Below are 71,729 nucleotides of genomic sequence, written 5' to 3' on the forward strand. Positions count from 1 at the left end.
TTCGGCTCTGTGAGAATCAGCCGAAAGGTGAAGTGTCAGGAACTGTGTGTAGATCAATATGTGTGGTCAGGTGGAGTTTGCCTGTGTGGATTTTCTCCACAGAGAAACACAAAACATCATTATTACCGTAGAGCTTATGCTTTTGGTAGCGTTTGCGTGTATGCGTGTCGTCGTTCTGTCTATAAACACGGAGGGGGGGGTGTCGAGTGGGGTCATTTTAACAATCCATTAAACTTTGGCTTACATCCACCAAGGCTTTCAAAGTCAACTTTCAAATATATTGGTTGAAAATTGACAAAAAGCCTTATAACTTAGAAACTCACTAACTTAGCACCCTATATAGATTTTAAATATCGTGTCACATGTGACCTCTTCTTCAAGGTCAAATAAGATCAAACTTTTATAAAATAGTTTTTACTGTGCCACATGCAGAAATGTGCCAGGGTTTTTTTGTTTTTGTCATATTGTTTTTTTCCTGCATATTTTACAGATGTTTCACGTGGTTTGTAGCAGGTTTGATGCCAAAGACAAGGAAATACAGCAGCTATAGTAAATCTATGCTCAGTCAAGAAGACGACTGGCGTATAATGAAAAAAGGACTTTCACTGCTTTTAAATAACGTTTTGTCATGATCATAATCAACATTGTGGCGTATGGCCTCAGAATTATTGTTAATTGCGTACTTCTTTCAGGGAATGCTCTAGAAAAAGCCGGAGACTAATGTGTAAGGCCCGTGGGAGCGTCTGCTTTGAGAGGAGCTGAAGCGTTCTTAATTCCCTTAAACTGGAGGGAGAGTTTAAAAGGTGAAACTGCTGTTTGGCTGAGTGCAGGAAGGAAGGCAGACAAATTTCAGAGCCATCAGGGGATGACCCCGCATTTTAAAGCACAGTCTCTTCTGTGTGTTACGCCCTTTGACTACGATGACCTGGATGACTGAGAACCTTCACAGACATTTTTCTGTTCCTAACCATTTACTGACTCAGCAAACAGCAGTAATAACAGAGCAGCTCACAGATTGAGAGGTTTAATTTTTGAGTCTTTATTTTTCCTGCTTCAGATGAGTCACTGACTGACAGGATGACTTGGAGACAAAATGGCTTAGAGGACACAGGATGGTCCAAAGTTCAGTACACTCAGAGTGCTGAGAGCACACCTCCTGTTACTAAATATAGCTTTTTAAAATATTCAGAGGATGTTCCAATTTTAATAAAGCTCTGTCACCAGAACTGTTCAAACCAAGTGAGCTAATAACATGTGACATCTGTGATCCCTTGTGTTTTTCCCCATTTGAGAGCAGCGTTTTTGTGATTTTCAAATACATTTGTACCCATCCTCAGTGTGCCATCTTCCCATATTACTACAATATATATTGTAGTAAGCTAATGACGTTAAATATGTGAGTTTATAATGTCTTCCTTACACTGGAATTCTGGGAAGACATTTGGGGTTTACCACAAGTGCATTAACAAAGGCTGGTGCCAAAGAGGGTATTACTGTGTTTTTCTCCCCTAAGGGAAATTATTATCATTCTACAAAAACATGTGGCCTACATGTGACTACAGATATGCAGTGGAGGACAGCAATGGCTTGTGATCACACTGCTTATGTTAGAATCTGCCATTTTTGCATATTTCCTAGAGGCTGTGGCCTCAGTTGCCCTTACTCTGGTCACTGTTTGTGGCTGGGCTTTTATATAAGACCATACTTGTGATTTTATTATCTGACATTAACAGATAGATTGTCCGCTGAGAAACCCCACATATTGAAATTTGAGTCCCAATAACAAGAGGAGGAACTGTAATATTTTACACGGTGGCTCAGAAATCAAACAGTGGGTGATGGAGTGATGAAGTCAGTCAGAGAGATCCACAACTTTAGTCCAACACGAAATATCGTGAGTTTAGTTTCCAGCGTATTACTTTGTTAATACGTTGTGTCCAGAATTCGCTACTTTCAATACTCTTGTATTTTCCCTGTTTGCACAGTGCTGTGCATAAATGTGTGTTCTGCTAGGAACATTGGAAATAGGTGCAGTGATTTGTTGAAACTTGCACTTATGTGGAAATACAGAATATAATGCAAAAATATTTTGCATATATGTGATAAGTTTGAACGTCGATGTATGGGATGACCGCCTTTATTATCCAGGTAGATTTGCATGACATTAGCAGTGTGTTTGGGATGATTGTCAAGCCGCACAATGAAGCTGTTACCAATCAGACATTTTCCAGATGGTATTGCATGGTGGATCAAATCTGACTATAATTTTCCGTGTTTATATTTCCATCAATTTTAGCTAAATCCCCAACACGACCGACTGAAATGCAGCCCCAAACAATGACATAGCCTCCACCTTTACCTCCACCACAACCTTCTCCCCAGTTTCTTTCCTTAACTATGGTTTCTTCACAGCCATCCTTCCACTGAGACCATTTCTGATGATAGAGTAGATGGATCAAATGAAGGACCAGATGCTTCTCTCGGGTCTTCTGTTAGGTCTTTCCTGAATTTTTCCTGTTTCTTAAGAAAGTAACTTTTTACTGTTTGTCAGCTCTTGATAGCTTTTTCTTCTTTTGTCCAGTTTCCTCAACTTTTTTTAAGGATATACTGCACGCCATTCCAAAATATGCTAGCTGTTCCACTAAAGGTTCTGTGGGAGTCACCTCGCTGATGCAAAAATACACTTTTATGCCTGTCAAACTGTGTTGTTTATGGCATTTTCCATCAATTTAAAGTAACATTTGGGAACAAATGTGTGCACTTGTCAAAGCTGTCTGTATTGTGTGCTTAAATGATCAATAGGTCAATACTAGATGGCTTAACAAATAAAAAATATTCTTCTCAAAATGGTCAAGTATAAATACACTGAAAATGAGTGAAGAAGCAGCCAATGTCCAAAGAAAAACATTGGAAGTCCTCCAAAAACGCCTGGAGAACTAGTGCTCAATATTGCTCAAGACCACTTTAAAATGACACGAAAGTCTGTCTTCATGGAAGCAAAATATAAGAGAAATGAGTCGAGCATGTTCATGATCCTCACAGACAAGAATCCTAGTTTGACGGTAGGGTGTTGAGGTGTTATTGGAAGACCAAGCAAACAGTTTTGTGGGACTTTGTGATCTTCAACTTTGTCATCATTTATCCAGTTCACCTGAGATGTTAGTAGAGACATGATCAGCCTCAGCTGTACTTGTAGCCCTTAGCATATTAACATATTAAGCTCGAATGATTGTGACAATGTAATTGTGACATTACATCTTCTAAACAGCATGCATATTTATCATCACTGTGATCACGATGACAATTCACAGCAGTGCCTTAACATGGCCTCAGAAATCTGCTAGCGTGGATGTAGACTCTTAGCTTTATTGACAGTAACAGCTACTGATTAACCTTTAACCTTTCTTTGTTTACGTAGAATGATATTAACAGCTGTTGAAAATATATCAAATCTGACAGATTTCCTGTACCAGGATCTAGTAAGCTAACTGTTTAGAATAGCAGGTGTAAAAGATTGCACTTTTATTTACTGTCGTATCCAGTCATCCAGTTGAACGTGTCCCCTGAGCCACATTCTCAGAAACGTCTTTCAGTACAAAAGAAATATGCACACAGTGCATGGGTTTACAAAATCACTAAATCAAAATCACTTTCCTCTGTCACTCATATGAAATGTGCAGCTGTGAGCTGAGCAGCACTGTCAGGGGATCACAGAGTACAGCGCTATTATGAGGTTACTTGTCAATGTTTTGGGCCTTCGGCTTAGCCCTGTCATAAATCTCCAAAGATGACATCCGATTGTCTGTCATCTCCATTCATGATCAAGAGTCTGCCTGTGCTCTAAGGTAGGGCTGCCACAAACGATTATTTTGATAGTCGACTAGTCACCGATTATTTTTGCGATTAGTCGACTAATCAGATCATCATCCATTGGACATAAAACGTACAGCTTATTGCACCAGCAGCATCTGCTCTTATATAACTATCATTAGCTTACAGCTTTAAGTGTTTCAGGTCTGTGCTAACTAACAATAAAGACAAGATGATAGTTTATTAAATTTTAATGACATTTGCAGATTGTTTCGGTGAAGTTTAATAAACTCCTTGCTATCTAAAATATAACAGGACACCGGAGTAAATTCTCGAGCATCTCACACTTCTGATAATCAGCTGCAGATAATCAGATAATCAGATAAATAACATTTTTAAGTTATCTAAGTGACTTATATATCATGTTTAACCTGAGTAGTGAAAGACAGCGGTGGGTTTGAAAACGATTTGCCGGGAGTCCGGTGTTCTCACGGCTCTAGTGAGCCTAGCCCCCGGCTAGCTATCGAGCTAGTGGGTAACAGACGTCTCCGAAAACGTCGGAGCGCTTTTGAAAATATGTGGTGTCCTGATAAACTGAGCAGATATTTGAGGTTTACACAGCTACATTCTCGCCTGAAAATATGTTAAACGTTTATTTTGTGACCCAGAAAGAATAATAAGAGTAACATTAAAACTAACTAGCTGCCGCCATTGTTGGAAACTGAGCTGGGCCGCGCTATGAATTCTGGGATACAGCTTCTTCTTCTTCGGGGTTTAACGGCAGCTGGCATCCTTGTACATGCAGTGCTGCCATCTTCTGTTTCAGTCCGTTATTACACTCTTAAATCCTGCTACTTATTCCTGCGTCTTTTGGGATCTTACAAAGCTTCAAACGACGCGTCGACTATTAAATCAGTCGTCGACGATTTTGATAGTCGACGTAATCGTGACTAGTCGACGTAATCGTGGCAGCCCTAGTCTAAGGTACTGTAAGCTCCTCTCAACTGAGACGTTGAAAGACAGGTGTTGAGCACGCGGTGCAGAGCCATCGGAGGACGTGATAAAGCACTGACTCGTGAACACGACAGAGGGACCACAGTGAGAAACTGTCCCAATGCTGCGATTCTCAGCACAAATCTGTGTGTGTTTGTATGGCTAGTAATGTGAAAGAGAAGCAACTGTCAACATGTGGATTGCAGATAATCTAAACTCTGGGACTATCTGGGACTCTCCACTATTTGACCTTAGAACTGAAGAAGCTTCTCGGATGAGAGGTGAAACGTCTTCAAGCAACTTAAAGAAGTCCAGACGCTTTTCTTTGCAAGCTCCTTTGACTACGATGACCTGGATGACTGAGAACCTTCACAGACATAATCTAAACTCATTTCCACAGATGCTTGCTTTATGCAACTGATTTGGTTTGGTTACTTTTTTCTGTTTGTTAGCAAGTTTTACCTGAAAATTTGTAGCCAACTGGTGGGAGGGGCTCAGTCTCAGAAGTGATTGACCTGGATGTGGATTTGGGAACTTTTAGAAGGATTATTTTCCTTTGCCAAATAAGGGATTTTACAACATATCTTCACAAATGCATATGCAGATATAAGAAAAACTCAGATATCACTCACTAGTATGGCTCCAGGTATTCTGACTCATTTTCAAAAGACTGTTAAAAGCTGAATATGACTTCAAGCAAAACTCAAGACAAGACAAAAGCCTTTTTGGGGACCACTAACAACAGAAACCAAAACATGTAAAGGTCACTGCAGTGCTGTGAGGGGAAAAAGATGCAGCTAATGTGTTTTAATCACATGTGTCATATAATACTGTAGATACATGTGTTTTTAAAAAAAATTCATCTTCCTTTGAGGTTTATTCAACTTCCATTTCAGGCTTTTTCTGTTTACTGGTGTTTTCTTAACTCGCAGCTACTCTGAGTAACAACTTTCCTCATGACTTTACTGTCAGCCTTACAGGTTATGCATTCTCTTAGGATGGCATGTATTTTGTCCAAGTTTTTTAACTACAGGCCTCCTCGATGGAAAAATGTAGAACATGTCGGCCCCAGTATCCACCAGTCAGCCCATGTAAACATGAATGCACATATTTTCAGCACCAGGATGGGGCAGGCGGGTGGGTCAGCAGGAGTGAAAGACAAAGAGAGGGAGGCCCACCATGCATGTTTGCCATTTCTCAGCGCTGAGCTCAGCGAATTCTGTTGCGTCTCCAGCAGTGTCTGCGACATGAATATTCATGAGGTCATCTTGTCTTTGGTAAAAGCTTCATGTTGTTCCACAGAGGGTTCGGGGTAAGGGGGTGGAGCTAGGTGGGGGGGTCAGAAAGGTAGGGTAAAGCAGAGCTTGGGTTATGTGTCAGTTGCAGGTTCGTCCTGTAGCATCTGGTGGCGTTCATATGGATCGTGACTGTGACTGTGACAAAGCATTTTTGCAGCAAGTTTATATTCTCCACACACTAATACTCTGTAATATCTGCATTTTACCTACTGGCTGATATGTTTCCTTGCTTCACATTTAAAAAAAAATAAAAGGCTCACACTTACTCAGTGAGTGTGTAGAAAACAAGTCCTCGAGGTCTAGATTTATGAATAAGTAAATAGAATTTCGTGTCCAGCAGTGGCTCCATTTGCCTCGGCCCAGCCCACCGCTTCGAGCAGTCTTTTTTCCCCTCATCCTCACATGGTCCTCTCTAACATGCACACACTCACACACTTTTATCACCCCTTTGGCTTAACAGGCCTACTTTCACCTCCAGCTGCAACAGCGCCGGTATGCCTGCATCTCCCATTCTTATGTAACCCTCAGAAGGAGGGCGAGCTGAAGCGAGCAGGCTCGATCCGTCTTTATGTGCTGGCTTCGCTGAGCCTCAGTGATGCTCATGGGTGCATGTTAAGCCCCGCAGACTGTGCACTGGAACATACATAAAGACAGAAGGCCCTCAGAGCAAAAGCAGTTCCGACTACCTGTTCTGTCCATGCATCTATCCATCTGCATGCGGATAGATGATGTGTCTGCATTTTCTTCATAAGGAGACACTCTGTTCTCTTTATCCGTCAGCAGCCTAATGCAGTGAGCTGCGGAGCAGAAAAAAAGGCTTTTATTGTGAAATGGATGCATCTTTTAATGGGCTAGAGAGATGGAGGCTGCACAGATGCAGAGAAAAGAGAGATCGCACTAATGGAATTCACCGTCATCCAATCATTTTCAAGTCCAAATAATTCCAACAGGCTTTTAATAGCAACGAATTCTGGGGCGATTAGTACTGTACACAGATGATGTAACTGTGCTTCATTGTGAGCGGTTCTCGGTGAGATTTTCCAGTTAGGTCATTAAGAGTACACCTGTTCTCATTAATGTCTCGTTGGGCCAAGGTTAGGAGCAGCAATGCCCAAAAAAAGCAATCCATGCAAATAACTGTCATCAGGAAAAATGATGAAAAAGTCGAGCTGTGTTGCGAGCATGTCTCACATCAAGCAGCCTCCTGGGTTCAAAGTAAACTTACAGCAACCTTTGTGTGTGAAGCCTGCTTGGATCGAGTTTGCATGTTTTCCCTGTCTTCCTCTGGGTGTCAGGTTTCCGTCTACATTATACAGACGAGCCGGTTTGCAGAACTGATGATTACTGATCACAGATTAGAGTAAAAATCAACAGACTGAGTTGTTGGGGTGCAGCTTCAGTACAGCTTTGCACTGATTCTCTAGATCTCTGGAACTGTGCTGGACGGATGGACAACCATCTTTTGACGACAGTGATGGAGACACAGACACAGCTCCCTGTGGAGAGCTGCATAAAGGGATCACCTAAAACAACTTTGTATTGATGCTCTGAAGATGGGACGTGGACCTGAAATAGACTGCCAAAGACTCCAGTCCAGCACACGAGATCAATTGTGAAATTGTGTATTTTTTGAGTGTCAGTGTAACAAAATTTCAGGTGAATGAAAGCGAACGAAATGTAATGCAGAGAAAACATAAATTCAATGAACTGTATTAAATTGCTTACTGGTTGTAGACTAACAAAGTTTAATATCACTGTAATGGGAAAACTCAGTTTTGAAGACACAAAAAATGTACACAAACAAGCAGGAGAGCATCACCATTTGTGCTGATGCTCTGACACTAAGCATGACAGGAGACGACACACAGTCTGACGTCCAGTTTTGCTAAGCCTCAGTTTCCTGCTGTTAGATGACAGGAGTGACATCCAGTGTGTTCTTTTGCTGCTGTAGCTGCATCAGGGTTCAGCATGGTGTGTGTTCAGAGATGCTCTTGTGCATACCTTGGTGAAGCAAATGATCATCAGCAAGGAGCAGTCTGGCCCTTTGTCGCTGACATCTGATTAACTGATTAGATGTTTACAGTAACGAGCAGTTGAACAGGTGTGGCTAATAAAATGTCAGTGACTCTCTATTTACTGCTGCTTTGTTCCTGCATCTGCAACTGTCTCCACTTTTTTTTCGAGTGCATTTTTCTTTTACAGTTTTTTTAACTTAGCAAACAGCGTTGGATTCAGGCCGGCCGGCTCGACTCATAAATCCCTGACCTCACATTCGGATGCTGAGAGTGTCCCAGTGGGAATTGTCGACTACCTGCAGTAGTTTGTAACTTACTGCCCTGGCACTTTTAGCCTTTTGTTTGGGCATGATGAAAAGTTTAAAGATCTCTCTTTGCCTGTAAAAATATAGAATAGAATCAATCATCAATATATCTGAAAAATACATTTAAAACCCTCCTCAATCACGGTGTCATAAGTCACTGGACACTGTGGACATCCACGGTCACCACTTCATGCATAATGGACCTTCCATGTGTATGGACATGTACAGGTATATATGTATGTACAGTGGGGCAAAAAAGTATTTAGTCAGCCACCGATTGTAAAATGATGACAGAGGTCAGTGATTTGCACCAGAGGTACACTTCAACTGTGAGAGACAGAATGTGAAAAAAAAATCCATGAATCCACATGGTAGGATTTGTAAAGAATTTATTCGTAAATCAGGGTGGAAAATAAGTATTTGGTCAATAACAAAAATACAACTCAATACTTTGTAACATAACCTTTGTTGGCAATAACAGAGGTCAAACGTTTACTATAGGTCTTTACCAGGTTTGCACACACAGTAGCTGGTATTTTGGCCCATTCCTCCATGCAGATCTTCTCGAGAGCAGTGATGTTTTGGGGCTGTCGCCGAGCAACACGGACTTTCAACTCCCGCCACAGATTTTCTATGGGGTTGAGGTCTGGAGACTGGCTAGGCCACTCCAGGACTTTCAAATGCTTCTTACGGAGCCACTCCTTTGTTGCCCGGGCGGTGTGTTTTGGATCATTGTCATGTTGGAAGACCCAGCCTCGTTTCATCTTCAAAGTTCTCACTGATGGAAGGAGGTTTTGGCTCAAAATCTCACGATACATGGCCCCATTCATTCTGTCCTTAACACGGATCAGTCGTCCTGTCCCCTTGGCAGAAAAACAGCCCCATAGCATGATGTTCCCACCCCCATGCTTCACAGTAGGTATGGTGTTCTTGGGATGCAACTCAGTATTCGTCTTCCTCCAAACACGACGAGTTGAGTTTATACCAAAAAGTTCTACTTTGGTTTCATCTGACCACATGACATTCTCCCAATCCTCTGCTGTATCATCCATGTGCTCTCTGGCAAACTTCAGACGGGCCTGGACATGCACTGGCTTCAGCAGCGGAACACGTCTGGCACTGCGGGATTTGATTCCCTGCCGTTGTAGTGTGTTACTGATGGTGACCTTTGTTACTTTGGTCCCAGCTCTCTGCAGGTCATTCACCAGGTCCCCCCGTGTGGTTCTGGGATCTTTGCTCACCGTTCTCATGATCATTTTGACCCCACGGGATGAGATCTTGCGTGGAGCCCCAGATCGAGGGAGATTATCAGTGGTCTTGTATGTCTTCCATTTTCTGATGATTGCTCCCACAGTTGATTTTTTCACACCAAGCTGCTTGCCTATTGTAGATTCACTCTTCCCAGTCTGGTGCAGGTCTACAATACTTTTCCTGGTGTCCTTCGAAAGCTCTTTGGTCTTGGCCATGGCGGAGTTTGGAGTCTGACTGTTTGAGGCTATGGACAGGTGTCTTTTATACAGATGATGAGTTCAAACAGGTGCCATTCATACAGGTAACGAGTGGGGGACAGAAAAGCTTCTTACAGAAGACGTTACAGGTCTGTGAGAGCCAGAGATTTTCCTTGTTTGAGGTGACCAAATACTTATTTTCCACCCTGATTTACCAATAAATTCTTTACAAATCCTACCATGTGGATTCATGGATTTTTTTTTCACATTCTGTCTCTCACAGTTGAAGTGTACCTCTGGTGCAAATCACTGACCTCTGTCATCATTTTAAGTGGGGGAACTTGCACAATCGGTGGCTGACTAAAAACTTTTTTGCCCCACTGTATATGTATACATATGTATATTTAGTGTGTACATGTGTGTGTGTACATGTCTATACATAGGAATAGTAGTGGTACAATAGTTATGTCAAGGTATATAGTTTATGTCTTATTTCCAACCATATCCATAATCACATACTGTGTATGCTACCATTGTATATAGCGTATTAACTTACTTTTTTTCATTGATTGTACTTATTTGTATTTTTGTATTTCCTTCTGATATCTGTACCTGAGCTGAGGTGACGCAAAAATTTCCCCGTCATGGGATCAACAAAGTCTTATCTTATCTTATCTTAAAATGCATTTAAATACAAAAATATATACTTAAAAAAGAACAAATAAAAATGCTATGGTTCTCTCTGTACTTGGGTAAGAAGACCAGACAATAATTCAAATATTCATCATAGTGAGAAGAAAGTTTAAACTAATAAATGAATATACGGTTACGTCATCTCCAAACCAGAGCAGAGGACTGAAGTAGCTTTTTTCTGTGTAATGCCTCGAGCTTGAACGTGTCTCTGCGCCAGAAAAAAAAAAGCTTTTGAAGAAGTATTCTTATATATATATAAGAGTAATAAATAATAAATTAGGAGGCTTACTTGCTCTTAAAGTATTTCAGTCAGTACTGAGAGTGTATTGAGGTTCCAGTTCTCCTGCTGTCACTCTGTGACCCGCTGCTGCCTTTGCTTGCCCTCTGTTGGCCTTTACTTGCCCTGCTCACTTGTTGCCTCTGCTGAGGCCATGCACGAGTCCCTAAATGTTGTTCTGTGGCTGCACCGATTCTAACCACAGCCCAATGAGTTTATCCTGCTCTCACACGGCTACGGTCCCTTTATTATTCATCAGCCATCTCAGGTGACCTCTCATAAACACTCTGTTATCATTTAGGATCCAGTGTCTCATTAGCAGTCAGTTCATCTTCCTCAAATATTCCTGCCCTCGCTCGACCGTTTGATCCTTGGCCGTCTGTCGTTTCCCAGTCCGGCGGCACAGAATCGTTGGCACTGGCTCTTGTTGAGGATGAGGTGCTGCTCTGGAAACTGAAGACACCTTAGCCGATGGTGGTGAGTTTCAGCAGACTGCTGACATCATCTCAGGTTTTCATCTTCAAATCCACCACTGGTCTTCTTGGTAACTGCGGATGAAGGTGCATCCGCCGTGCCTGCTCACTGTGTTTATGAGGAAAGAGCGAGAATTGTACTTGGAATTTAAAGTCTTAATCACCAAAACAAATGTAGAATGAGGAAATATTCACAGTTCAGTAGGCTTCTGTGTTTAGCCTCTGACCCTCCATTAGCACTATACTGGCTTCACTGGCTCAGTATTTGTTCGCTCAGATTGGGGTCTTGACATATGCAAATGAGTGTAACGTATAAATAGTAAATATATTATTAGACAACCATTTGTTTCATCCAGAAAATGCAAAGCGCATCCACAATACTCGAATGCTGTACTGGTTTACCATCACACTCTTTAGTAGTAGCTGCATTTTTTATCTGCCAAGATCCAGCAATCTGTTGAAAAGATGAAAAGAGCTTTTAATTAAAAATGTTATCTTCCCACAATAACAGCATAACAGCAGCTAGCACAGACAAGGTCAGAGCTTCTGTGGTTGATTTGTTTCTTAAAAGGGTCATGTGATAGAGGCTGCAATAAGGTTGCAACATTTTTTCCAGTTACATATCTGTGCCCACAGACTGTATGTAGGAGATGGATGTAGCCAGTGCCTTACACGCTCATCCTTTCTAATATCCACCAGCAAGCAACTTCTCTAGTTCTCAGATTCAGTGAAGCTCGCAGAGAAAATAAGCCTACATGTGTCTTATTTTGATACTGGGACATTTTCTTAATGAGTTTATGGTCATGATTGTTGGTTCTTTGTTTCATACGTGATCAGCAACAATAAAAAAAATAAAAATAAAAATGGCAACAGCCAAAATGCTCATCCGGGAGTTTCATGAAGGCAGTCCACAAAATATTGGGTTTCTATATCCATCTTTTATTAGATGCTGTATTCCTATCTGTGCCACAATGTTTTCAAAAACCAGAGACGCTGCTCATTAAGGGTCAGGGTGCTGTTTGTATTTAAAGAAAGAATCCTCCTCATTAGTCTGTGAAGCAGTAATTAGAGAGAAAATGGAGAGAAGAGAAAAAAGTGAAAGGAAACTGACTTTGCTCAACACAGGAAACTATACTGTACATCAGTGAAGTTATAATGGCTGTTCTACATAATGTAATAGTTGGGAAATACCCAAGTGTGACATGATGGTTGTTGCAATAGTGGTATAAAAGTGATTGCTACATTTTTTTGTATCATATTTCAACATTGCAAAATCGGCTAATTCTTCTCTCTTTTGCTGTGTCTTCATCAAATCACCGAATGGTTGGTTTGCTTTAGTCTGGAGTCATTTTTGACCAGGACATGTCCTTCAACGCACATATTAAACAAATATGTAAGACTGCTTTCTTCCATTTGTGCAACATCTCTAAAGTTAGAAATATCCTGTCTCAGAGTGACGCTGAAAAACTAGTTCATGCATTTATTACTTCCAGGCTGGACGACTGTAATTCATTATTATCAGGAAGTCCTAAAAACTCCCTGAAAAGCCTTCAGCTGATCCAAAGTGCTGCAGCAAGAGTCCTGACAGGGACTAGAAAGAGAGAGCAGATTTCTCCTGTTTCGGCTTCCCTTCATTGGCTTCCTGTTAAATCCAGAATTCAAAATCCTGCTCCTCACATACAAGGTCTTAAATAATCAGGCCCCATCTTAACTTAATGACCTTGTAGTACCATATCACCCTATTAGAGCACTTCACTCTCGCTCTGCAGGCCTACTTGTTGTTCCTAGAGTATTTAAAAGTAGAATGGGAGGCAGAGCCTTCAGTTTTCAGGCCCCTCTTCTGTGGAACCAGCTTCCAGTTTGGATTCAGGAGACAGACACTATCTCTACTTTCAAGATTAGGCTTCAAACTTTCCTTTTTGCTAAAGCATATAGTTAGGGCTGGACCAGGTGACCCTGAATCCTCCCTTAGTTATGATGCACTGGGTGTTTCTTCTTCACTCACTATGTATTAACAGACTCTCTGCATTGAATCATACTTGTTAGAAATCTCTGTCTCTCTTCCACAGCATGTCTTTATCCTGTCTTCCTTCTCTCACTCCAACCAATCACAGCAGATGGCCCCGCCCCTCCCTGAGCCTGGTTCTGCCGGAGGTTTCTTCCTGTTAAAAGGGAGTTTTTCCTTCCCACTGTCTCCAAAGTGCTGCTCATAGGGGGTCATATGATTGTTGGGTTTTCTCTTTATGTATTATTGTAGGGTCGACCTTACAATATAAAGCGCCTTGAAGCGACTGTTGTTGTGATTTGGCGCTGTATAAATAAAACTGAATTGAATTGAATGGACCAGAGTGGTTGGTCCAAGAACTTGCAGCAGTAGTCTGCACAAACCGCAAAATTTGAGGGCTATGACCACGTTTACCCTTTTTTTTAAATCAGAACTTTCTTCGGACAGCTTTATCGTAATTTCTTCAAATAAGTTTCAGGAACAGTTCTCCGTGTTGCTGGAAGAACATCCAAAGCTGTAGCAGCTGACATCCTTTGCCATGACTCTCTACTGACCTCCTCATTTTTAACCAAAAACTTGAAATCTGGATGAATCATTTGAATTTTTGTGTTATTTGTCTCTACTTTTTCTCTGACAGCCACTCTTCCACTGACACCATTTCTGATGAAGCTTCAGTAAACATTAGATGAACCAGCTGAAGATGCATCTCTCAGATCCTGTGGATATGTTTCTTAAAGACGTGACTTTTAGATACTGTTCATCTGCAAAGTTGTTTTTTTAGGCCTACCTTTCCTTCTCCACTTTAAGATTGTTTTTGAGGACACACTGCTCACTGTGCCGAGACCTGCCATGCTTTAGGCCAGTTGCTCTTTGTGAATCACATTGTTGCAAAAATACTATTTCATGTCTCACAAGCATTTTTCTATATTCAATTAAAAAATGGGAACTAATTATGTGCTTTGGTGACGGGCTACTAGTAACAAAGTGCCTAAGTATAAAATTTAAAATAGGCTCTTTGTAGAGAGATGCTATGTGGTTCTTTGCTTGAGTTAGGATCCTTTTTATTTATGAATGATCTAGAGACCAATGTTAAGTTGATTAAAAAACATGAAAAAGAAGCCAATGTCCAATGACCTTCAAAAACCTGAAAAACTGTCGCTGAGACCATTTTAATAAAAAACAACAGTCTGGCTACTTGGAAGCAAAATACAAAGAAATGAGGGGAGGCTTGAGACTTTTCCACAATCCTGAAATTTCCAAAACTCCCCTGTACTGCAGACGTCATACATTAACTACGTAGAGTCATATGAGTAGTTATGAAAGCATTTTCAACTCTGCAGTAAGGCTTTTTGGTTTTCAAATTAGTGTTGTAGGTGTTCAACAGTCTGATTAATCACTTTCCAGCCAAAAGCAGTTTTTTAATATAAGTGAACCAATCAGCAAAATGTTTTAATGGTGCCTTGTGTGATTGTTTTTCCCCTCACTGACTTCCATTTACATCATCCGCATCTGTTTCTGTTAATTTGAATGATGTAAGAATGAGCCAAGGTCTGACAGGTCACCCAAGTTCATGATGACACACACGTCTCAAAATTCTTAAGCGTTGCTTTAAATTCACAGAAGTGCTTATCAAAGAAGGATGATGATGATGGCATAACTATTTTAGTCGAGGCAATTCTCTGTTCTGAATCAGCCGTGCTCATCACTGTGGCAGGGGTACGTTCGTGCGGGGAGATGAGGAGATGGAAATCGTCGTCTTTTGGCTGGAAAAATTGCGCTCTCGCAGTTTCCACTAGATAGGCATTCTCGGCTGGCCAATAGAAGTGGACTTGCCAGCCGCCCACCTGGTGACTAGGCCCCTGTGTGGGTGGACACGGCGGAGAAGACACTGCTGCTCTCCAGGCTTGTCTCTGGTTCTACCTACAGACACATTTTTATATATGCAGAAAGCTTAATATTGCTGTTTGCTATTTAAAGCAAACAACACGTTTTCTTCCTCAGTTTGTCAAATACATCTGAGCAAACAAAGGTTCCAGATTGACTTTGACCAAGCAGCCCATGTTTTGTTTAGATTCTGTTTTTCTTTTTATTCAGAGTTGTTTGTCTTTTCTTTGTATAAGTGCAAATAAGAGCTCATATAAACAAAGGTAAACACAGTCTGGTGCATCTGAGCAGAAAAATGAAGCCAATGCACTTTTGCTACTAACCGTCTTTCCAAAAGTGCATTCCTCCCTAAAGACTCGCATGGTAAAATGCTCAACTTTGCAACAGAGTTAAATCAATATCTCAGCTCTTTAGCTGTGCTGTCAGTGTGGCTTATTGTCAGTCAGTCTGCCCACTTTGGTCCAGACCACATGAACTCAACAACTATTAGCTGAACTGCTAGCTGACTTTGACATTCACTCATTAGGCCAAACACGAGCAGTGACGTTGCATTATGCTTGACTGCATTTCTCACTTCAGACATAAAACACGGAAAACATTTGGTGATGTTTAATGGGAAACACTTGTGCATACAGTTGAATCATCACATAAAGCCAGATAATGCCGATGAGGTGAAAACTGCCAAAACAAACTGATCGAGGCAGGCACCTCTGGGAGCGTCACATAGAGTCTTTGAGTCATGTGACATCTGGAGAGTTTGAACATCGTAGATTTTCCATATGCATGTGACGCTGCATCCGCCTGGGTGGGTTGGGGCTTGTGTCTCAGTGGGTGGTAGTTGTCAAAGGGAAAGAGAGTTTAATCTTATTTCCTTCACCTGTCTGAACCTGTCTATAATATTGTTGCTGACTGCAGTACCCGATGCTACTGTTACACTAGGGAGAACAGCAGTTGGAGACTGTGATATGATCAATGAATTGATGAGCAATGAACTTTGAATTGTTTGCTTCAGCCATACAACACCTCGCAGTCACGTTCCATTGTTAAAGCAGGTTTGGTGCGTCGAGATGATGATAAAATAAGATGGAGTCAGCATGCTATGAGCCTACTATCTGTTTGCAGTTGAATGGGTCAAGGTAGCAGTTACATGTGGTCTGTGATAATACAGCTATTAACCTAATCACATAATAAATTTGCCTAACTCACAAATCTTTGTTTATTGTGAATGAAACTTCTGTTTATTCACAGTAAGCAGATATTTGCATCAGCCACTTGCATTCAGAATTCAGTGGTAGCAGTTGCGCAACAACTCTGAGATTAGAAATATCCTGTTTCAGAGTGATCCTGCAATCGTTACTTCTAGGCTGGACTACTGTAATTCATTATTATCAGGATGTCCTAAGGAGCCCCTGAAAAGCCTTCAGTTGATCCAAAATGCTGCAGCGAGAGTCCTGACAGGGACTAGAAACAGAGAGCAGATTTCTCCCACATTAGCTTTTCTTCATTGGCTCCCTGTTAAATCCTGAACTGAATTTATAATCCTTGTCCTCACATACAACAAGGCCCCTCTTGTCTTAAAGACCTCGTAATACTGTATCATCCTGTGATGGACCGAGCAGTGAAGGAAACTTAGGCACAGGTTAAAGTCCAAAAAATGATTTTTTATTTAACCCAAAAAACATAATTGGTTAACTCATGCAAAAAGAATCAAAATCTTGGGCCCATAAAAGAGGTCAAACTAACAAAACTCTACTCAAAGTTGACAACACAACTGATAACTCAAACAAACTGACCTAACTTAATGAGACAAAGGGGAAACTTAAATAGTGGCTGATCAGCCCACAAAAACAGGAAAAGGGGTAAAACACACAAAACCTAACTAAACCAAACATAATGAACTCCAATTCCCCCCCATGGTCCCGAGTTATGGCGTGAACCAATTTGTAGCCTTCCTTTAAAGCTCGCTCCGCCCCTTTTCCACCTCTTGGCTCCTTAATCAAGGGACTGGAACAGCTGCAACTAAGGTAACTCAGAAAACAAAAGATTAATCATACATAACAGTGTAAACTAAAATGTGCGCACTTATTTTAGAATGCAGCGTTATGTGGATATGTGAATGAATTCTAAACCAAAACCAGTTATTTATTGTTCTGTAAATAAATTCCTATATTTAAAGAAAGAAATGTGAATGCAATATTACTTATAAGCCCCTACACTAACATGGTGATATTACCACTGTGTGGCTGTAAGTGCAGCCATCACACACTCCCCCTCTTCAGATCTCTCCCTGGGACAGCGAGAGAGACAGTCTGCAGTGCAGTTATCCTTGCCGGGGATGTGGTTGATGGTGAACCGGAATGGCTGGATTGCAAGGTACCATCGCGTGATCCTTCCATTTGTGTCCTTCATTCTCTCTATCCATTGAAGAGCCTTGTGGTCTGTTTCCAATATGAACTCCCGTCCGAGAAGATAATACCTAAAGGAGTCCAGGGCCCATTTGATGGCAAGTCCCTCCTTCTCGATGGTTGAGTATCGCACTTCCCTCGGAAACAGCTTTCGGCTGATGAAGGCCACTGGATGACGCTCTCCAGGCGGTCCCTGTAACAGAACAGCTCCCAATCCTCTCTCTGAGGCATCAGTCTGAAGAATGAAATTTCTCTCAAAATCAGGGCTGTGCAAGACTGGGCTCTTACTCAGAGATTGTCGTAGGTCCTGAAAAGCCATCTTAGCCTCCTCTGTCCATTTTTCCAGCCTGGGTTCATAAAAGCGAGACTGACCTGACTGAGGATGTATTTGCTCATTACTGGAGCCAGCACAGGGAGGATCCTCCTCTTCAAAGGACTCTACCTCTGGTTGTTCAGGTTCCTCCATTTGAGGCTCAAAGACCTCCATTTGAGGCTCAGGGACCGGGGAGGTACGAGCTTGCACTTCTACCTGCAACAGCTGAAACTGATGTTGCAGTGCTCTAAAGCGCTGTTCCTGGCGGGTAAACTCCTCCCTTCTTCTTGCTTCCTGGGCCTCCTGCTGACCCATATGAGAACGAAGCATGGAAATCAGTTCTGACATTGTCGGCTCCTTACCTTGGCTCTCAGTACTATCCACCCCTCCAGAGGCTCCATTTTCCTCTCCTCCTTCTACTTGCTCTACAACTCCAACTGGCTGGTTTTGACAATCTCCTTTTGCTCCTCTGCCACTCCTTCCCATTCTGTGCATGGCTTGATGAGTGAAGAGGGGAAAAAAAGAGAAAAAAAAAATCCTGTGCCTTCAACTGCTGATCCCACTCCTGACACCACTTGTGATGGACCGAGCAGTGAAGGAAACTTAGGCACAGGTTAAAGTCCAAAAAATGATTTTTTATTTAACCCAAAAAACATAATTGGTTAACTCATGCAAAAAGAATCAAAATCTTGGGCCCATAAAAGAGGTCAAACTAACAAAACTCTACTCAAAGTTGACAACACAACTGATAACTCAAACAAACTGACCTAACTTAATGAGACAAAGGGGAAACTTAAATAGTGGCTGATCAGCCCACAAAAACAGGAAAAGGGGTAAAACACACAAAACCTAACTAAACCAAACATAATGAACTCCAATTCCCCCCCATGGTCCCGAGTTATGGCGTGAACCAATTTGTAGCCTTCCTTTAAAGCTCGCTCCGCCCCTTTTCCACCTCTTGGCTCCTTAATCAAGGGACTGGAACAGCTGCAACTAAGGTAACTCAGAAAACAAAAGATTAATCATACATAACAGTGTAAACTAAAATGTGCGCACTTATTTTAGAATGCAGCGTTATGTGGATATGTGAATGAATTCTAAACCAAAACCAGTTATTTATTGTTCTGTAAATAAATTCCTATATTTAAAGAAAGAAATGTGAATGCAATATTACTTATAAGCCCCTACACTAACATGGTGATATTACCACTGTGTGGCTGTAAGTGCAGCCATCACACATCCCAACACAGCACTTCACTCTCAGACTGCAGATTTAGGTGTGGCTCATAAGATATTTAAAAGTAGAACGGGACGCAGAGCCTTCAGGCCCTTCTTGTGTGAAACCTTCTCCCAGTTTGGAGACTCCAAATCTTTGGCTCCTGATTTGGGAAACTTTGGGTCCTGTGAGATCTGAAGAGTTTAGAGGGTGATTTGGCACTATGTAAATAGATTTAAGAGTCATGACGTAGTAGCTGCTCAGTGTCAAACTGCAAAATGACATGTGCTCGATCGAGGCCTTTCTGTAGAATATCTAATGCCTAACCATTTAAAGCGTTTCCTTTAAATAGTCATCTCCTTTTTCTGCCGTTGGCCGAGGTGAACGTGTCCATGCAGGGCGCTGCCGTCGAACAGAAACGCTTTTGTGTGTTGGGAAAACAAAGCGCTTTTCTCTTGCTGACAGCTGACTCTCTGTCAATCAACACAGCTCCGGATTAGCCCGCACTGACGGGCGGCTGGCCGTCCCATCCTGGGAACAAATGCTGTGCCCTTCCCACACTGTCGCCCGTCAGCACCTTTCACATACAGCATTGTACAAATGCAGAACGTCGCCATCCCCATCACACTTCTCCCCACTGTTCCAGCTACCCCTTGACAGCAGGGTTTTTTTTATCCCCTATCCCCACAGCAAATGTGGCCCGCGGCTCGTCAGAGTAGGACAGAAAAAGTCTGAGTCGGCTAGTTGCCTCAGCTTTCTTGTTGATGCAGAAATAACTGACAGAAAGAGCGAGATAGAGGAGGAGGGAGAGAAAGGTGGTTGGGGCTGAGGGGTTATACAAACGGGACAAACAAATAAGGGATCCAAGCGTAAACCGGGCTGTCACAACACGTTGTCTGGCTAATTGAATTGTTCCTGGCAGTGCTGAGAGAGCGCAGACCATTTTAAGTTTAGCTTTATTGAATTATTAAATCAGGGGGGAAAAAAGAGGATGTTAACATTTAAGGGAACATTCTCCAGGCTTGTACCCCGAGTGAAGAGGGAGCGGCATCGTGATTCTCTGGCTGTATGCAGTCTAACAAGACTTGAAACAAGATTACTTGTGAAAATTGTATTAGTTTGTACTGCGTCAGCATAGATCGCCATGTCTGCGTTACCTAAACCCAGCCTGGCTGCAGTAATGACTTCTTTTGTGTCGAGGTACATTTGAGCTGTTTGTGTTTTGCTCAGACTGAGCGTATATTGGTAATGAATAATTGAAGAGTCGGGCATGAGTACGTGGATCGTTATTAGAGCGCACATACGAGTTGATGAATGTTTAAGCGTGCACTGGGAGGGGGGAGGGCTGGAATTTGGATTTGATGCCGTGTCAAACAAATCTGGCGTCTGGGATGGAGGGGACAATGTCTGGCTGCTCTCGCTTTCGTCTGCGTCTGCTGTCGCGCGTTTCCATTGCGTACTAGTATGTAATTCACAAAGTATATGTATCAAGGTCAAGGGTGCATTGCAAAGATCATTGCTAGCACTGGCGGGGCCTTCAGCAGCAGCAGACATCTCTTGGACGCCCTTGCCCCGTCTCATCTGCAGTGCCTCCCCCCAGCACCACTGCATTATGTTGCATTTGCATCGTATTGCCTCTGCATTGCCTCTGCAAGACTGGCCCCCTTTTCATTCTCTCATCTCCCCTTGCCCTTTTTATGTCTCCTTTTCTTTCCCTCCAACCCCTCACCATCATTAACATCATCATCACTGTCTCCAGCGTCGGGGTAGTGCCTGTCTGCAGAGACTTGGCAGTGAGTTGCTCTGCATACAGGCCGGGTATTGCTGGGAATAAGCAGCAAACTTCAGAAAGATTACGGCAGGAAAAAAGGGGGGAAAACAAAAAGGACAAGGTCTGGGTGGGGGTACATCAGAGGAAGGAAATCCCTGGCTGGAGGATTCCAGCTCAGCGCTTTCTCCCTGACACCTCTCTCCTCCTCCCTCCATTTTTCTGCATCATTTTCCCTTCCCTCCCATCTTTTCCTTATTCCCACTGGTGCGTCTCTTTGCTGCGTGCTTGGATAGGTGCCTCTGCATTGATCTGCGCATTTGGGACAAGGAACGAGGAACGAGGGTTATCCCTGCTGTTGACACAATGCACTGCCACTAAGCCAACCCCTCCCTTTTGATCATACACTTAACGTGTGTGTGTGTGTGTGTGTGTGTGTGTGTGTGTGTGTGTGTGTGTGTGTGTGTGTGTGACACTGTTAGAACTGCTGTCGCCATCGACCTCGTATTTAATTGAAGATAGTAAAATGTTGACACAGACAATTTACTGCATGTTGAATTTGATGCCTGCAGCATGTTGAAACAAAATTGGGGTAGTGCAGAAAAAGGACAGGAAAAGTTGTCCAGTGCTAAAAAACATAGACACTGGTAGAACATCACACCTGAAGCTGAATCCTAATGCAAGTGGGAATAAAGGGAGCGACTCTGCGAGGCTTTCAGGGAAGTGGATCACCGCTCAGTGGACGTCTGCATGGGCCAGTGATTTCACTGTTTGAGAAGATTTCTCAGTGTCAAACTGCAGAAAACGAGTTGATGTGCCAAATTTCTTTGACATGATCGTGAAAAACAGCCACCGTCTCTGTTCCAGGGCTCGTTTAGGACGTACTGAGGCGGAGTGGAAAACTATCTTGTGGTCACAATTTGAAATTCATTCACTGACCAACACCACTGATACTGAACAATATGTAAATATAGTTTCTGGAACGACATGTGCGTCCATCGTTTGATAAAACAGACATCTTGATGCTACCAGATCTCGTTTTGTGGCGCCATCCAATAAATAAACAGATTATTTATTTCTACGTAATAAATAACTCTTACTTATTAAGTATATTTCTGTAATAAATAAGCAAAATGCGGTCTGGCATATTTGAAGTAATGCTGAACCCCGTACTACACAATTCTACACAACACAAGGATACACGCTCCAGGCCTGTCACTCCTTCACATTTTTCAGTCATGTGACCGGCGTGATACACCTGCAGGATCTTGAAACGCCGTTCCAACACACCGACTGTGATCTTATCATCTCGTTTCAAGCCCCAAATACTTGTAAAGGAAAAACAGAGATATCCTGAAAGACTGAAGTTCTTGGACACTTGTATGCTGTGTGTAGCTGCAGTACTACAGAAAAAATCCTTTCTGCAGCGCCACTTTGGCAAGGTCTATCTGTCTCCTTTATACTGCTGCTCGGATTAAAGTTTAAAAAAGTAACGAGTTTTATTTCAGCTTGATGTGCTGCAGCGCTGCCGCTCTGGAGGCGAAGGATGAGATATTTTTTGTTGGTGAAGCAAAGGTGAGAGTTAATCAGCTGGTTAGTTTCAGGGTGGCTAGAGTTCTGGCGCAGTAGTGTTGAGTCGGTAATGTGTCGGCCAGGTTAACACAGTATGTAATGGCGTTGATCTAAGTTTGAAATCACTCTCCATCGACAGCCTGAGTTGCTATGGAGATTTAGGAGCAGGTGGACTGGTGCAATTTAGCGTGACAGGGTTAGAAAAGTGGATCAACATGCAGGCTTTACTTTAGGCTTTGCTGGAGTGGAGCGTCCCAAACAAACTGCAGATCATTACAAGCTCTCCTCTAACGATCTGAGAAACATGGAGGAATATTTTAATATGACAAGTAGCTACATATGTTTCTTTTTTATATACATGTTAAACAGTATTTTGCATGCATTTGTTCTAGATATGTCCATGGTACTAATGAAGTGGGGTTTTTAGAGCAAACGGGTGCTGGGTGCTGGTGCCTCCACCCTAGGGGCCTAGCACTGATATACAGGGTCTCTCACTCTGTCTCTGTGTCTCAGACAACTCCTGAGCTCAACAGGGAGCCTGCTGTTCTGCCGGGCCGTTATTAAAGGGCTGTTTGTATTGCCTGCTGTTTTTTTCATTAGCAGGAATCTTATATCATCGCCTCTGAATATTGCATGAGGTTCGGGGAGGCTTGGTTGTCGTGACACCGCCATAATATTTCACAACAATCAAAGATGGATGAGCCTATTCTTCTAGGTAAATAGAGGGAGGCCTGGCACCAATGAGGAGGAACCCAGAGATGGTGACGGTGACACTGACGTGCTATAAAGTGGGGTGGGGGTGGGTGGGGAGCTTGGAAGAGGAAGGGACCAGAAAAAATGCTAGAAGAGTGATTGAGTCCATAAAAATACACTGTAAGACAAATGGAGCAGGCAGAGATGAGGGAGCAAGGTAAATGAGGGGGAAAGAGGGAGGGAGAGGACAAGAGAGGGAGACAGTAAGAAAAGACAAGACGTGAGAAGGCGGAGGATTAAAAAAATGAGAGTGATGGAGCTATTAGACGTTGAGAGAAAGAGTTAGAGTTGGAGAGACGGAGACCGACGCTGGCCCAGTAATTGAAAGGACTGATTTACAGAGGAAGCTTAGCTGGGTTTGGTGGGATGGTGCTGGTGGAGAGCTCGCTGCATTGCAGAGTCTAGGACACAAGAACAGCCGAACCCCCCCTCACTCTTTGCTCCGGCACCTCTGTAGTCGTCATTAGTGCAGCACGGTGAAAATGACCCTCAAATAAGCAGTGAGGCTGCAATAGCATCATTTTACTCTCTTTCCTTTTTACCATGAATACAGCAAAAGGAAGTGAAATAAGTAAAGACGGCTCTAAAGGCAAAACATAAAACACAGCTGGGGAAGGTCCTTGTGTTGCTGCAGGTAACGTCTCCACACAAAACACAAGTTTCCAAGTGATTAGCGTGTTCGCGTGTGTGTACGTACACAGCGTGAGCGCGAGGGGTAAAGATCAAACCGCTCTGAAAGGTCGTGCCTGCCTTTCTTTATTACAGTCCTCGTGGCTTTGTGCCGTTCACTCTGGAGACAGGTGGGCCTTTAAAACGTTGCCACCTTTCCAGCCACCACAAAGGCAAATATGCTTGTTTAGGTCGATATAGCAAAGTCCGAAGCACGTTACGCTGGTGCAAATGGACCTGTGTTACTGTGTGTGTGCGCGTGTGTACTTGTTTAAATGTCTTTGTGAGGACTGTACTCGTGGAATTTTGAGGCTCAAAATGTGGTTTCAGGGAAGGCCTGATTAAGATGTGAAAACGAGTGTGTGTGTGTGTGTGTGTGTGTGTGTGTGTGTGTAGGGGTACTTATAGAAAGTACTAGAAGCTTTCTCATGTTGATTGCACGTCTCCGTCAGCTCCGCTCATCCACTTCCTTGACTTGCTACTACAGCTGGACGTTACACCAACCAGCAGAGCTCCATGCCCTGCCCTCCAACACACACACACACACACACACACACACACTACTAAATACAGGATACACACTCATCCTGTATGTCATAGGTCTGTCTTAAAAGCGTGCCCGTTCTTTCCAGCAGCATTGATACTTGATATCCGTGCCCAGTCAGTCCCTCTCACATTACCGCCTCTGCAGTGAGCTGCTTCATTTACACGTGAAATATTGATGTTCTTAATTTAACCCCCGGGGTGCTCAGGTGTCCCTTCCTCTCCCAAAGAGCCGGGGGAGAGGCCTTTTCCAGAGAACCTGCAGCCTCCACACTGAAACCACACCCCTGTTCTTCTGGGATTGGTTGAGAGGATGTGCTTGCTTTTTCTTCATTGGTTGGTTAGTGCTTACAGGCAAACAAGCCAGTGTGGCTGTTTGTTGTCAGTCTGCTAGCGTTTAAGTGTTGATTGATGCTGGGGGGGGAACAGGCACCTGCAGGCACACCTTTACAGCTTACAGTCACCAAGCTACTGGCTCCAAGACTGTGTTACTTCCTAGTATTCACTATTTTTAAGAAAATAAATCTATTATACACTCACCAACCACTTCATTGGGTACGCCTTGCTACTATCATTCAACAGAGATTTTGGGCCATACTGACATGGTAGTATCACAGTTGCTGCAGATTTGTCAGCTGCACATCCAGGATGTGACTTTCCCTTTCCACCACGTCCCAAAGGTGCTGTGTTGGATTGAGAGCTGGTGACTGTGTAGGCCATTAGGCCCAGTCGGTGATGAGGGGCTCCAAAGTGTGCCAAGAAAAGATCCCCCACACATTACACCCCCAGCAGTAGCCCAAACCGTTCCATGTTAGTAAACAACATGAAAGCAGGGTGGCTCTGCTCTTTCATGTTGTTGACACTAAACTCTGATCGCTGCATCTAAATGTCGCAGCAAAAATTGAGACCACGGTTTTCCGTAGAGGCACCTGGTGCGGTCTTCTGCTGCCGTAGCCTGTCTGCTTCAATATTTGCTGTGTTGTGCATTCAGATGTGCCCTTCTGCTCATCTAAGGAGTGGTTATTCCTGTTACAGGAATGACCTGTCTGGCCATTATCCTCTGACATCAGGCTGATTAAACCAGGTTAACAGGAGCCTGGATTTTTTTTCTGGGCATCAAACTGTAGAGCTCATGTTAGAAGCAGCAGTTATCTGGCTGTATGTTTTTGGCACAAAGAGTCTCCTTAAAGCAGACACAGTAACATAGTTTCAAAATTAGATTTATTTATTTATTAATTCCAGGAGAAAATTATTAGTTTCTCCAAGAACAGTAACTAACTAGACGAAGTTAAATAATACAATATATTTTAAATGTACTAAATGTAACAAAATAGCTCTAATTATAAATATTACACAAAACTGAATATCTATGTATATCTATGTGTGTGTGTATATATATACACATATATATACACACACATATACATGTGTATATAGTTGAAATTGATAATAGTAGCAAACAGGAGCTCCACATCCAAGGATGTCATGTTGAAATAAAAAGACTACGGCTCAGTTAAAGAAAAAAAAAATTTTGTAACAGAAGTGAGACTAATGCTAAAGTTTTAATGTTATAGCAGCAGGATGACTTTCACAAAAGCGCATTGTTTTCATTATTTTATCCCACCATTCATGATTTTATTGGTCTATGGGCTTCATGAAGACCTCTTTTATCTTCCTTTCAAAGTAAAATCACAGATGGAGCATCAGACTAACCGAGGTACGGTCCCAGCTGTCAATCAGCTGAGCAGCAGTTGCTATTAGCTCATCTGATACTGCAGGGAGGGGCAAAGCAGGAAAGCCGAGTTTATGTCTTCTTCCAAATAAAAGATCATGACTGTAATTAGATAGGCTTCCCAGTTCCTGGCAGTAGTCGGGTGGCGCTGTTTCTTGTTACCCACCCTTTCCTTTTTTATCTGATTAACGTGTGCAAGGCAAGTCCACAGAAGCTAAATACCACCTAATTTAGACCAGATCAGCAGAGATAATGATGACGTGAGGTATGCAGAGAATATTCTGTTTTGTCTTTTGAAAGCAGATTCCAACCCCTCTGTGTTTTTTCTTCAACGTATATGTCTAAGGCAAGTCTTCACATCAAGCTCGAGCTTGCCAGACATGCATGCTGGTGGGAGGAGAGCGGCCACATCTTTTCCTCTTTCCAAACACGGTGACGTTACAGTCCAAATATAGTAAAACAGTTTAGGTCTGGCTTTACTTTCAGACCTTTAGGTAGCACTGAGGCATGGCAGAGCTTGCTCCCTGTTACGTTGCCTCTGTCCGTGCGTGTTGTGTAAAAAGCTGTGGCCCGGTTTGCCTTACTAGGACAAGCCAACATGGAGTCGTTGGCAGAAAGCAGGAGGGTTTATTCAAACTCCCACTTGCCTTTTCGAAAACCCCCAACATCCCAGTTACAGCATGCTCCTGTTGCCTAGCAACCAGCTGGGTCTCGAGAGGGAAGAGGCGTCACGGATGTGTATGTATATCCACGGCTGAGCGGGAAAGCAAACACATCCTGCTGCCTCTCCCTCCCCTGCGAGCGCTCGCTCTCCGTAAACCTCACCGCCATGTAAAGGAGTATCACACACCACCCGGTCCTTCTCAGCACCACCCAAAGACACGGCACATGGAGAGGATGATCAGAATTATTTATTGTTGACACATTTGTCTACTCGGTAAACAACATACAGACTCATTATGCTGTCTTTATAGATCATTTTCACAATCAAGCATAAGAAAAATGACATAAGACACGATAAAGTTCATGGTCTTTTATTTGAAAAAAAGAAATAAAGACTAGCATGTACAACTTGGAATGAATGTAAACTGAACTCAGAAGAACATCTGCAAAGACCGGTGTGCCGACACTCCTAACAGCATGCGCTGCGAACACAGTACACCCCTCACTATGCTCACGTCTGAGTCGAGAAACAGAAGAAGAAAAGTGAAGGCCAGTGATTCTCTCTTGCAAGAAAAGAGGACAGACACTGCATCTCAGCGAGAAAAAAGAAAGATAAGAAAAAAGAAATGAGAAAGCTCACCGTAAGACTCTTTAAGTCCCCCCTCCTTTCAAAGGGCGGGACGCACAACTACTAAGATGGCCGTCCAAATAACATAACAAAAACAAAAGAACATGCCAAACATTTGAAAATGTTTTTTGTACATTGTGGGGTTTTGTTTTTTCCACTTTTTATCTAGCATACATTAAGTCCCGTTCCACTTTAACGCTTGAGTTAGAACCTGTTATATTCTCTCATCTTAACAGTACAGAGTTCCTCTCCAAATACAAAAAACTGTACCAAACCAACAAGAGGACAGCTCATAGTGGAATCAGCACGCTCTGGTAGCCCGGAGGAGGGGCGGAGGTGAGGGAGGGGTCGGAGGGTTAGGTTAGTGCTCCGGTCTCAAGCTGCATGCATGAAGAACAGAAAACAGAGAGAAAGAAGAGATGGCCAGCCCAGACTTTACCACTAGCAAATGGAACTGGAAGGAGTTCACCAAATGCTGCTGCTTTAGTCTGAAGGGAGTTACAGGGTTTGTCGTTATTATTTTTACTTGTTAAGTACTGATGCTAAACTGATCTCCGGGGGGGAGGGGACAGGATCACTAACCATTTTCATGCAGATATTTTTTGTATGTTTTTATATTTTTCCTGTGTGGACAGAAGGATATTTTATTTCAACATTCAATTATTTTCTATACAGAAACAGTATGAATAAATGAACATTTTTTCCAAGAGGTAAGTAAAACATTTTGATTTTTTTTTTTTTATCCTTTTTTTGTTTGTTTTTCTTCTAAGAGGGAGCAGGACGGGGCAGGCAAGCTTCACTTTGCAGTCATCATCTGTACAAACTCTGCAAACAGAGAGAGAGGGGACAAGAGACAATGAGGACATTGGGTGTGCGGCTTTGGCACAGCCAGTAAGAGCAGTCACCTGCTAAATTGTTCAATGCTTTATTAATTTTTTAATCAACTTGAGCAGGTTCAGAACACACATACTAATTAGTGTCCCCTTTCCAAACAGCTTCCGTGTTCATCTCATTAAACCCGTTTGATTAAAAAGCTCGAGCGTTGTGCTTACAGCTGGGGAGAAATGTGATGGTGAAATTGACAAGAGTGAACAAATAAAAGGAGGTTTTCGTGTATCCGGTCGGAGTGTAGAAGTAGGGCACTTTGCAGCCAGGACTTATGGACTGTTCATAATATATCAACAGCCTTCTAGAAAATGAGCGCAGTCTCTCGTGTAATGTGCCAGGGGACCAACAGTGGGAGGAAGGGAGGACGAGGGAGAAAGAGTGAAAAGGCTCCTGGCGCACTGATGATAATTCAGGAGGATGGCTTTCTCCTATCTCTGTTTCAGCAGGCTCCATCTATACCCCCCATCTAATAACTAATATAATGTGCGGCTGGCTTGTCTTGCGGTCGCCCTCAGAGAAATACAGTTTGGCAAATGAAGCGCTCCGTTCTCCCTGTTTAATAAAAGCTCGCACCCTGGCCTAGAAACTAAAGCTATTTGTGTAGCGTGACATTTTAGCATGCACTTTCCTTCGCGCTCGTCACAGTCTTTTACCTTCGTAGTTGACCTGTCCGTCTCCGTCGATGTCTGCTTCTCTGATCATCTCGTCCACCTCCTCGTCCGTTAGCTTCTCTCCCAGGTTCGTCATGACGTGACGCAGCTCTGCGGCGCTAATGTAGCCATTTCCGTCCTAGAAACGGAGCACGGGAACAATCGCATCAAGCGGTAAAACAAATACCCTGCAGGCTGACAACTGCTCAGGTAAAAATGGAGTAAGTAAGTAAGGAGAAGGTGTTACGCAAGCAGGAAGTAAACGAACAGACGACTTTTCTTTGCATCAGGTCTATTTTCTGTCACATACAGGCTACTGTTACAACGGGAGATGCTCGTCTTCAATTCTTGGATCTTCATGTCAAAGAAATAGGATATTCCCAATATGGTCATCTCAAAAAAGTTTGACCCACCTGCTGTTCAAACTCTGTTTAGGAAGGGCAGCCAATCAGAAGAAGGCTGACATAAAGGAGGAAGAAAGGCAGCTTGTTCCACACAGAGGAGAAACTGAGGGGCTTCACAACGGCCAAGAACGAGACAACTAAGGATTATTGTGTGAATTGTCTAACGCTACTGTAGTAGAGTCCAAAATAAAAACCACTGAGCTGGAAATGAATAGAATAGCTCTGCTTTAATTGAACATTAGCCTGGCCTGCTGTAATAAATTTACATTATCATGCAACTTAATAACCAAGAGGTTAAGGCGCATACCACATGCATCCAAATGCCATTTAGTCCCTGCGTTACCAAAGCATTTGCTGCATTTCTTCCCCCTCTAAAACTAATCTTAAAAAGGCAAAGAAAACAAAAAGCTCTCCCTGCTCTGAATTATCGGGCTTATTTGTTATTATGTGTAAAGTGCTTTGGGGTCCTTAGGGACCAAGTAAAGCGCTATACAAATACAGGCCATTTACCATTTATTTAACAATCCGTCGACCTCTTGTTCCACCAAAACCAAAACTTCAGCTTGGAAAGCACGGACGCTGTGCTGTAATTCCTTAATGATGCTCTTAAAAGCTTATTTACCTTGTCGAATACCCGGAAAGCCTCGCGGATCTCCTCCTCGCTGTCTGTGTCCTTCATTTTTCTGGCCATCATGGTCAGGAACTCTGGGAAGTCAATGGTTCCATTACCTGCAATGGGTGATCAACGGGGCGCGTTTAATCAGCAAAAAACTGCAATTACGTAAAAGCAAACACTGATAAGTAGACATAATACAACGCAGCATTTAGCTGATGAAAAGCACAAAAATACTCATTTATGTCCTTCTGCTGCTGCTGTGTATTACAGAAACATTTATATTAGCATTTAGGCCACGTCTGCTCTTCAAAGATGTTTTTGACAGTGAAGCTTGAGGCTGAACAGTTCAAAAATAATTTATCATACACCTTTACTGCTGTGCTAAACATATCTACTGAAGGCTGGGAGGAGGAGGAGGAGGAGGAGGGGGGTATGTGTGAGGGTGACTCTGTGTATGTATGTGCTTCCTTTTCTTCCTTAGGGGAAGCCCTTGGAAAATGTTGCGTATGTTATAAGCAACGCAGCAGGATTGCAGTGAGGGGACCCATGGGCAGTCATCCATAATGCAGACATTTAGTGTACTGTGCAGCTTTGCCTTCAAGGAGCCTGCATGTATCGAAAGATCTCTTGTGGCCCCACAGTCACAAACTGAGGCTGGAGGGAGAACGAGAAAAGGTCTGGATGCTCCGTCCCTCCTATCCATCTTTGTTGCTCCTGTTCCCTGTAAAATATCTACTATTTTGTTTGCAGAAAAAGTGCAATATCTGGCACACGTGAACCAGCGATGGCTTTCCAGATGGTGCTAATGGTAGCTGCTATGCTAGTGACACATGCATGTGTGTGCAAATCGATCAATATCCATGTAGGTGTTGTCAAGACAGGATTACCAAAGGATCAGACATTCCTGACAGTGCAAGGCTCTATGGGGAGCTTAGTGGCTCACCAATAACACCATAAGAAGGAGGCTGGGAAAGCTGGTGGGGGACGTAACAGATCTCCAGATCTATTACAAGATCTGAAGAATCAGTAAGAACTATGGGAAATGTATTTTCATTAACAAGTGACAAAAAATACCCAGAAATTTATGAGGGAATTGAAATGAAGGTCAGGGACACCAAGGGCAAAGTAACCATGAGGATTAGCCCTGGGGTGGGATTGTGGGCAGATTAACCAATGGCAGAGCATGCCTTAGAGGGAGAGCTAAAGAGTGAACAAGAGGATGGACGTGTATATCAAAAAAGGAATGTCGTAATGTGATGGGGCAGATGGCGATCTCATGGCCTGCGGTAGCAGTCTAAGGACCTGTTATCTAACACAGAGACATCAAGCAGCACCGAAGGGAAAACACATGCTGCCACTGGGGGGTTGGGAGAGATGGATATTGGGGGGGGGACCACAATCCAAGGGGGAAAATAACAAGAGAGGTAGCCCTTGAGCGATATCTGTACAGCTGCACCTCAGGCCAGCTGCAACAGCAAATGAGGAAGAACGGTAGAAGCAGATGGATGAAGATAGGGAGGAAGGCAGATGGGAAGAGGAAGAGAAAAGGGTGGTAAGATAAAGAGAGAGAAAAAAAGAGAGGGAGGGAGTGAGTGGGTGGCAGAGAGGGAGCTGGAGATGAGGGAGATGTGAAGAGGAGAGAATGTAAGGAGTGAACCGAGTGGGAGATGGTGCGATTACACATAAGAGGTGCTGACGCAAACTATAGAAGGCTGAGGCATCTCGACACTTGTGTGTGGTCATTGGATTTTCCTGCATCATAAAGCCAGCGTCCATCCCAGAGCCGGGAAGGAAGGGTCGGGTTGTGTAATGATGACGAGTGATGTGCTGCAGCTAAAGCTTGTATTTTAATTCATAATTACGCTTGTTTTTTATCCTGTCTTAAACATGATGTGATCTTCTTTTAGGCTGAGGAATATAATAGCTCCCGGGTGTTTTACAGCATGTGTGGTTATGCTTTCGTGCTCAACTCTGTGCGGTGGCGAATTAAAAACCAGCATTTCTATCTGATACCACACCGACACAGTGCCGTCTCTAGCTAAAGCCTTCCATCCTGTCTCCATTTGTTGTAATTCTTTACCCCAGCCTCCTTGTTTGGTAAATAAAGCTGATTTTCAATGGGCCAGCTGACATCCCATGGCTGCTGATGTGGGTACTGGATGTGCAAAGCGCAGAGAGGCCTTATGTAACCACTTTTATTTTCCATTACTAGCTTCACTGCTGTCTGACCTAGATTGCATCAGCCAAGGGAGGCAGAGGCAGAACAAGGGGATGTTAGTGTGTGTGTGTGTGTGTGTGTGTGTGTGTGTGTGTGTGTGTGTGTGTGTGTGTGTTCGTTCTTGGGTGTAAGAGAAGGGGAGGGCATCAAGGATTGTGGGAGGACGTTTCAATAAAGGGGCAGCCAAGCTGCGACGCAATTGATTTCTCCTGATCAATGTGCTCCCATTTACGAAATCCTATAAGCTGACAGAGCAGCACTGAGGTAAAGGCCCCACTGAAAGCTAACATCCTGTGCAGCTCAAGGACGGCCAACTTTTGAGCTACTAGCCAACAACTTGGATTCCTGTCCTCTAACTCAGTTTGCTGTCTCACTATGTCTGTTTCACACTGCAGCGCAGGGACGGATGCACAGGAGAAGAGAATTATGTCAGCCGACGGTGGTTCAACATGGGCTCGGTAACGCTGAGCCTTCGACACACAGCACTCACCAGCACTGAACACTCCTCGTGCACATCCATATGCGTGACACTGACAACTGTGATGGAGCTGAACGCACGGTGACTAAACTGCTGACACAGAGAGGATACGTCATCTAAAGATAAGGCTGGCCGGACAGTTGGCTTGGACAGTTGGTTGACAGTTGGCAGAAAAGGGAGGGACGTGGGCAACAGCACCGCTGATGTGTTTCGAGAAAGGGCCGTAATGGATGGTCGAACTAATCCCTCGTCCATTTGTAACAGAGGTTTTATCGCTAAAGTCACGCAATGAAATGTTAACTAGAAATTAAAGTCCCACCCACCCCATTAGACCATCCAATCAAATTAACAGACAAATCTCCAAACAGTTAGTCCTCTTTTCCCTAGCTGGGACCACATCCTCATTTAGGTTTGATAGTGTTTCTAGTACAGAATGGCAGATGGCGTGAACATGAATTGAGGCTGCAGTCTGGGGACTGGATGCAGATCCCCATGTACTGACAAGAAGTGAATGAATTGAAAAACAGAGGGTGGGTGTGTGGGTGGGCCACCAAAACAACAACGAACAGCGTGCAGCGTGGGGGTGGGGTCCACATATAGACAGAACCAGAAGGGGTCTGCATGGAGGTGAAGTCCCACTCCTGAAAATCAGTTAAATTATGTCCAACTGTATTTAGGCAAATGAGTCGCAGTTGTGTAATTTTTGCTGCTTCTCTGTTGGGAATGACAGCTGCCGGTCATTTTGTTGATTAAAAGTGGGGCCGTTACAGGAAAGGATCATATTAACCCAAATGTTCAAACCCATCTCCCTGGTTTAGAACGTAAGTCTTGTTTCTGTAGCCTGGACGCACCGTACCACAAATAACATCCACGTGCATCCCTCATTCTAGTCGCCTATATTGTTTTTGGATTTGGAAAACGTTATTGTTCAATTATCACATCAAACACAAACTCTTCACCTTATGGCACAAAGACGGGGTTAAAAAAATGTTCTCAATAAAAGTGATAATCGTCAACATAAAGTTAGGGTAGTACTTTTTCAACCAATCAAGAAAACTTCACTGCCTTATATGGCACCTAGGCATGTACTGAACTGACAAATCATAATTGTAATGAGTAACTTTACACAGTTTTGTTAGTCTAATGCCAAGAAATGAAGCGTGAGTATACTGACCATCAGCATCCACCTCGTTGATCATGTCCTGCAGCTCAGCCTCTGTGGGGTTCTGGCCCAGCGACCTCATGACGGTGCCGAGCTCTTTGGTGGTGATGGTGCCGTCACCATCCTTGTCAAATAAGGAGAAAGCCTCCTTGAACTCTGTGGGGGTTGGAGGTGAGAGCGCCAGTTAGATTGCTGTTGCTGTGCAGTTAGAGAATAGGTTGTGTTGGGACGCTGCGGTCAGGTCTAGAAAGGTCAACTGATTCTCAACTAACCTGCAAAGCTAATGCACACGTGTGCCGAGCTCTGACTGCACAAAGAAGTCTTATAAGACTCAGAAGACTGGAAGTGGGAAAAAGCCAGCGTGTCTGTTTTTATCTTTTGAACAAGCAGGCTTCTTAACTACAGGCCATAAAAACCCATCCAGAGATTGAAAATAGGTAATAGTGAGCATCAGCCTTGAGGCTTAACACAAGCTAATTAGCCACAGAGGGGCTTTGAGTGAGAAGAAACTGTGCAGCTTTCACTTTTTTCCCATCATTTATTATTAAGAATATCAAGGTGCCTCAGTGATTGAGACTGTTCCTAAGCTTGGCTTTAAAACCGTCTATGTGCTGCACGGGTTTCAGCCTTGACTTATGATTGCTGCAAATAGTTCTTCCCCTTATGTCCTGTTCATTTTGAAATGATAATGATCTGCTGAGGGAGGGCGGGTGCCGAATCTTTCAATGTTCTTTCACTTCATGTTCCCTATAAGCAACATGGAAACTGCCAGAACAGCTAATGGGAGACATTTCCTTACTCAGTTCTGGAACTTTACAGCATGTAAGTGATCCACTAGTACACAGGGGACATCGCACCAAGAGAAAAGGGGAAGTAGGGAAAACCTGCTTGTTCTTACCTGCAATCTGCTCCTCTGTTAGCTGGTCAGCCTGTGTGGTTGGGGGGGGGGAGAATGGATTGTTATTGTCACAAACAAACAAGTCTTAGTCACAGGGCAAAGATTGCAAATCCCAAGTAGTTTTGTCATTACATTCCTCATCATCCCCACCGTGCAACCACCACACAGCTAAACACTGGCCACAGTGTTCTGGGGTTGGCTGGCTTCAGCTAGGAGCTCCTGTTGGGGCTGCCAAAACCTACCCACAACAATACTCCAAATGGGTTTCCTTATATTTCTTATCAAAATAGTGTTTTGTTCTCTCATATAATAGTTAACTGCCAATTACATGGCAGTAAGTCTCAAATGTAATGCTATAAAATTGACGCTAAAAGCTAGTAATCAGGTTTTGCTCACAGTGAGAGCGGAGGCTTACGGTCATACCGTCAAGGTTGTATTTGTAAGACTGGCACAGAGCTAACACATAAAAGCACAACATGAAGGTGATGTATGAAATGTAATTTCCAGCCGAAGAGTGGCTCCCTAAGACTGACGTCCTCGTGTATAAAAGTAGGCTACACCATAGCAGTGCTCACAAGGAGGACTGCTGGGTAACAAGATACTGCAATAAATTTGATTAAGTGCTGCCTCCAGACCAGGAGTCAAAGTTTAGGCGGGGTTGTTTCAGGACATATCAGTGCCGGCGTGTTTTCCATAACCGTAGTAACAAGAATAATGGCCTGGCGGGTTGGCCCGGCTTGGTTGCCCTCCCAGCCCTGCTCGCTGTGCCAGCTGGAGCTGTCTTAATAGCTCAGAGTGACTCACACATACTTTAAATGGCTTGAAACCGAGCATCCACCACCACGCCTTTTACATAGATTTATTAAGCTTGCTTGTAAAAAGAGCCAGCGATTTCAAACAAACACCTTCAGCTGTAAAAGTGTGAATACAAAGCTACTGGTGCAGATAACTCCCACCGGTACACTCCAATCTCTGCCTTATAAAACATGATTTTGGGTTTTTTATTAGTATTGTTAACAGAACGCTCTGACATCATTGTGCTTGGCAGCAAGGAAGGAACACACACAGACAAACATGGAAGAGTAAGCTAGGGCGCACACATACACAGAGTCCCTTTTAATAGCATTCTTCCTCAACACCAATACTTTCCACCCCCATGTTTCCTGTGAATTAGTCAGAGTAGCCGGTTATGCCTCAAAGCGAATTCCTGCAGCCCATCAGTGTGTTTATGTGTTTGCACATGTAATTTTGCATTGGGTACAGACAAACACGCCCTCCAGGTCGTACCTATACGCCGTAGCTATGGCGATTTGACCCTTGTGAAGTTCACATTTGGGAGTGAGAGTATCTTGTTTTTCTCAGTTAAACCAGTAAATCAAATTTGCTTCATACATTTGCTCTGACTGGATACGATTTAGCAGATCACCACACAATGTGCTGCCAGATGACCTTTAACTTTTCACCAAAGAAAGAAGCCTCACGGCTTGAGCAGTAGCAGCAGGCTGGGGATGGATCGATTCAGTCAGCAAGGGGTTCACGAAGAACCTCGCGAGCACTCGTACAATTAGCTGACCTGACTCAATAACCTGCTCTGAACACGTTTCTTTCTTTCTTTCTTTCTGCCTTTTTCCTCCCTGCCTCTGCCCTCCTCCTGTCTCCACTTCCATCTGATGGAATAGGAAATGTCAAGAGACAAAAGCAACCTCCCCGACGCTGACGTGCCACTTGGGTCGACCGATATTCTCAGTCTCATCTTTGTATTTGAGTTCTGCTGCTGCTCTCTTCCTCTTTACATTTTTCGTCCCTTATTAACCCCTGTGTGAATTTCTCACTGTGTTCATGACTCCACCTTCCAGTCCTCCCTTAGTCACCCTCTTTGTCAAGCTGTGTTGCTTGTGCTGTCTCTTGCTGTCTCTCTAAGCGGACAGGGTGTGGGCACTGGTGACTCAGTACTATGGAACCTCTCCTGGCTTAGGCCCAAGCTGTCGGGGCCTTATGGTGCCGCAGCACCACTGGGCTCACTACTGACCCATCTCTTCCTGTCCTTCCTCCTCTCCCTGGCACTTGTACCTCTGCCAATATTTCCTCCTTCAGACCTTTTCTCCTCTGTGTGTCCCTTCTTCTCTCTCCATATGTGGCATACTGTTGAGAGGAAACTCCCAATGATTCACCATCCTCACTGTCTTATGGACAGCCATGTTTGCTGCCAGGCTTCCGGTGTTAAAAATGGCTTGTTTGGGGATGGGGTGTGCTCTGCTGGCAATAATTCACTGGCACGAGTGGGTCAACCACTCCCACTGTTGCCTGGGCAGTCAGCCCTAGCTATGCACTCCAAACAGGACTGCGGGAGGCAGGAGACAGTTCCCTGGGCCAGCGTAAAATAGCTTTTAGCTCTCACTTCCTTCCATATCAGGCTTGTACAAACACTGCATTCGCCTATGTTCATACTTGATTTAATTAGATAGGGGATGCAAAATAGCGCAAGAGAACACCATCAACTATCATCTTCTTCTTTAACAGCCTGTTATCAATGTTTAATGTGCATTTTTTTTTCTCTGCTGCTGCTCATCTGTCACCGAGGTGCCCTAACAATTCCTGAGCTAGCATCTCTGCATTCACCAAGTGAAAGGTGCAGAACCAGCTGTCAGTCTGACAGATGGGTATGACACACACACACACACACACACACACACGGTCCTGTTCTATACTAGCACTGAGCTCCACAGCGCATTTAACACCTCTTCTCTTTGAGGCTGGACAAAAAAAAGAAGAGAAAAAGAACAGCGAGGCCTCAGGGCCGAGCTGTGTCTAATGGGAGTGAGGATGGTGTAAACAACACCAGGCTCCCAACATCCTGCAATGGGGGCGCCCGTTCACCATATGGCTGGTGGTGGCAGGTGACCGGGTACTCCATTGTACTTCATTTCCGCCAAACACTGGGAACACGGGACCTGGCTAGGTGTTGTCGGCAAGCGTATAAATTATTCACTGCACTGGATAGGATGTCAACTGAGTTACTAAACATGCATCAGCAAGCAAGCGCGTAACAGGAACAGGATAGGGCCTTAGCCCGGTCCCGCTACATATTCGATATGTCCACCTCAATGGGGGAGTCTGTTTCCACTTCAGCGCATGTATTGATGCAGACAAGGGGGCTTACGGCCGTGGATTAAACTTTTCAGAGCGGCTGATACACGGGGACAACTATTCCCCTTTACACTCCAATTACTGCACTGCGCTGCAACATGAAACTGCATCACAGCTTGTTACCATATATGGGGTATTTGATTGCAGCAAAGGGGCTGGAGGAGGTCTACAGCTTCTTGACCTCCTTGAGCCATTAATGAGCTATCAAGCCCGATAATCAATGGATTAAGCTCGAAGGCCTCTTTTCCACATCCAGATCATTTCCACTTGTTAACTTCGCCTCACAGCCAGCAGAGAGGCTCTGCCTCGTTAGCTGGTTGCAGATGTCAAGAGTGTGTGTGGCTTCAGGGATCTGGTGAAAATTGTTAGTTGCCCCCCCCTCACAGAATTCAGGTTACTGCATTCTGTAGTGCAAGCCTGCCACTTCCCATAATTCGCAACATCTGGTTTTGGAAAAAGTCGACTGAACTCTCCAGCTGCTGATGCCTTTTTTTCTTTTTTTTTTTGCGGTGACCAAGCGCCACAAAGAGCTTCTTGGACAACTCACACAGGCACCACATTTGCATAACATCGAGAAAAATTTGCAAAGAGCCAAGCAAATCAGCCACCATAACACAAATAGATAACCCCGCTTACGATAAACCACCAGTAAAGGCTGCATGCATTAAAGGTGGAATTGCGTCTATTAGTGGTTGTTTACAGGCCGGGATGACACGTATAATGTAGCCATAACCTTGCAATTACATAAATATGGTCAGTTTCCGTTGCGGAACACTGACGAGATACAACAACCGTTCCCCATCATGACACGGCTCGGCTCGACCAACAAGGTGGTGCAACCTAAAAAAAAGAAAGAAAGAAAGAAAAATGGAGGGAGGGAGAAGCAAACGCAGCCGGTTCGTTTTCCTTCTAATTACCAGTGCTGCGTTCACGTTGCGAAATTTACCGCGCTTCTCTGTTCAAACACGCTTCTCCCGGCTGGGGAAACAGCGCTTTATGGCTCGGCTACGTTTCTCCGAACGATAGGTGTGCTTCTCGGTAAGGTGTGCTCCTCAGGCGGATTGTAAAAACGCACCCTAACTCACCCGTGGCTCCAGAATTATGCCGTAATAACCCAGAATAGCTTGCTAGTTACACCGTTAAACTAGTCCAAGAATTAATTCGATATGCACCGTGCAGCCGTGAAGCGGCTACTTGACCCCATATAGCCGAATAGCCAATAATGCTGTGTGAATTGCGCAGTTATGAAGCATAAAGCAAACCCATTTGGAAGTGGACAGTATTTCCATTTAGAAAGTCACTAAAACGGACAGACAAAACACATAATAGTGTACTTCATATTGCCCCATGCACTAGCTTAAAAAATGCGCCTGGCGGGCGTTTTCCGCCTCCTCCGCGCATACCGGATAGCTGATAAGAGGAATCAATGACTAAACAGTAAACATACACGTATGGTAGGTTTGCGCTTCTAATAAGCAGGCTTTCCCTACGTTTAAAACACATTTCCCTACTAAACGGAATGAATGACAATACATACCATGTTGGATGGGTTGTGTGCTTGTTGGTCTGTGGAGGCAGACTAGGAGTGTAGTCGTTCCTTAGATGGAGTTCCACTGGCGGGTTAGGCGTGAGTGTATTGGCCGTGGTTAGAATGGGGATTGCCTCGTGTATCCCTCCGCCACACTAGCACTGATCACTCACTTCCTTATTTTCAATTCAGGGCTGTTGCAGCAGCAACAGCGACGCGGGCCTCCAGCAGTGGACACGTCAATCACTGTGGCCAAAACGCCTGCAGTACATGGAGAGAGCGTCCCTGCACTCGTGTCAAACTACACAACTTGGGATGTGGCAGACATGCAGTTATTTTACACATTATTCTACGTTTTGTGTTGTTGTTTTTCTTTTTGATGCAGACAAACACCGCTGCCCATGTTGTTGAAATTCTGAGCCTGCTAGTAAACATGATCTGAATAAATATTTCTAGATGTTACTTTTTATTCACTTGGATGTTTGCTGACTAATGCAGACTAATATTGCTTATAGATTTACATGGTTAGTTCCCCTCGGGAGCTTTTAGGCAATAACTGAATGAAGCAGCAGTAAAGCAGCACATTAAAGTTAAGCCCAACTATTTATGGAGCCATTAAGATGCATATAAAGACCATAATTAACTTTAAGTAGAAAAGAAGGAGTGTGAAGCAAACCATTAACACCTTCATCTTTATCAAGAATAAGATGAGGCCACATTTCAGAGGATAGGATGCACTAGTAAATTGTTTGACCGAACTCCAGTGATTAATACTTATCTGGAAACACTGTAAAAACCTTTCCTACAGTTTGATAATTAGCGTTAGCCAAAAGTTTATTTTATTATTGGTAACAAGTTTAGCATTCAATGTTCAAAACTCACGATGTGGTGGTAAAAAACATACTGTGTCTTTAAATTAAAAAGAGATCGGAACAGTTGAAGTCTGGCAACTTCACTGGGTTTATAAAATGACGAGTTGTAAAGTAAAAATTACAAGAAATTTTGACGCTACCAGCTATAGCTCAGGATTTACATTGTTATTATTATTCTAGGGGCAGGTATGTTTTACTAATATGGGTACTAGTTTGCAGTCGCGGAAGGATACCGCCAGTGTAGGAAGCCCGGTTGACGCCGGAGATTTGCTGTGCCGGTGTGTGAGGTCGCTTCTGATTGGCCGCTGCAGACCTGCAATATTATACTCCATGTGTCGGCACCATCGATTGGCTACACGGGACCTGCATTGCACCAGGCAGTGGCACTTGATGGAAACAGAATAAGTACAAATACATAAAACTTAAAAACAACGCGCCTTTCAGAGCCTCGCTTTCGCTGTTTGAGGAGTTTAAGCAATTATTTATTTTGTATAATAATAAATTTGACTGGGGCGAGAGGAGAAGCGACGGCTTTTCATTGGCGAGGGGTAAACATTTAATAGGCTCGATATAGGAAGTGCGCACATTTGCTATTGGCTGCCACAAAGGTTTGGAAGGCCTGCGCGAAATTAACAGTAAAGCACGGCGGGGTTGCTAGCTGCTTGTTTTCGGTCGCAGACGAGAAAAGGGGAGTGGGTTTAAAAATGAGCCGTCCTGTGTTATTACTCTTAGTAATAACAGTGGCTGACTCCTGGGTATAACACTGTGACTTGGGCAGGTGGGAATGACGGTGCAGAATTTGGCAGAGCAGACGGCATCGCAGTGCTGTCACAAGAGTCCGCACACACACCACCAAGACCCCCGCCACAGAGTGTGAAGCGTGCCCGACAACAAAGCACCACCCAGCGGACAAAGTGGAGAAATTTTGGACGCTTGTTTACAGCAGCCAGGCGGGTAACAGGAGGACGCCACACACTTCATAAGGACAAAAAATGCCTCGTATGAAGGATATGAATCCTTCATAAACCATTTCTAACAGTGAGATGACAGCGTGTGGGTTGCTGAAATGTTTCATCAGTCGCAGCTTTGTTTCTCAACCTTGATCTTAGAGAGAAGACCTTTGGTATCCTGAGACTAAACTGATACAAGGCCCCAAAATGTTTTAAATCACAGTCAAAGCTATTTTAACAGCAGAACTTTGAACATTACGACTCTTCTCCATACAACCCCCCCCAAAAAAAATAAAAAAAACATATGATGCAACAGTCATTATGACTGTATTTATAATTAGATATGATTAATATATCTACAGTTACAGAGTAGCAGTGGAACTGGTCACCAAGACAGATCATCCTTTAAATATCTTCTTAGATATCTTAGTGGAAGCTTTAGCCCGGCATAGTGCGTCTATGTGTTCCAGCCGGGCTCCTCGCAGCCCTCTCATCAGGTCGAGTAACTAACTCAAGTTGAGCCGTTTCATTTGTTAATCTGCTGGAACTAATCGTGACCTCTTACTGAATTTGTTCAGTGTTTCGCCCTGTTTAACGGGAGAAATGGCCATTACATAAGCAGATATACATTTTTCCTGCTATTGCTTTGCATCTCTCCGACTCTCTCTCACACATTTGTGTCTTTTCTTTAAATTGTTTGCTCTTTGCAGAATCACAGAGGCGAAAGCATGAGCTCTGCTGGTTATTTTCCAGCACAAATGGCATATGAAACATAATATTGCTGTTTTGTATGTATGCCTTACGATCCCCTTTTCTCACCTTAAACCTTTATGTTCTTAAAAAAATTAAGGGGGGCGGGGGATATGTGGGGCTTACCTGAGACAGTATCAGAGAATGATTAGTCAGCCATTAGGAAAGACTTTGAGCTGTTTAAAATATACAAATACATTGATACAAGATTTGCAAGGCAAATAAGTATTTAAATATTCCAACCAACACAAAGACAATTAAAGGCATTTCTGATACAGCACTTTGTTCTTTTTTTTCTCTAATACGCGGGAACTTCAGGGGTTTTGTTGTTTTTTTGGGAGAGCGCATTAAATGGAAACTATCAAAGTGTGTCGACACCCAGCTGCATCAGCTCATATTGGTGCGTGTGTGTGCACGCGCTCACGGGGGCTGTTAATACCCAACCCCAGCCTTGAGCTGACAGGGCAAATGTCTCATTATAAAACACAGCACCCATCTGCCGGCACCCAAACGCGCTGCGCTTGATTTAAATGTTTTTCTTTTTTTACCCCCTTCAATTCTTCCATTTGCTGAATGAGCTGCAGTTGAAATGCGTGACTGATTTAATAAGGCGAGAGAGCTTGCGAGGAGGGGGCTGCAGAACAGCAGCAGCAGCTCGGTCCTCACTGGAGCCCGGTGAGTGGTTTGATGCCCGTGCTGCATGGGGCCACTTTCTGCTGAGCAGCGAGTTGCACATGGCTCCACATCAAGAGGAATTAAATCAACGCTGCCGCTCTCCGTGTGTCACACTGCAGCAAGGGCAGCTTAGCTGGATTTACTTAACTTGGAGGCTGATTTAAATAGGGGAGGGGGTTGTGCGCACAAACATAAACATGTACCAAAACCCACTCTGCATTCTCTAAACACTTAAAAAGTTGGGCATTAGTGCAGTGACATTATGCAGCTCCTGGAGGTGACGGCTGAGTGAAACATCACAATCAGGGCGTTTCATCCCAAACATTCTGAGAATCTCTAAATAGCCAGTGTGCTGTGCTGCGTATGGGGAACACACAAAACAAGACTTTGTGTATTAACAGGACTATTTATGACACTCGGGTCAACGGGAGAAGTCTCATAATTCATGTGAATATCTCAAAATGTTGTAGCCAACCAATGAAGACTACAGGAAGTGAAAAGGAAGCAGATGCTGCTGCAGCAAAGTGAAAGAAAAAGTGATGAGAACACGCAGTGATTAGATATTATATTTTGTCATTTATTGTTTTAACACGTAACGGTTAAAGGAGAGCGGGATAAGCCAGACATGACATGCACAAAATATATCAAACTCTCTGATGAGGCGACTCAGCTGCTGCCTCCTCTCTTTCACACAGCGATAGATAGTGATGGGGTGGGGAGGATGAGAGAAAACAAAAATGTTTCAAGGTTAGAGGTAAAGCCCCTCTGGCGTGCCCTCCTGCTTCTTGTACAGAACGTTCTCCTTGGACTTTTTGAAGTCTTCGTTGGTGACTTTCATTCGGCGCTCTCGCAAAGCCATGAGGCCTGCTTCTGTGCAGATGGCCTGGAGGATGAAAGGAGGAAACACAGGGAGAGCAACAAGAGTCAAACTGGAGGAAAAACAAGCACGTTACACAGTCTAAAAATAACGTAGACTGGTTGTGATAACAGCTCTGATTTGTGCTGTTATTTAGATTCTTAAGTTTATCTTCCTGGATAAATGCTTCATTGAATAATCTCAGGCAAAACCTACGAACATCTAAATAGAACGTGAAAACGGCTTACTTGAAGGAATTCGATACAAATATGTGACAAAGCGGTACGAGCTATAATAAATAAACAGCCGGTTGTTTGTGGCTTGACTTGATGTCAAACTGACCATGAACAGTCATGTCAGTCAGAGTCAGACAGAGCCTTAATGTTTAATGTTTGTCTGAGGAAAGAAAGGACATCCCTAATATTCAAACTCATTGTTTGCTTCCCAAACATTTCCATTTAAATGTCATCCAAGAAATCTCCATGTGTCATTCTGCCACGCTCCACACGAGGGCAGCAAAGCTGTGTGAGTGATCCGAACACTTTGGGCCAGGTCTTTTTTTAACGGGGAACTTAATAAAGTTAATTAAGTGTTGATGTGAAAATCATTTAGAAAATCAACCCCCGCTTGCTTTCCTTCAAGCAGCCTTTTCTGCTCATTTTATTCCCCGTTTTGCTGAGCCACAGTGTGAACTGGCTCGCCGCCAAGCCCTCACACAATCAATAGATGGCTGCAGCATCAGAGCGAGGCCGGAGCAAATGAAGAAAGCAGGACACAGCTCCTCTGCTAGGATGCAAAGAGGCTGGACATGCTTCGTATTTCACTCATGTTTTAAACAGTCCAGCAGAGATCCCTACGCCAATTCAGATTTCAGGTTGAGCATCTTTATCGATTTCTATTTTTCCACACAAATGCACAAAAAAATTTAATGGGGTGAAACATTTAAAAACCATCCACAGTTTCAGCTTTTGGAAGTGAACAGCAAACTTTGTGGGGTAATTTCTTAACACTGAACAAGTCATTTCATGGTAGTTTTATTTGTTTACTAATTTTTAAAGTTTAAAAAAATAGTTTTAATGTGAAAAATTATTTTCCCTGTGAATTAAAAATGGATTTCCTGTTCGGCAGAGTCTGCATGGAAGGGAAAAAATGAGCAAACTGAAGTTTGCATTGAGCAGAAAATTCAATACAGTTCGAGTTCAGCCTCACAGCATTCACTTGGTCAAACCATCACAGCTGGAGGACTGGGAGGGAAAAACTTGTGCTGAGCTAGAATGTGTCAGTTTCTGTCTTCAGTTATTGTTTTTTGTGCTTCTTTGTACTCTGAAGAAAAAGGTGTGAGTGCCAAAGAGAGAGGAAAAAGCCTGTAGTCTTCTCTTACCTTGATGTCTGCTCCCGACAGGTCATCCTTTGCCAGGATGAGGTCATCGAGGGTGACATCATCTGCTACTGTCATACGGCTGGTGTGGATCTGGAAGATCCTTCTTTTGGTCTTCTCATCGGGAAGGGGAAACTCAATCTTACGGTCGATTCTCCCTGAGGAGTACGACAGAAAAACCGTCTTGTTAATCAAACTCAGGTGATCAATCATACATTAATAATGCAGGGAAGATATTTATGGAGCTACTTTTCTCATGACACTCCCAACACTGTTCGTAAGCAGGACTTGGAGCAGTGTTTGCTAAAGCTTAGACAGCACTGAGTCTTTTCTGGAAAAACACTGAGGAAGAACATTTTACTGCTCGTGGCTGATTAGAACAAAATATGAACAGTCACTTCCAAAAGCAGCGCTGCAGTGACTCAACAAAATGCAGCCATGTCCTGAATGTCAGTCTAGTTTACAGTACTGTGGATGTGAATAAAGATGGAAGGCCGGTGACAGTCACACTGGTACTGACCGGGTCTGATGAGAGCTGGATCGAGCGTTTCTATCCGGTTGGTGGCCATGATAACTTTAACGTCTCCCCGCGAGTCGAAGCCGTCCAGCTGGTTGAGCAGCTCCAGCATGGTCCTCTGGATCTCCCTCTCACCGCCGGAGTTAGAGTCGTACCTACACAACACAGGCAGTGAACACACCACGTGAAAATCAAAGGCATCCCCTACATTGTGTCCCGTCATGGGCTTGCTTATGGTCCTCCATCAAACAGGCTTCATTTGTGTGGCACCTTTTATTCAGCTTAAAGTGAAGGCTGAGAATTAATCAAGATAAAAACTGGAGAATGCGCTGGACAAAATGTAGACCTTCATCGAGGAGAAAAGGAGGAGGAGGTGCACTGACTGTCGAAATCATAGTGCAGCCTAGTAACCTGCAGTCTGAGGTTCATACAACAAAGTCTGTTTGTTGCAGTGATCTCACAGCGCTCAACAAGAGCAGCACATGCAGCAAGCAAAGAAAAAGAAAACAGTTACAATAGACACATGGGCAGAGGATGGGAACAGTGACACACACTGCTCAGAATTGTTTTATCCTTTAAAGTTTTTACAAACAAATCAGGGAACTGAGCAGCTTTTAATGTCACGTAGTGCCATATTTTCCTAGCAGCACTACACTGTGCAGCCACCACTTTGTGCAAGCTGCCTGTGGTCACAGAAACACATTTCCTATTGCAAAGACTACACCCTGAACTATTACAACCTGCAGCAGGGTGAGAGGCGAAATGAAGTGTAAAACGTGTAAGAAAGGACTGTGCAGTGTAACTGATAAACTCAGCATCCTGTACTTGAGATGACGAAAACCCTGCAGCAGCACATCACCTTGCACTGTTAATGTGCTGTGAAAGTATATAAAAAAAAAACGCCGCCATTTATCACACATACTAATCAACACCTTGGCGTCCCCTTCCAGCTCCTCAGCAGCACAGGTAAAGCATCACTGTGCCGATGCTTTCAGAGCTTCTTTTTACCTCTTTGTGCCGATGGCGTCAATCTCATCGATGAAGACAATTGAAGGGGCGTGCTCCTCTGCTACCCTGAAGAGTTCTCGCACCAGCTTGGGCCCATCTCCCAGATACTTCTGGATCAGCTCTGAGCCCACCACACGCAGGAAGGTGGCTGATGTCTGATTGGCTACAGCCTTGGCAAGTAGTGTCTTACCTGGTACATGCATAACAGAGGAAAGCGTAAAACATACCTGCCACACGTCTATATAACTCCCTAAAAGAGTATAGTTTAATCCAAGTGAAACAGAGTCCAGCGTAGGACTGGACTCTGTTTCACTTGAACCTTAATCTTTCATTTCAATGCAACATGAAGAACAGTTAGTCTGTGACCATGAGCCTGCATTCAATTGCGGACATTTCCAGTAAAAATGGCGTTGCAAAGAGCTCATTACACAAATGTCATTTCCTGTGGCTGCTGACAGAAAGATCACCAGCTACAGTTTCTAAGAAGGCTTAACTCTTTACCCCTATGGAAGCCTCCTAAAAGTAATGCTTTAAGCTTTGTGCAGTTTGTGTCATATTTCAGGCCTGCTTACAGAACACAACGACTGGCTTTGCATCAGAAGTTAGTGAGGGTGATCTCTGCCGACGCAGCTACCCTTGAAAAAATTTTTTTTGTAAATTTTCTATTCTAATTGTCCTCAAACAAAGTTTTTATTGATTTATACTGAGGCGTCAGAACCCATCATTACGGGTAGACGGGAGATCATCAGATGGAATCTTTATAGGGGAAAGAGTTACACAGCTTTCCATAACATAATCACAGCTAACTCGCTTGTATTACTCACTTAGCTTTATCGCTTTCCATGCATTATGTATTTAACATTACTGGAAATGTTTTATTAGAAGTTAAAAGGATTTTATGAACTCTGAAGATAAAATATTAAACACTGAGCAGCTAAATTAGGAACTCAATCATCTGCACAGTTCACAGACACGATGGCCTTCACACAAAAATACCTTCACTGAAAGAAAGTCAACTTTCTGCAGTCGCCGTACTATTATTTTTCTGTTTAAGATATTTCTCAAAATCCCCTCAAGACAACCATTTTTAGAGTGAAATTGTGAAACTATGTTGCTATGTTTGTTTGGACGCCCTTGAAAATTACAGAATAAATAGCCAAACATATGAAGTGTACCAAAATACATAGCTTTGTGTAGGGCTGGGCTATATCATACCGTTCATGGGAATACCAGTATAATTTTGGGCAATGATAGAAAAATGAAATATCGCGATAGAATATGGGTAAAACGCGCATGCGCACACGTCGGAAAAAGCATGGCGGTGAAAGCAGATCGTTAAATGAAACGGATGAACCAGAACTGGTTTGTAAAAATGCTGCAGCTTCAGTGGTGTGGAACTGGTTCAGCTTTCGTCCGTCAGATACACAACAAAGCACTATTTCTGGTAGCGCATGCTAGCGGGCCGTCGTTATTACCGTGTTTTTGGAAAATACGTCACACTTAAAATCAATCCTTTGATTTTTCTGAAAGTCGACAGAGCCCCTTATAATCCCGTGCGCCTTATGTATGAACTCTGGTTGTGTTTACTGACCTCGAAACGATTTTATGTGCACGGCGCTCGAAAATCTGTTAAAGGTTTCAGTACGACTTTGCTGAGCTACGAAGCCGCACCGCTTGATGGATTGTCGGAGCATTACGGCTATTGTAGGCGGAGCCTCGCGGAGTGATACGTACTGTGCTTCAACATAATATTACTGTATTGTGTGTGTATAACCTCTTTTTAAGTTTTGTGGATGTTATACATGGTTATGCTGAGGATATGTCGGCCAGTTTCCACTGGAAATGTTTTTTGGTTAAACTGTCAGCGAGGAATTTGCACTGTTACATTTTTATATAACTTAAATGCACATAAAAAACAGCTGCTTGTTTAAGTGAAAATACATTGATGGGGTTTTTTTTTTTTTGCACTAATAAAGTTGCGGAGTTGTAAAGTATTTTGTCTAGTGTCAATTATATCGTCAATTATATCGTTATCGCAAATTTTCAAATCTATATCGTGATAAATATTTTTGGTCACATCGCCCTGCTCTAGCTTTGTGTTTTTCAACATCTCTGGTTCAATTCTAGCAGGAGAGACAAAGCCCCACTGGGGAGGTGTCAGGAGGAGCATCTGGCGTATAACTCTCCCAGATCAAACATGCAGAGCTGTCTGCTGTGGCGACCCCTCGTGGCAGGAAAGCAGCCCAAAGCATCTTTCTACGTGAAACGGCAATGACATGCAGCGCCTCATAAAAAACACCAGCGAGCTCCAGACACGACAGTGAAATTTACAGCTAAGTCAAAGCACAATGCATGTCCCAGTCATTGTGCTGGGACATGCTGCTGACATCGTCTTCAGTCAAGAACAGATTTTATGTAAACTCATAAAATGAGATATTCAAACAGTGTCGTGTGATTTCTGAGCAGACATTAAGCGATTAAAATATTATAAACACTTGTGGTGGAGTTCACTGTACAACCAATCACCACCACAACAACAACAACAGTAAACAGGACTATCACTTCTTTTTAAAGGCAGAAACTGATCTTTGGACACTTTATTAAAAAGAACTGATGGCAGAGTTTTTCTTTCTTTCACACTGAATATCATATTATAGTGCCTTATAGTGGAGTTTGAAAATTACAGAAAAGTATTAATATTTAAAGGTTAGATCTGAAAAGGATCTTAAAACTTCTAAGAAGTAGGATGAATGGAGAGATGACACAAAACCACTAAAATGATTTCATAGGTTATTATTTCCCTACAGCATGACTGATATCAGTGTGGACACTAATGTTTGTTGGCAGGAGAAAAAAAATTTAAGAGCCTAAACCCACAGTTCAGAGACTTACCTGTGCCAGGTGGTCCATATAAGATGACTCCTTTGGGAGGCTTAATGCCCATCTCTTCATAATACTCTGGATGTGTAAGAGGCAGCTCCACTGACTCCTGTTAGAAATTTGTTTAAAAATGCAGTTAATCTCTAAAAAGAAGCACTTCACTATAAGACGTCAGTTTGGCTTCTGGCTTCTTGTCATAGTGTACCTTAATCTCCTGGATCTGATTGTCCAGTCCTCCGATGTCAGCATAGGTTTCTTGTGGGGCTTTTTCCACCTTCATCACCGTCACCAAGGGGTCAGTGTCATCCATCAGTACCCCGATCACAGCATGAACCTACAATAATATACAAACACAAGACAACTAGTGTGAATTTTTGAGGTCAGCTAAATTCAGTTTTGGGGAATTGATTAATACTCACTGACCCAAGGTCAATGAGTATTAAGTTAGGTGGTGGAGTTGGGTCAAAAACACTGCTGGGAAGTTCATTAACACTTTTTTTTTTGGTCTTCACTGGTCCTCTCTTCTTTGGTCCTCTCCCCCTGGAGGGGAGAGGGAGGGGAAACAGGAGGACAAAGGAGGGGGGAACAACTAAGCTGTAGTGCCTCTTCACCTCACTGTGCAATACCTTTTGTGCAATACTTTTGTAAATAGTCAACGGTGCAATAGACTCAATACTTGAAATGTGCAATTCACTTGTATTTTTTATTCCTATTTATTCTATTTATCCCCTTCGTATATTTTATTTATATTGTCTCTGTATTTATATATATATGTGTGTGTGTGTGTGTGTGTGTGTGTGTGTGTGTGTGTGTGTGTGTGTGTGTATCTATATATATATATATATATATATATATATATATATATATATAATATTCTGTAACTCTGTAACTTCTGTCGGTGCTGTGCTTTTTTGGAAATCGAATTTCCCAGAGGAACCCACCCGAGGGATTAATAAAGTTCTATCTAATCTAATCTAAATAAGAAAATATTAATATTACCTTGTGGTTGAGCAGGACAGAGCAGCCTGGCTCCAGAAGATCCTTATCCACAAAGGACAGGATACTAACGTAGTGCTCTGATCCCACTGAGGTGGACACAATGGCATGGTTGTCATCTATGATTTCTTCCAGAGTGCCTACAGACATGGGGGTCCCCCGCAGGTCATCTACCTTTGACCTTTCCTCCTGTAAACACAAACAGCACTGGAATAACTTCATTTGATCCAGACATGGAGCACAAAATGAAGTCAGGTACAAATCAGAATCAGAATCAGAATACTTTATTGATCCCTGGGGGAAATTATTTTTTGACAAATACTGTCAAGATGATCCCACGCTGCTTTAATTATGCTGAGGTATCTGGGTTACAAAAACAAGCCAGACCTCAGCATAATTAAAGCTCCACTGTGTGTTTTTAACCCAGATATGCTTTTACTGCACAGCAATGTGTTTGGGATCATTGTCATTTTGAAAAAGGAAGTCATTGGAAGTCAGATGCTATTCAGGTGGTACTGCATGATGAATTTGAATTCTGAGGTCATAATTAATTAAATTAGTTAAATTAATAATTAATTTTGACAAGATCCCCAACACTACTGTTTTGTTTTTGGTAACTTCATTTCACCCAGACCTGCTTCACAGAAAGAAGTGTGGTATTTGAGGTGCAAATGCTGACCTCCTGTTTCTCTTCCAGGGGCTTCATCTGCTCCTGGTTCCTGATAAACTCTTCCTCCATAAGCAGGTAGTCTTTGATCCGTTCCTGCTTCAGCAGCTTCAGGCGGCACTGAGTGTGAGGTGTAACTGAAAGCAAACAAGCAGAACGTCAAAAAGATGCACAGCATATAACCCAGTTGATACAACCACAAATATTATGTCACACAAAGGAAAAGATTTCAACTTTAGAAACTGCCAATTATCCATGATATCTTGAGTAAAAACAAAGTGTCCAGGGATGCATCCAATGAATTCACACAGAATATCGAATAAAAGCATGGAATAAAATGTAATTATGAATGTCAATTTTCTGATCTACAGGAAAACAAGCTGGCAGCAGAGATTTTTGTTCCCAGTGCAAAGCTTTTCACTCCTTTACCCAATGGTAGTTTGCTTGCAGCATCTGGTCCCTTGGTCTTCTTCTTTTTCTTGCCAACTCTGGTGGGTATTGGAGGCTCATACTTCTTTTTCTTATCCTTCATTTAGCAGAAAAAGAACAAATTAACAGTGGGAAACATTATATACAGTTTCAAAGCTCAAACTACTTATGTAACAACATAAACACATCCTATCAGCCTATTATGTAGGACCTTTGAATACATACCAATACATACAATCCATTTCCTCAAACCATGACGCCAGCAAAATGCAACCCACTATGTAAGGAAGCCACCAGATCCCCTCACTTTAGAGGTAAGAATTCAGTTTCATGTCTTTCATTTGGCACTCGTCTGTTGTACAGTCATGGAGAAAAATGCACATATTTTTTCTGTTCTTTCAAGATTATCCCACAGAGTTTAAATAATATTTTAAGTCCAGGCTCTGTGGAGGCCAATCCTTGACTGATGGTGTTCCATTGCGTAATATTCTATCCACAAATGCTTTTACTGTGTTGGTTGTGTTGGGTTCATTACCATGCCACATTAAAAAAACAAGTCTGGCTCATTAGAAGTAAAATGTGGCATGAAAACCTTTGCACAGTATTGGAAATAAAAAATAGTGACAAGAAGGTACGAGGTACTTGTTCAGACGTCACTGTAAAGATAAACCTTTGCTACCAAAACAATCAGCTGGCATTCTCACCTTGTCATCCTTCTTGCCTCCTCCTGGACCGTGGCCTCCACTCTGGCTTTGTCCCTAGAAGAAAAACACACTTGTGTTAACACAGTAGAAATTAAAGAACGAGTTCACTTTGTCTCTTACAGACGATTATATCTGTAAGCCAAAATCACCAGTTAGCTCAGCGATATATTTAGCGCCTCACAGGCAACTGGAAAGTGCTAGCCCTTTATTTTACACCACGGGAAAAACAAACTTTAACAGAGAACCCGTTGTGCTTTTTAAAACATTACTAACATTAGAAAAATAGATGAAATCATCGATCGAAAATATGAATGGCTTAGATGGCTGAGAGCTTCGACAACGGCACCCGAGGAAAAAAGCAAATGTCGCTAGCCTTTCCTTTCGCTAGCAGACTGATGTTTATGTTTAATTCCATTTTTACTCCACATGTTATACATAAAATAGTCTGAAAGAACGTGGCAGCGCGTATACTGGAGTTTAAAATGAGAAGAATAAAGTTTAAGTAGCAAATAATAGGTTTCAATATTTTAATTTTAAGAGCCGTAGAGAAAATTGCTTGCTCACTTACCATTGTTGCTCGTCGCTATCGAGTGACGTCACAGTACGGCAACACTCCAGGACAAAAATGTGTCAGCCGGAAGAGTTTCACTGCATGGAGAAGTGAGTTGGCAAAAACCTCTATGTTTTATTTAACGTTCTGTGTAAGGTTATCGACCAAAGCCGTGAACGAATTCTACGTGATATTAAACATTATTATGTAGTTACTGTGGAATAAAACAAAAAACAACTGGTCCTTCTTTTATTGATTAGCATGGAAATACTTAAAGTGAATACTTAGCAGTTGATAAGTAGAGAAAGTAAGTCACCAATTTAGTACATTTTAATAAGGACACAGATATTTTTTGTTCACAATTCATTTTAGGGATAGAGATGTTTGCAGACTCCAGTCCAAATTTTGAACATCTTTGCCAAACACATCATCTAATTTAAGTGGTATTACATACAGTGGATCTGGTAAGAATTCACAGTGCTTCACTTCTTCCACATTTTGTTCAAAACCACTTTAAAAAACAAGTCCCACGTGTCATTTGCTCAATACTTTGTTGAAGAATGTTTTGCAGCAATTACAGTCCATTTTTGAGTATGACGCTAAAAGTTTTGGGGCAGTTTCTTCCATTTTTCTTTGCAGAACAAGTCAAGCTCCATCAGGCTGGATGGGAGCTGTGCAGCCCTTTTCAGATCTCTCCAGAGATCTTGAATCAGTTTTAAGTCTGGGATTTTGCTGGACCACTCAAGAACATTCACAGAGTGGTAGCAAAGTCACTGCTTTGTTATCTTGGCTGTGTGCTTTGGGTCATTGCCCTTTAGAAGATGAACCTTTGCTCCATCTGAGTTCCAGAGTGCTCTGGAGTAAGTTATGATCAAGGACATCTCCGTACATTGATGCATTCATCTTTTTCTCAACCCTGACTCGTCTCCCAGTTCCTGCTGCACAAAAACATCCCCACAGCATGATACATGCCACCACCATGCTTTACTGTAGGGATGGTACTGGCCAGGTGATGAGTGGTGCCTGGTTTCTTCCAGACATGAGGCCTGGCATTCAGGCCAACGATGCCAATCTTTGTTTCATCAGAGCAGAGATTTTGTTTCTAATGGTCTGAGAGTCCTTCAGGTGACTTTTGGCAAACTCCATGCAATTTTGACTGTCATGGCTGTGAATACTGTACATGTTATATTTTTGTATTTTATTTTTAATTTTTATTTGTGTATTTTGTGTAGAGTATTGAGGTGAAAAATTAATTGAATTCATTTTGAAATAATGCTGTAACATGACAAATGTGGAAGAAGTGAAGTATGTGGAATTGTAAATATAGTGCTTTTCTACTCTACCTGACTACTCAAAATGTTTTGCACCACTTGACTCACCAGTTCACACAAGCAGTTCTTCTCTATGTAAGTGCTTTTTATCTAACATTCAAACACACTCACACCCCATCAGAGAGCAAAGTGGGGTTAGTACCTTGCCTGAAGTAGCCAGGGATTGAACCACCAACCTTCTGATTTAGTAGCTGACCTGCTGGACCTCCTGACAACACTTACCACCAGAAAGTGTTATGAATACCTCCAAGTGTATTATAATTATAGGGAAACGAATTATGGTTTTTACAAACATACTTTCTTTATGGTAATCTTTCTAGCATAAACATGTTCAGTTTTATTGTTTTTGTTGTTGTGCAAGGTATTTTGTTCACATTAATTTCTAAAAGCAATAATCAGTAAGGCAAATAAGTCTCTAAAGCATGGAGGGTCAAGGCTCACTGATGCACATAGAGAATGAAAGCTGGCTTGTGTGGTCCGATCCAACACTTGAGCTACTGTAGTTTAAATTGTTCACAAAGTTAACACTAGTTCTGATACCAAAACTGTGCTAGAATACACCGAGCAGCGCAGTTTCTTGTGTGTGTGGCTGCAGAGCCTGAGACCAGTCAGAGTGCCCATCCTGACTCCAGTCCACTGCTGAAAGCACCAACAATGGCTACCTGATCATCAGAGTGGACCATGGAGCAATGGAAGTAATTAGTCTGCTCTGAGGAATCACGGTTTGTTGTACATCATGTGTTTGTTTGTTCTCCAGGTGCATGTGCATACCTGGAGAACACCTGGCACAAGGATGAACTATGGGAAGAAAACCAGCAGGTGTGATGCTTTTGGAAATGTTCTGCTGTGAAACCTTGGGTCTTACTTTGACGTGTACCATGTACACCCTTTCATGGAAACAGTATTCCCTCGTGGCTGAGGTCTCTTTCAGCAGCAGAAATCGCACTTCTACAAAGCAAAAGTGGTTCAGGAATGGTTTGAGGAGCACAACAACGAGTTTGAGGTGTTGATTTGGCCTCCAAATTCCCCAGACCTCAATGCAATCAAGCATCTGTGGGATGTGCCTGAAAAACAAGTCCCATCCATGGAGGCCCCACATCACCACTCATTATGCTGATTATGCTCTGGACTATACCAGAGCACAATCAGCAGTCTAATGGAGTCCATGGGACAAACTCAGTATGAGGCAGGTGGTTATCATATTATACCTGATCTGTGTATATGTATATGTAACTCCATATGACTCTTTGACCATTAGTTGACTTTAAACAGCAGCACAAACCTCTAATTATTAAACATCTTACTGTTAAATCTGTAATTATTAGCATTACTTTGACTTTCTGCTGGTTACTGACTGCACTCTGCTGTAATATATTCATTTAATGAAGTGTCACTTTTGTTTATTAAATTAACTTTAATGAACATCACATGTCGTGTGCTTCCAAGGTTTAACCGCACATTACTGCGTAGAGTGGCTGATTATTAATCTTGTGAGCCACGTAAATAGACAAGAGAGTGAGTAGAGTCCCGTGTTTGCAGAAAGACAAAAAGTCAATTTATTGGTTGATGTACAAAGAACACAAACAGAAAGTAGACTTTGATGTATGTACGGCATTAAGAGAAGCATTAACGTCCTTGCAGTCAACTGGAGGGAGCTGCAGAGATTTCGCTCTTTCTAAGGTGCTGCTTGTGAACATCCAGCGTTCACTCTGCATATGTTTAGGTAACGCTGAGGCTTTATTGACTTTCTTTAGTATCATTTGCATTTTCTGTAGTCTGATAACTACAGCCACTTTCAGTTATTCCCAAAATTGCTGTATTCACACATGATGGTTTTTTTTACCCTGGTACACAACGTTTTATCACCTGTTGCAAGCATAATAATAAAATAGCCACCTATTAGGTTTATTCTCAGTGAAGCATGAAAGGTGGAGCACACTGAGGCCACCCGTGCAGCAGTGTGGAATCAACTATATTGTCACATCCCACGTGGCTCCTCCATTAGAGTGCGTATCAAACAGAGTGGATATGACAGTGGTATCAGTCACTCTCTGGGTGGTGTCGTGACTTGTTTAAAAAAAAAGAGCTTTGACAAAGAGTCTTTGTGTGTCTACATCTGCCCGTGGCTCTGCTGTCTCACTCATAATGTATCTGTGCACTCTGAGACACACAAACAGGAACACACATTTCTTCAAAGCTGTTATTATCCATGTAGGCATATTGACATATTCATAATTCTTCTCCGTTTGAATAGTTTGTGTGTGTTGCAGTTTGTGATTGCGTTTGTGTGTCCGTAGCAAAGAATCAGTCTAAATGTGTATTTTCAGGTTAGTTTACTTGATGAAAATATAGAAATGTCCTTGTTTGTTCTACAGCGAAAAGTTTTCCAGGCTTCGTCCATGAAACACCCGGGCATTCTGTCAGCCCATAATGAACGTGCAGTAGCAGAGCCAGCTGACTTTGACAACGAGCCAACTTTCTAAAGGATCAACCTGCCATTTTTTGCAAACTTTGATTGTGTTTCTAAAAAAAAAGTGTGTGCTCCCAGTTTTACCATTTTAAATTTTTTGCACCCCCCCCCCCCCCCCCCCCCCCCACTTCTCTGTGCTTTCACTCAGTCTGTGGTGAAGCTAAAATCAGGTGGCATTCAGTGGGGAAATTCAGCATAGTGGTCTGCTGTCAGGACCACAGCTTTTCTTTGAAGCAACCAGTGACACCCAAAAACCAACATGTACAATGGTAGATGCACCATATTAGATTTGGGGTATTTTCTTTATTTCAAAGAGAAGTAGACAGAAAAAAAACTACAATTGGCAGTTTGTGTTGTACTAATACTACATGCAGGGATCTTACTTCCCTGGCAGGTTTGCATGGCTGTCATCTCATCAAGACAAAACTCAAGACTATTCTCTCTCTGCTCTTCATCTTCGGTCATGAGACGCACTTAAAGCTGGGGCAGACAAAAACATCCATAATAACCTTTCAGCATATTGTAATTCAAGTGGTCTGAGAGTGAACTGCACTCCTGCACCCCTTCTCGGCTCTGTCGTCAAGCTGCAGAAAGTCTGTGAAAAAATACAGGTCTTTTCAGAACAAATCAGATGAGCTGTATAAAGAAGCATGAAGAGAAAAAAATAACTCCGTAGATGCAACGTGTACAGGACGTCTCCCTGGAGAGACTGAGATTTGAACCCCATGTGAAGTAGTGGGGAGAGCTGCAGGGAAAGCCATGCCTATTTTAAAATACTGACATTTAAATGAATTCGTGTCATCAACATTTCTGATGAGCCTCTTCTACACGCTTTAAGTCACATGTACAGCAGGTACTGTCAGAGGTGGAGCCCGGAGGATAACAACCCTGTAATTTCAGTGCAGAAAGCCAGACCATTATTGTAATACATGTTGAAGGGGAAAATATCTTAATATGGTCAAAATATGAACTGCTAAAAAAAATTAAAGGAGCACTTTGAAAGCTCATCAGATCTCAATGGGGAAAATATCCCAGATATAATTCCATGCTGTATGCTTGGCTACATTTTGGATCCATAATATTCTCCTTAGAACCCAAACCTCTGACAACAGATCTGACAATGCTCACTCTGTGCCTGAGGCGGAGTCAGAAGTATTTACCTCAGTTATTTTCCTCTGCTGAGGATACAGAGTCTGTCGTCTGTCAGCCGGGTTAGACAAAAACTATCAGGCCGAATTTCATGAAACCTGGCGAGGAGGTAAAGCATTGGAGGTAAAACACTTTGGAGTTGCTGCAGATCACTTTTGGTTTTAAATTTGCAACACAAGGATTGGCTTTGGCTCCTCGAATATTCTTCTAATTGTTTACTGCACTTGTCGTGTGGATCCAGACTAACAGAAAAAAGAAACAGCAAGCAGCACTGAGCCAAAATGTAATAATGAGCCCTGGAACTACATGTTTTTACCTCATTTGTATCAGTACCAAACACCAGCAGGCCTGTGTCACAACAAAATATGAAAATGCCATAATTTCTGTATTTGTGCTTGACTAATGTGAAACAAACTCGGAGTAAACAGAAATCCTACATAATGGGGATCAGTGCAGGCTCTCTGATTCTGCAGAGGGCAGGGCTGCTCAGGGTTGTAATGAGGGAGATTCTGTCTTTGTTGTTGCTATTTGTTGTTTTAATGAATGGATGCGAGCCACTGAATAGTGTAACAACATGGCTGTGAAACATTTACCACAAATGCTGTGAGCGTAGAACTAAAATCTTTTTAGTTAGTCATGTTTTCCCGTCTTTTTTAACTTTCCAAACATGACACAGGGCTTTGTGCAATGACTGCTGTGAGACTGAAGAAACACCACCTTTATTAAAGCTACTTCTCTGACAATAATACCTTTCATGGACCGGGCAGAGTCGTAGTAAGTGTTGTGAAGTGCTGTGAATGAGTGAAAGTTGCAGGTCTATGTGAAGCAGCACGTAGTGCATCAGGCTTTAAAGCTTAGATACAGGCTTTAGGCAGGCTTTTATTTATCACCATGGAAACTGGATTCCTCACAGGGGAACATTCCAGCACGCCTGGTCCAGATGTGGAAATCCAGCACGCTATCGTGCATCTTTCATCTTGCCAAGTTCTTGGCAAGAAGCTGGGCTGAGATGGTTTCCGTCTAAGCAGTAGCTGCTGGGGTCAGCCTTCCTCCTCCAACATCAAAGCTTCTTCTTCCTCGGGGAGGCGGCGCTCAGTGTAAGTGTCATACTCTTTCTCGTGTGTCTTTTGTTTCCTTTAAAAGGATCTCGCGCTGTTTCTCCCTATCTGTCCACACTAGTCTCTGCCAGGCGGTTGTTCATGATGCCCAGTGCACCCACCCCTCCCGAGAAGCCGTTCTGACGTGAACTGGAGCTGGACTGGCGCTGGTTCCCGACTGCCATCTCCGAAAGCTGCTTTTGCATAATGGCCAAGTTCACCTAGAGGAAGAGATTAAAAAAAATCATCACAAGAGGAAACGGAAACTGCAGAAAACTGGGGAAAGTGAAGTGGTACATTCAAGCTATAAAGTCTTGGCAAACAAACACAGATCGAACGGCAGCATCTGATTTCACAGGTGCATTAAAAAGCTGCCAGATGGTATTTCTTCTTTAGTGGGCTGCTTTAAGCAAACAAAGGTGAAAAGTATTGACGCGAGTGTCAGTGATTTAACTTTTGCCACTCAGCAACTTTTACCTTTGATTTTTTTTCTGCACAACAAAGAGCAGAAAATGCAACAGGCTTGTTTTGTATATAATCGGGTGTAAATGTATCCACTGTCAGGTCAGGACTTTATGGTTTTAAGGACTTTGCTTTCTCCATTCCCAGCTGCTTTATTTTACCTGTGGCCATGGAAGTGATTGGAACACCTGAATTCAATGAATTGGATGAGTGAGTGAATACAGTGTATCTGCTGACTTTGGCAAACCTGGCACACGGTTCACCTCCATACTGTTTTGGGTGAATAAGTGCACCACAAACACTTGAAACACCACACACCTCTGACGCCCGTTGCTTGCCATTTTGGCTTTATAGCAGAAATCAAGAGGCCAATCAAAGGATACATTTTTCAGCCAGCAGAAAGAGGATATATTGTGAGTGCGTAAGCTAGCGCGGAGGTTAGAAAGCTGCAAATGTTTACAAAAATGTGGCCGCTCCTGCAGATGATCCAAATTGAGGCACAATTTTTAGACTGTTTTGTTTGTTTTGGCACATCATGGTTTATTATGAGGAGAATGAGAGGATGGAGAAGATGTGTACTGGTACCAGTTTACAAGAACAAGGATGATGGGAAGAGCTGCAGTAACTACAGAGGGATAAAACCGATCAGACACACCATGAAGACGTGTGAAATAGTTGTTGAAGCTACACTGAGAAGGGAGGTGACAATCAGTGAGCTGCAGTATTGCTTTAATCTGAGAAAGAGCAGATGCAATGTTTGCTTTGAGAGTGTTGATGGAGAAGTATAGAGGTCAGTAAAAACGTCACTCTGCCTCTATGGAACTAGAGAAACTATACGATAGGTACCAAAAGAGGAACTGTGGCATTGTATGAGGAAGTCAGGAGGTGCAGAGAAGTATGTGAGGGTGGTGCAGGACAAGAAAGTGGTGAGGTAGGAGTAACAAGTGGATTCCATCAGCACCTTGTTGTTTGCAGTGGTGATGTCTTTATCCTGTCTTCCTTCTCTCACCCCAACCGGTCGCAGCAGATGGCCCCGCCCCTCCCTGAGCCTGGTTCTGCCGGAGGTTTCTTCCTGTTAAAAGGGAGTTTTTCCTTCCCACTGTTGCCAAAGTGCTGCTCATAGGGGGTCATATGATTGTTGGGCTTTTCTCTGTATCTATGAAGCGCCTTGAGGCGACTTTTGTTGTGATTTGGCGCTATATAAATTGAATTGAATTGAATTGAAAATTGATGGACAGACTGACAGATGAGGCCAGGCAGACGTGGACTATAATGTTTGCAGATAACACTTTGATCTGTAGAGTAGGGAGCAGGTGGACGAGAGTATGGCGAGGTGGAGGTATGCTCCGGAGAAAAGAGGAATGAAGGGCAGTAGAGGCAAGACAGAATACAAGACTGTGGATTAGAGGGAGACAGGTGGAAAGTTGAACATGGAGGGAGTAGAGATAGTGAAGGTAGATGTGTTTAAATGCCTGAGATCAACCATGGAAAGCAAGAGAGCACAGGTAGGGTGGAGTGGGTGGAGACGAGTGTAGTGAGGCCTGCTGTCATGTATGGTTCACAGATGGTGGACGGTGTTCGTTCCTTGAAATATTCACCCCAAAGCAAAAGCTCGTTTGTGTTACGAACTACAAGTTACATCAGCCACCTCCTAACCTGGATACAAAGTCGTCCTTTGAAATTTGGAAAAATGTTGCAAATGTACATATTTCTAGCTGAATTTCCAAGCCTCAACCTCCCTTCTTGTTCCTTTGCTGTTAGTGAAAGCAACGCTTTGATGTGGAACGGACAGACTTACATTAACATGCCTTAGACACACACACACACACACCCTTCGCTGCTGTCTCAGAGACCTCACAGTTTTTAAACGCCCAGTTGTATCAGGTTAATAAGTACAGAGCTTTTGTAACTTAATGAGCTCGTGGAAGTCACGCCACCAGAGCTTTTGAACCCTCTAAACCATCAGATCTTTCTCCATGAATGAATACCCATCTGGGGTACAGCCTTATTATACCATCACTCTCTCCCTCGCTCACTTCACCTTGTTTACCTCGACTCTTTCTCTTTTATCTCGTAGACTTTTCACAGCTACTCCAACTGCTCCAGCATCCACCGTTTTAGCTAGCTGGGGAAAGCTACAGATAGACACCAGGGAACACAAACGCACTGTCCTCTTCCTGTTTTGGTTTCACAATTAAGCCTTTGCTTTCCCCTGAGACGGGCACACAGTGGTAGACGGACTGTCATATATATATATATATATATATATATTATATTTGTCTCTGTATTTATATATGTGTGTGTGTGTGTGTGTGTGTGTGTGTGTGTGTGTGTGTGTGTGTGTGTGTGTGTGTGTGTGTGTGTGTGTGTATATATATATATATAACAATTCTGTAACTGTAACTTCGGTCGTTGCTGTGCTTTTTGGAAGTCGAATTTCCCAGAGGAACCCACCCGAGGGATTAATAAAGTTCTATCTTATCTTATCTTATCTTATCTTATCTTATAATGAAAGCAGAGCTTACAGGGAACCGGCCGAAAAGCAAACTCTGCCCATTATTCTGCTGCAGGTTTATCGTGCAAACAGCATTTCCACCTTAATAAAAAGTTAAAGCCTTTGGTAGTGCTAAGTTATTTTAACTGTGCAGTGGAGATTACTATAAAGTGTTTGTACTTGTAAAGAAGGTTATAAGTTTTGTTATAAGTTGCTGATTTCTGTGATATATCCCCCCCCCGCCCCTTTTCTCTCTGTTATTGTTGTATTAGCAGTACATAACATTCAAAGGTGGTCTCTCAGATTTAACAGGTGCTCCAGTGAAATTCCAGGCTCACATTTTCAGAGTGAAATCGATTACCATCAATTACCCATAAATTATTATGTTTTACGTAAAAAAGAAGCGCAAATGAACATGTGGTGCTTCAGAGGTTAGAAACCGTGCTTCACTCTAACAGGGAAATATCATAATTTGCAATAAATTTTACCATCAACCAACACACAAAGACATGAGTTCCTACAGCTTGATAAAAAGTATTCACACAGGTTTCTGATGTCATCAGCTTGTTCTGAGGCTGAATCAGACGATTAAACTCAGTTTCCTGAACTGTACAAAATTTCATTCATCTTATATTTCACTAACAATCCTAACACAACACAAGACAGTTAACTTATTCTTGGTTGTGTCAGTTCAGCAGAATTAAACCATTCGGCCTTCTAATTTTCTCAGTCAGGACTTCCAGGACCTGTAAAGAAAGATCTAAGAAGGATTTCTGATCCAGTGCAGAAGGGCGCACACTTTTGACATTTAATTGTAGCTCACACTGCTCATTAGTCTTGTCTACATGGTGGAGTAGTAGATATGGAAATGTATGGACAACTGACACTCCTGAGGGGCCACAAGAGCTGCTGAATAAGCAGTGCCGGTGGTTGCTTAGCTGTTGATATTCAAAGAACTTTGACGCTGCATATGCATGCAGCCCAGCAGTTCAGCAGCCAAACATAAGACACTGAATATGAAGCATAAGCTTGTATCAAAATAGGAATTCTCCCCCGTATTTTTTCACACATATGTACAGCGAATACAAATATTTTGATCAGTTTTAATAAGAACATATATGCACCGGTAATCACGTGGAGGTTATGGCTCATAAAGAGACATCTGACAGCAGCAGGACAAAGGAGTTTTCCCTCCACTACTCGCGTCAGTCATCAGATTACTCTAAGAATGAACTGCTTGCTTGTAAAGACAGGTGTGATTTCATTCATCAGGTGCAGAGTCACACGAGTGGTCAGTCTACTCTCACCTTGTTGGCTGCTAAGAAGTCCCTCATGGAAATCATTTCCCCAGACAACCTGCGTCCAGTGTCGGTCTCGCTCTCGTTAATGGCGTCTGTCTCGATGGATGGGTCTCTGCGGGCACGGAGGTGGCCCGGGGCCACCACATTCCGACGGGGATGCCGGTGCGGGTGGTGACCCCTCCTGGGGAAACAGCAGCGACAGGGGGCCTCCAGCCTCCTCAGCAGCCAGTTGAGTACCTGCTTGATGACGATGGAGATGACATTGAAGAGGGAGTAGATGCAGCAGACGCCGGTCAGGATGAAGAAGAAGTTGCCCAGCCTGTACGCAACCGTAGCGTGGCCTTCATAGGCGACTCGCTGACTGCTAACCATATCTCCAAACCCAATGGTGCTGAAGGCTACAAAGCAGAAGTAAAGCGAGTCCAGGTAGCCCCAACCCTCCGCTGCGGAGTACATCAGCGAGGCGCAGCAAGACACCAAAACGGCTGCCGCTCCTAAAATGAGCATAACGCAGTAGACTGAGGGCTTCCAGCCTGCAAGTTCCTCCCCGGCTCCACTTGCTCTGTTTCCCTCAGAGACTTGACGTCCGTTTTGTGGCAGCACAGCCTTGTTATGACGTCTTTCGTAGCACGACTTAAGGACAAAGGCAATGACGGTGATGACACGCTCCAGGAAGAGGTTGAAGAACAGGATGGTAGCCGCACAGCCGAGCAGGCCATAAAACATCAGGAAGACTTTTCCTCCAATGGTGGCCGGGGTTGTCATCCCAAACCCTGACGTTCACACACAGAGAAATAGATCACGTAGTGAGAGTAAATTTACACAGTGTTACTGCTATCATTATAAGATGACAATAGCAGTGGAAGCTCACATTTATTGGTCTTTACCCTCTCTAGTACTACAACCGAACACTCTCAGTGTTGTGATGTGAGCTTTGTAGCTACACTGACAAAGATTGTAGCGGTAGAAGTCTGCCTTCAGTGCTTTTTAGCAGAAAGACCTTCTGACAAAAGCCTTTTAAAATAGACTAACAGAAGCCAGAGGTCATATAAAGACCAACAGAGTCTGATCTAGCTTTTCACCTAATGTCCTCCAGGATAGTCTCCCCCACTGCCTTAAGGTGAAGGTTGATGGATGTTACACTATTGTTACTTTTAGACACCAAATCTGTTTGAAGACGTTTAGGAAAAGATAATGGTTTGATGTGATAAGATTACTTTATGGTCACTCTTAGAGGAAAATCATCCTCATCATCATCAGCAACTAAAATCAAGACAGAAACCTTAAAAGAATTTGGTTTGATGCACATTTTCACAAACATCAAGCTTCTTTTTTTTCTTTTTACCAAAGGCGTTGATGACTGAGCTGTGGCTTGTCGCATCTGTGGACTCTCGATTTTACTTGCCATGTCTGCAACGATGCTAGGAGCTAAGCTCGCCAACTCTGCTGGCGCCCAGTTTGAAGTCTGCCACCTGACTGGGGAGCATGTGTAGTTGGGGTATTGTAATCTAAACTCTGTGTGGTCAGACCTGTGAGGTCATGCACACAGACCCTGACACTCTCCATCTGATAACAACATTTGGACCGAAGCGAAATCACGGACACGGAAAGTGTAACTGAGACTAAACAGGAAGGACTGCTTTGCTGTCAGGCTGCTGGCTGTGTTAGCAGAGTATAACCAAGGCTGCATACCACACGTCTACTTCATGAAACTAGTTTAAAACTGTATGAGGCTATTTTGTTTCCTTCCTTACACTCTCAAAGCAGCATCATGCTGTCGCTACACTGTGCTACATGTAAAAAAGGACAAAGTCAGAGGAAAAATGATTAATGAGAGAACTTTAAATCCTCAGCTTGTACGGATCATCTTTGAATGAAAGGACAGACTAAAAGAGTTCTCGTACGTTAAAACGTCACCTTCACTTGAAAATGCGAGTCCTGCCCATAACTTCTGGGTTTTTTCTTACACACAAGCAAACTAGAGAAAAGTGGCTACCAACCTGCAGCTGCTTTATCTTTTAAATCAAGCTCTCTTCCTATCTGCCATCAACAAAGACGGCCAATTACAACTCTCTACTCCTACTAAGTGAAAAACGTGCTCATGCGACTGCTTTCCTCCACAGGGTTGCCATTGGTGACATGCTAACCCTCTCTCGCTTTGTCTCTCTGTGCAGCAACACTCAGTTTGAGAGCCGAGGTGTTCCAGTCTCACATTTCACTGTATTTTTTTCCACACTATTTTGGCAAATGAAAGACGCAGTGGAGACACCCCACGCCTCAGGTGTAGCTTTTTTTTCTCCAGATTTTTAAAGGTCAAACAGATTTTGCAGATTTTTATTCCAACGGGATCTGAAGATGTTTTTCTGTGACTGACTTTGTCTCTTCTGAACTGGCAGATGAAGAAAATGGGAGTCAGAACATGAGGTCTTTCAGCTGCACCACTCTCACTGATGTCTTTTCATCCCTCATTTAACACTAAAGCTCATGAAGTGCCGTCTGTCTCTCTGCTGCTCTTCTTCTTCTTCTTGACCAATTGTTGAAAAATCGAACTCTGGCTTTTATTTTAGAGTGGAAACGTCATAGTTATACACGCTCGTGCGACAAATTATTGTTTAACAATATGATTGTCCTTTTTACTAAAAACAAAGTTAAACATGACTGTATCCACTCAGGAAAAACACACGGTGCAGCGTGACTAGCTGCCTCCATGCCAGAGGCAGGCGTCTTGTGGAGGGTTTGATTGCCTTCACATTCAGAAAGGATCTCAAGGTGCTAATTGAAACAGAGATTTCATCCAAATGCAACAATAAAGCCAAATGGCCTGGATTTTATAGATGTGTATTTCTTTCCACTTGTTTTGTAAATTTGATGTTGATGAGTCCTGTGAACAAGATATGCGGCGCTTCAAAGAAAAAAGGTAAAATTTCAGCGCCATTACAGCGCTCTCAGGACACAGTCGGGGTTATTTGGGGTTGCACAGCTAAAGTTTGTCTTTTTTGGGTGATTATTTGCTTCTTGATCAATAATAATCATTAAATAATAACTCGATTGTGTCTTTACAGGATGTACGCAGCATGAAACAACCCTTTAGCGTAGTTGGCAAGTTTTTTTTTACAAATAGAAAAACAGAAATGTAAAAATAGGATCTTTATGAATGTGTTTTAGTGATTATACCAGTGTTACTGCAGAGAATATAAAATATGACAAAGTCTTACAGTGAAGCCACTAATTTGTGGGAGTCCTGCCACAGTGGAGTCCAACATCACATCACTTCTTCTACATTTGTAAATTCGACTCAGGATTCAAATTTAAACTGCGATTGGATGTTTGCTACATTATTAAGCCTGCAGTTACTCAGCTGTAACGGCCTCCTTTCTGGATACACTTGTTTTTTCTTACCCAGTTTTTAATGTGTTGTACTCATAAATTGTTCATAATGTTTATGCTCTTTTTTACCTTTTTTTTTTTTACAGTTCCCCCTGACAGTCTAAAGCACCTCATAAGTTTGTTTAATATAGATTTGAAACTGTCATCTAGTTTTCCATCAAATAATAGATCCGCTGTCTTAAACGTCGCAGTGATGCTTTAAATTTGACAGTTAACCAGTCAACAGACGACATTATTACATATCTGTAATAAAAATACTCAAATACTCAGAAGAAACTGAAGAGAAGGGATTTTTTTCACCAGTCTACTCGGTGAAGTCGACCTCTAAACATAATGAATTATACTTGGTTTCCTCAGCACACATACGAGATGCCTTTGAAATAGACTTCTTGTGCCTACGCATACACTCAGGCTGCTGTTCTTTGATAATCGAGACACATTCATCCAAGCTGTGATACACACAGTGCTCTCAGAGAAGATGCAAAATGATGATGTGTTCCTAACGGGGCTTTCCCTGGCAAACACTGAGAGGTGATTGTTGGAAATAAAGATGAGGAGGGACTGATGAAACTGGGGAAGAATTAAATATTATAACAATTTACATATGATTGTTTTGAAGTGGCTGGACACAGCGATTAATATACCATCAAATTACTTTAAGGTCATTTGTAAGATCAGAGATCGTCTCTTGTTACTTATAACATGATCAAAGGTGCTGTTTCCCCCTGCGCTTGTATCATGAATAACTGTGAAGTCATACCTCAAAAAGACAATCCTGTTTTGTTTTTTTAATCCTTAGAAGCTAAACTAAGGTGGGATTAAATGTCTGTTTAAATAAAGCTGTTGTGCACTGTCAGAGGGAAAAGTGCACAACGGCTGACACTCGAGCAGAGGAAAGTGTGGTTTCAGGTCTGTTTTTGAGGCACTTTCACTTGAAAACCCAAAGAATTAAGCTGTATAAGGAGAGTACTTCTATATAAAATATGTTCAGCTAGTCCACTCATTTAAACTGCCACGGGCAAGCCAGTTACAGTCATTACAAACAAATTAACTCCAATCAAGTTGTTATAATGGCTGCAAACATGACCTGTCCACAACATGAAAAAATCTGAAAAGACTTAAAAAGCACAAATCAGAGGAGCAGTTTTGACAAAAAAAAAAAGGATCAGCTGCAGAACGGTGAGTGATGGCTGTGTTTTTGTCTGCCTCACTGACACTAAAGACTTGAATGCTCTCAAACGGGCAGCCAGTCCTGAAATGGAGAAATAACAGTCAAGGACAAATCTCTGAAGTAGGCATTAAAAGGTTTGTGTGTGAGAGAGGGTGTGTAGTTCTGTTGAACCCACTGAACCACACTGTAAGCACTGAGTCAACTCTCTAAACTGATGCTGAAGTGGATCTGCCTACTTTTCAGTAAAGACTGCTACTGCGTTTCATTTGGCCTGTATAAAAGTTTGATCAAACTGAACCTGGCCAGTCTTTACATTCCCGGGAGAAAGGAATATAAAGTGATGAAGAGACGCATTGATGTGGGAGTTTGCTATTTGCATCCACCAAAAGCACAGAGTCACGAAACAAAAAGCCAGAAACTGATTATGTAAAAGAACGAAAAAGTGATGTATCTGACTGAGTTTGCAGAGGCCAGCATCTTCATCTCACCGATGGTTGACACCACAGTTCCTACGAAGTAAAAAGCGCCCGTGAAGTCCCATCGAGGTCTGATTGCGTCCACGCGGATCCCCGCCACGTTCGCCTCCTCGTAGTTCCTCAGGAAGTTATTCAGCTCTTTCTTACTCAGGTTGTACTTCTGGCTGAAATGTTCGAACCTCTGCGCCCAGCGCTCCTTCGCTTCTCTCTCCTTTGGGTGTTCCAGCGCAGAGAAGACGGCGGCCCCGCACAGGAGATAGACAACGATGAACAGCGCCAGCAGCAGGAACCGCGCGTTATCCTCGTTTATCGGACCGGAGCCGCAGCAGCAGCCGCTCCTGCATGCCATTATGCCGCCGTTGTCTCCGTGGTGCCGCTGCAGTGAGGGACCCGTAGCATGGTGCTCTCGAACACAACGCGCAGTCCTCGGAGGAGACGCTCACATGACAACCGGTTAAATCAGAAAGATGCGTTTTTAAATTGATGAATCAGGTCTTGCAGTTCTTCCTGGGTTTGGCATCGTGCTCGCGAGCTTCTGTTTGCAGCCCGAGTCCGGAGTGCTCAGCCCGGCGCGTGCTCAAATGACTTCATGTCCTGTGACTGCACTCTGCAGCGGGTTGCTAAGATGTTCAGAGAAGAGGAGAGATGCAACCTGTGGATGCAGAGAGTCGTGCTGTTGCGCTCTCTACCGCTGCCTCTCCAGAGAAAGTCTCCACCCCGGAGCGCACCTTTTACGCATCACGGATCGGCCACTTACATGTGCGTAAACTTAAAACAGCTGTCCGTTCAGTTTGCATGTCGAGAGCAAACACTCACAACGAGCCCCGATGTCACCTGTCATGTTCCACCCGATCCGTAACTTTGGAGGTTTGATCCTGACAATATAGAGCGTGTTTGCATAGTGAAATCAATCACTTGACATTTCCGAATTCTGACGAGGGATTCACGCTCCCGCACATGCTTACCCGGGGATGATGTGAGCAAATGTCACAGCGGAAAGACGGTCTGAAATAAATAATTCAGGATCACAGGGACAACAAAGGAGCTATTTCTGTAAAATTGGGAATTCAACAAAATGAGGACGAGTCGAGGCCGTTTCAGAACCACGGACAGAGCAGCATCGCTCCCTAAATGCCTCGATCTTAACTTTTAACATGCGCAGCAACTAAGAGCTGCTTCGAATTAATATTAATGTTTGTTTAAATATTTTTTTTAAATATTCGAAAACATTCTAGAGACACCTGAAATAAAACAAACAGAACTGAATATTATGTACTTGAATCTTTACGTGTATGCACGACTCACAGCATCATTACGCGCTGTTAGTTTTGAATCCATAACACACAGCAAATTATTGATGTTTCACAGGCAATTATTTGGAGATTAGTGTTGACAAGAGGTTCTTCACTCATAGAAGCTGACATGGATCTGAAATCGACAAGTGATAAATAAGCACTTAGGTCACTGAGACAAAATACGAATTGCAATTCTTCACACTCAGGGTTGAAACACCGTGTTTTCTATTGACAAATACTTTACCATCCATCTGTTTTTTTTTGTTTGTAACCACTTATCCAGTAGCATCCTAAGGCGCCTGGAACCTATCACAGCTATTACTGGATGAGGGGTACACCTCAGACTGATCGCTGGTCCATCACAGGGATGACACGGAGAGACTGACAACCATTTACACCCACAAATTAACCTAGCATGCATGACTGTGGGAGAGAACCCACACAGCACAGGTAACATGCAGACTCCACACAGAAAGTCTACACTATACTGCGCTACACTAAAGTATAGTCGGGCATATTATACTATACAGCACTAACGCTGCCCGCATCAGTAAAGGTAAATGTTAAGGTCAGTGCTTTGACATCAGTAGCAACAAGCACACATACAGAGATTCATTTCTTTAGTAGTTACATCAAACTACTAAAGACAGGACAACTGATACAAGGTCGAGACACTTAAAGAAAGCTGAGCTAAAATCTGTGGGAGAATGCAACAGCAGCAGAGATTGTGTTAGAAGTATAAATTCCAGCGAGGCAACATCAGCAAAACCTTTAAGTTTTAAAAACAGATTTCGAAGATAACAGCAACAACAACACAAGCACCTGTGGGAGTTTCAAGGTGGCTGCCAAGTGATAACACTTACTCTTATGAAGAGGACTGCTTTGTGGATAATATAATTGATCAAATCTGCGATAAATAAAGTAAATCTTATGCATTCGTGTGAGTCAGATCTTCTAGTTCCCTGGCAGATGTTTCTGTGACATCCTCTGGAAGCTTCCAACCATTAAATGCTACAACACACCTGATCACATTATCACATGACAGGATTAGTTTGACTCCAGCCAGTCATTCCAACAGGGAACAGACAGCAAATGAAAACACCAATCATCCGAAAAACTTCAGTTTTGTGCTTTTCATATTCATGTATCCAGCACGACACCTGCCAAGTCTGAAGTAAGCAGGATAAACAGATGTTGAGACCGGTGAGAAAGATGAGAGCACATACAAACATTCCTCAATTTATTAATGATTAAACTAGACTACATCCCCTATGTATAAATAGAAAATATATACATTTTATTACAGTCTACTATTCACTATGCTAAACCATGCTGCACTGAACTGACAACCTAAAATTAAACTTTAATACTGATCAACTCTGTTTGCATATGTTTGGTTCTGATTTAATGAAATCTGTGTCGTATCTTGTTTCTCACAGTGAAATATAACAGCTGAAGCTCCCTTCACACTAAAGTGCGTGCTGTTAATTATTCTATGACTTTGCACCCCAGGGACCGGGATAATAAATATGATTTATTACCCCTAAACATTTATGTTTTACATAACTTGCTGCAGGAGCTGTCAGGAGCTGTGCTTCTCCACGTCTTCCTCTGAATCAAAGCAAAGTCTGCTTTTGCAAAAGTAGCCGTAGTTCCTTGCAGAGACGGCAAACTGACTGTCTCGCTCCAGCAATTTGCCAAGTGCTAAAAAAGCAGAAAATGAAGGCTATCTAGTAACAATTCAAAGCTGTACAATTTAGATGAAAATCTGAAAAATGCTCTCAGCTGCAATTTCCTTTGCTCCTCGCCCACATTTATGCTTGTGCAACTCAAATCTTGTTCTTCCAGAACACTTTCATTTCCTTTTAAATACTTTTTAGTGACTCTGATTTTGCAGCACTAACAGACAGCTGCTGCATAAATAAAATTAGATTCATTTAACCATTCTGGTCTTGTTTCATGAAGCATGGAAGAATAGCAGAGCGATGGTGGATTAATGAATAATATAAATCACAGTAGAGTCCAGTGAACCAACATCACATTTGAAAATCTTCCCCTTAATTCTGGGTTCAGACAGGAGTCGCTGCATATTAGATCAAGCAGTAAATGTTTCATTAGCACTCCATTACTGGAAGAGGCATGATCAGCCACCCTTCTCCCCACTGTAAATGAAATGTAAATGTTATAATGTAGATTTTCCAAACAGCAGCTTTACTAACAGGACTTTGCATCTATATTCTCCTGTTTGTGCTTTTATGGCCTCGATTAGAGGCGGTCATTTGTGACCTAGCCTGGTCTAGCACGTTATGGATGTGCATTTGATATTTTTAAATGCAAAGACCTGACCGCCTTGTAAGACTCTGACCGTGTCACTGTCACAGTCAATATTTACTTAAAAAATAGCCCCATGTG

General features: G+C 42.9%; 3 protein-coding genes across 3 annotated transcripts; all 3 read right to left on the bottom strand.

Annotated features, from left to right (window-relative positions):
- Positions 1–27,190: 27,190 nt before the first annotated feature.
- LOC147312249 (calmodulin-1) lies at positions 27,191–39,605 on the bottom strand. Its single transcript, XM_086265180.1, has 6 exons — positions 39,462–39,605; positions 34,778–34,808; positions 33,892–34,035; positions 30,028–30,134; positions 29,005–29,140; positions 27,191–28,288 (listed from the first exon to the last, which is right to left on the bottom strand). Exons 1-6 carry the CDS (start codon positions 39,462–39,464, stop codon positions 28,260–28,262), a joined length of 450 nt encoding a protein of 149 aa, XP_086121306.1. The 5' UTR covers positions 39,465–39,605; the 3' UTR covers positions 27,191–28,259.
- A 2,628-nt stretch (positions 39,606–42,233) lies between these two features.
- On the bottom strand, positions 42,234–52,783 carry LOC147312250 (26S proteasome regulatory subunit 4). Its single transcript, XM_086263635.1, has 11 exons — positions 52,703–52,783; positions 52,135–52,188; positions 51,431–51,527; positions 51,014–51,138; positions 50,338–50,523; positions 49,544–49,672; positions 49,351–49,447; positions 46,459–46,648; positions 45,454–45,605; positions 44,937–45,091; positions 42,234–43,582 (listed from the first exon to the last, which is right to left on the bottom strand). The coding sequence occupies exons 1-11, from the start codon at positions 52,703–52,705 to the stop codon at positions 43,448–43,450; spliced, it is 1,323 nt and encodes a 440-aa protein (XP_086119761.1). The 5' UTR covers positions 52,706–52,783; the 3' UTR covers positions 42,234–43,447.
- A 3,999-nt stretch (positions 52,784–56,782) lies between these two features.
- Positions 56,783–68,591, bottom strand: LOC147312251 (potassium channel, subfamily K, member 13-like). Its single transcript, XM_086264659.1, has 3 exons — positions 68,035–68,591; positions 62,995–63,761; positions 56,783–58,952 (listed from the first exon to the last, which is right to left on the bottom strand). The coding sequence occupies exons 1-3, from the start codon at positions 68,369–68,371 to the stop codon at positions 58,797–58,799; spliced, it is 1,260 nt and encodes a 419-aa protein (XP_086120785.1). The 5' UTR covers positions 68,372–68,591; the 3' UTR covers positions 56,783–58,796.
- Between the last annotated feature and the right edge of the window lie 3,138 nt (positions 68,592–71,729).

Source organism: Aulonocara sp. 'chitande type north' Nkhata Bay, linkage group LG15, assembly GCF_057382095.1.
Source record: "Aulonocara sp. 'chitande type north' Nkhata Bay isolate Kocher_YH1m ecotype deep benthic linkage group LG15, A_spYH_male_GT1.1, whole genome shotgun sequence".
NCBI lineage: Eukaryota > Metazoa > Chordata > Actinopteri > Cichliformes > Cichlidae > Aulonocara > Aulonocara sp. 'chitande type north' Nkhata Bay.

Coding starts and splice junctions, on each gene's coding strand:
- LOC147312249 (XM_086265180.1), bottom strand. Junction 34,036..34,777: donor AACAGAGGAGCAGATTGCAG/GTAAGAACAAGC, acceptor CAACCCCCACAG/AGTTCAAGGAGGCTTTCTCC. Junction 30,135..33,891: donor CAACGAGGTGGATGCTGATG/GTCAGTATACTC, acceptor CACCCATTGCAG/GTAATGGAACCATTGACTTC.
- LOC147312250 (XM_086263635.1), bottom strand. Junction 50,524..51,013: donor CCCTGGAAGAGAAACAGGAG/GTCAGCATTTGC, acceptor TTGTGTTTACAG/GAGGAAAGGTCAAAGGTAGA. Junction 45,606..46,458: donor GACGCCATCGGCACAAAGAG/GTAAAAAGAAGC, acceptor TGTGTTGTGTAG/GTACGACTCTAACTCCGGCG.
- LOC147312251 (XM_086264659.1), bottom strand. CDS start 68,371: ATGGCATGCAGGAGCGGCTGCTGCTGCGGCTCCGGTCCGATAAACGAG. Junction 63,762..68,034: donor AACTGTGGTGTCAACCATCG/GTGAGATGAAGA, acceptor TGTGAACGTCAG/GGTTTGGGATGACAACCCCG. Junction 58,953..62,994: donor ACTTCTTAGCAGCCAACAAG/GTGAGAGTAGAC, acceptor CTCTTCCTCTAG/GTGAACTTGGCCATTATGCA.